The 72,089-nt window shown below is 37.6% G+C and overlaps 5 protein-coding genes and 1 pseudogene across 7 annotated transcripts in view; 2 read left to right on the forward strand and 4 right to left on the reverse strand.

The window, feature by feature from the left end:
• The window catches only part of Or-13 (olfactory receptor 13), a 3,846-nt pseudogene extending 1,988 nt beyond the window's left edge, over positions 1-1,858 (reverse strand). The window contains exons 1-4 of the transcript XR_016323119.1: positions 1,049-1,858; positions 837-936; positions 556-656; positions 184-339 (exon numbers count right to left, since the gene is read on the reverse strand). The product of XR_016323119.1 is annotated as an olfactory receptor 13 (transcript). The remainder of the gene's footprint in view (positions 1-183; positions 340-555; positions 657-836; positions 937-1,048) is intronic.
• Positions 1,859-10,440: 8,582 nt separating this feature from the next.
• On the forward strand, positions 10,441-13,362 carry LOC149502922 (uncharacterized). The gene is made up of 2 exons (XM_089727462.1): positions 10,441-11,129; positions 11,515-13,362. The coding sequence occupies exon 2, from the start codon at positions 11,521-11,523 to the stop codon at positions 12,142-12,144; it is 624 nt and encodes a 207-aa protein (XP_089583588.1). The 5' UTR covers positions 10,441-11,129; positions 11,515-11,520; the 3' UTR covers positions 12,145-13,362.
• Positions 13,363-22,728: 9,366 nt separating this feature from the next.
• LOC114242685 (odorant receptor 2a-like) lies at positions 22,729-26,659 on the reverse strand. The gene is made up of 5 exons (XM_028173944.2): positions 25,903-26,659; positions 25,281-25,383; positions 24,395-24,496; positions 22,945-23,100; positions 22,729-22,859 (listed from the first exon to the last, which is right to left on the reverse strand). Exons 1-5 carry the CDS (start codon positions 26,655-26,657, stop codon positions 22,794-22,796), a joined length of 1,182 nt encoding a protein of 393 aa, XP_028029745.2. The 5' UTR covers positions 26,658-26,659; the 3' UTR covers positions 22,729-22,793.
• A 6,409-nt stretch (positions 26,660-33,068) lies between these two features.
• LOC149502923 (odorant receptor 59a-like) lies at positions 33,069-38,575 on the reverse strand. 2 transcript variants are annotated; one of them, XM_089727600.1, is made up of 5 exons: positions 36,882-37,973; positions 36,149-36,251; positions 35,248-35,349; positions 34,155-34,310; positions 33,069-34,068 (listed from the first exon to the last, which is right to left on the reverse strand). In XM_089727600.1, the coding sequence occupies exons 1-5, from the start codon at positions 37,634-37,636 to the stop codon at positions 34,003-34,005; spliced, it is 1,182 nt and encodes a 393-aa protein (XP_089583726.1). In that variant the 5' UTR covers positions 37,637-37,973; the 3' UTR covers positions 33,069-34,002. The 2 variants fall into 2 exon arrangements, with proteins under 2 accessions (XP_089583726.1, XP_089583727.1); XM_089727601.1 differs by lacking the exon at positions 33,069-34,068 and having other exon boundaries at positions 34,173-34,310; positions 35,248-35,416; positions 36,882-38,575.
• Positions 38,576-45,031: 6,456 nt separating this feature from the next.
• Positions 45,032-49,612, reverse strand: Or-15 (olfactory receptor 15). Its single transcript, XM_089727599.1, has 5 exons — positions 48,841-49,612; positions 48,658-48,760; positions 48,239-48,340; positions 47,725-47,880; positions 45,032-46,683 (listed from the first exon to the last, which is right to left on the reverse strand). The coding sequence occupies exons 1-5, from the start codon at positions 49,602-49,604 to the stop codon at positions 46,618-46,620; spliced, it is 1,191 nt and encodes a 396-aa protein (XP_089583725.1). The 5' UTR covers positions 49,605-49,612; the 3' UTR covers positions 45,032-46,617.
• Positions 49,613-67,524: 17,912 nt separating this feature from the next.
• Positions 67,525-72,089, forward strand: part of LOC114246625 (queuine tRNA-ribosyltransferase accessory subunit 2) — a 7,938-nt gene continuing 3,373 nt past the window's right edge. The window contains exons 1-6 of the mRNA XM_028179247.2: positions 67,525-67,877; positions 69,089-69,357; positions 70,396-70,577; positions 70,761-70,930; positions 71,099-71,301; positions 71,924-72,049. Of these exons, the coding sequence (XP_028035048.2) occupies positions 67,761-67,877; positions 69,089-69,357; positions 70,396-70,577; positions 70,761-70,930; positions 71,099-71,301; positions 71,924-72,049 (1,067 nt within the window). The 5' untranslated portion in view covers positions 67,525-67,760. The remainder of the gene's footprint in view (positions 67,878-69,088; positions 69,358-70,395; positions 70,578-70,760; positions 70,931-71,098; positions 71,302-71,923; positions 72,050-72,089) is intronic.

Below are 72,089 nucleotides of genomic sequence, written 5' to 3' on the forward strand. Positions count from 1 at the left end.
AATGGTAATTAGCCTTATTCCAATGTAATTAAGATTATCTCATATAGTACTTGTACAAGTGGTCTGTACTATTCAATTATATAAACTCTGGCTACAGCTCTAAATCTCAATCTTGCACCAGTTAAAAATTATTCACAATCGAAAAAATATGCCTTTTATAAAATATATTCATAACATACTCACAGATGTAAAAGTGGCTAGTGAAAGTGAGAACATCTTTCCACCTGTAATCGACAATGGCTTATTGGCTCTTTCAACGAAAAGACGCATGTTTATTTTAAAATCTTTAGAATTGGATGTCCAATCACAGTTATAAATTGCCGATGATAGCAAAATACTCTGAAATTATTATTTTTTTAATCATGAATCGTCCTATCGATTTGAGTGTCTATCTTTTTATCTAAATAGTGAAAGTAAATGGTAAACCTTTGAACTTTTTTTGAATTTGTTAATTAATTTTAAATTAAGACGCCAATAAATTTAGCTTAAATATATTAACCTAATCTTCTAGTTTAATTTATGGGACTTTATATCTAAATTGGATTTTTTTTTTACCTTGTCCATTATCCGACTACCAAACCAGCATGGGACCATTATTTGTATTATCATAATAAACATGTAGGTTGCTAAAAAATATAGTACTCAACCGGGACTGACTGTAAAATAAAAATAAAAATTAGAAAATAAGTGAGGTCTAGCTTAATTTTTGTAATGAATGAAGTTCTGGTCTTTGAAAAGATTCAATTAACATTTCTCAACTAGTGTCATCGGATGATCATAATAGTATTTCTATGTATAAAGATTTAACTTTTCTTTTAATCCGTAGTCAAACTTACCAGTGTAAAACTAAATAAACAAACACAGATAATGCACGAAGCCATACTAAACTGTACAAATAGTGTGAAACTGAAAATATTTTGGACAAGACTGCAAAATCTGAAATAAAAATAATGTCGATTGAATAAAAAAGCATGAAGTAAAAATAACTTATTTTTTATTAGAGTAAAATTGTATAGGATTATAACAATAATCGTGTTTTAGTACACACCTTTCAATTTCATTATAGTGATCTAAATTTTTATTAAGACACATAATTGATTCCTTTAGTTGAGTGTGGTCTTTTCCGCTTTTTAGATTACGGAATTTGACGTTAAGAATATCTAGTTGTGCTATGATCAAAATCATTAGACCCAAAAATATGTATCAATATTCAAATTATACAACATATGAAAATGCATCCCGACGATTTGGTAAAAATATAACGGGTACTCGAAAGTTTTTAAAAATGACTCTGACAGAAACGAGTAGCTACATACGGGTAAAGCCAGTTCAACTTTAAAGATCAAGTTCTTAAGCAAAGGTGAGGAAATATGTGTTAGATTCGATGTTATAGAAACCAAAGCCACAATCTTCCAATATCTTTTAATGAAAACTTTTGCCCTGTGCAATATTTTTAATTCTTCCTCTGTGTCCGTCTGAAATGCGTCACTTTCTAATATTTCAAAAATGATTTTAAGTTTGTGCCTCATAATTATAAACGTGAATACTTTAGACAATACAGACAATTCTGTTAAGTAAAATAACATTTCCCCGATAATTAGATCCAGTTGTCTAGGCACAAAATAAAAATTTATCGTATATAGAAAATCGTAAAGAATTACGAAAAATGTTATAAAAATTTTGGAGTAGTATTTGTAATATCGATGCGGCTTATTTTCGGACCAAATACCTAAGAATTTCCAAAACTTCCAATTAATTTCAAAACAATCTATTTGTTTTGAAGCCATCGTACACAGACGCAAAATATTGAAAAATTTATATGGGCGACTAGTTCTTTTGCCGCCAAGATAAGGAATGTATAAAAATGTTTATTTGGTTTTTTATTAAATTCAAATTTTATAAGAAACTGTAAGTGGAATCAAAGCTACCCTTTCATTACATCGTCCTATAATTGTATTAAAATTGGCAACAACTCCTTAAAGACCGCATTCCACATTATTATTTCTTTTTATCAATCTATAATATTATATTGTATGAGTCACATCCATCCTGAAATGTTGAAGATAATTACCGTTTTTAAGTATAAGCACAAATTTTCGAAATTAATGGTAATTTCAAATTCACGTGATTGCAATGTTAAGTGTTACTATTAATTTATGCTAAACTGGGAAATTGGACCCAAATTAGGATTCGCTGTGTTATCAGTATCAGAATGGGACATACATACTTACATATATTTAAATATATTCATATATAGAAATACATATCCAGACATAAGAGCAAACAAATCCGTTCCTCACACGAATGTTTTCCCGATGTGGGAATCGAACCCACGATCCTCGGCGCAATTGTCAGGGGCTCTAATTACTGCACCACTGAGTCAGTCAACTTAGAAAGATATACTTATAAGCAATTGCAGAAATATTAAAGTTTAAAATTTATATTATAACTAGCTGTAACCGTCCGCTTCGCTGGTCATTTAAAATTAACATTATTATTTCTCACCCCCACAAAGATTCTCATCATTAACGCCCCCGCAACTGGTGTACAATACTCATATAAATATTAGCCTATCCATTAAGTACATGTATTTTCTATATGGATGCCAAGTTTCAAGTCAATTGGATGCATGGTTCAGTAGTTATAACGGAACATCCGTAAAAACCACTGTAGATTTATATATTAGTATAGATGTGTTTGGTCTCATCTCACGAAGTTCGTGAGCCCGTCTATAGTATTAAAAAAAATTAAAACTCGGCTCATTTTTGGACGCGAATGAATATATCAACATGAATACTTAAGCTTGGATGTAGGTTAATTGCAGGAACCGCTTTTTTTATTAAATAGGGCGCAATTAGTGGAGGTGACGCTCGCCCAACCACAAAATGACCGAGGAATCTTTTCTAATTAACAGGCTCGGTACAGAAGCCGTTAAAACACTTTTGAATTCGTACATGATTCTACAAAATTTTACTTTTTATTTATTAATAATAAAATTTTCACGATATATTGAATTATTACGATAGTTATAGGCATTAAATGAAGTTAATTTATGGATCTCTGTAATAATTTTTATAATAATTTCTGCCGTGAAGCAGTAGTAATGCTCGGCTTGAAGGGCGGGGCAACCGTTGTAACTATACTGAGACTTTAGAACTTATATCTCAAGGTGGGTGGCGCATTTACGTTGTAGATGTCTATAGGCTCCAGTAACCACTTAACACCAGGTGGGCTGTGAGCTCGTCCACACATCTAAACAATAAAAATATCAGCGAAAATACATGATACGTCATTTCTAAATTATAAGTTTTAATTTTATTATAATCTCATTATCGTTGATGTTTATAAAGTCTATAGACTTAGCTACTTTCGCTTCTCCTTTCTATCTTTATTTTAAACTAGCGACTCACCCTCGCTTCGCTTCGGAAACATTAAATTTTATTATTGATAGTTGAGTCCCGCGATGTTATTGTCGTACCACGGGTGACGCCGCGGGGCGAAGCTAGTCTGAAAAAAGTAGCCTAAGTTACTCATATCATCAGCTACCTGTCAGCGAAAGTCCCGTCAAAATCGGTCCAGTTGTTCCAGAGATTAGCCAGAACAAACAGACAGACAGACAGACAGACAGGCAAAAATTGTAAAATATGTTATTTTGGTGTATGTACCGTATATATTATTATATTCATATGCATGTAGTAAAAAGCGGTTATTTCAATATTACAAACGGACACTCCAGTTTTATTTATATGAATAGATTAGTGAACTTTCAAACTGTCAAATCTGAAACGCAAAGACATCAAAAAGAAAAAAAATACCACTTTTCATAATCAAAATTGTATTCTGTGCGTTAGTTTTTTTTTCTGGTTACGATGCTAGTTTACCTTTTCCAGCCGCAATCAATTGCCCACAGTCGCCGCCTCGTATGTAAATATTCACTCATAAATTGAATACTGAATTTGGTCGATATAGTTTTGCTGTTTTCACAAATTTATCACGCATGTTTTGTGGTAACGTTGTGGACAGTATGTTTCGCCCATGAAACTACAGTGGAAATAGAAACAAATGCTCTTTTTCTCATTTCATTTTGTAAAGAACCTTGCAACACGAACTATTATTATAGAGCAAGAGCCCGCGACAGCCAGACCTTCGTTATTTTATAAAAGCTGAAAGTTTCTCTGTGTATGACTCCAGCACAGGTAAGAACGACCCCCAACTATAGAGTTCCGATTGTGGTTACTTGGGCAGGTAACAGGCAGTAAAGGTATATAAAATAGTACCTTAAATTCGTTAAAGTATAAAGTTATTTTTTTTTATTAATTACTCCAGAATATCTTTAGAAATCACGATATCTATTGCCGGACACTTTTTACAGTTGCTACCCCCTGCCGGACACCCCTAAACTTTAATAAATTTTAATTATACTTTCGTTATACTATAAAAGCTGAATTTTATATATGTTACTTAGGGACTTATAAAAATATGTTACCCCAATAGCCAGACAGTTTTAATGGTTCTTACATCTTGCCGGACACATTGAGAGCCCGCTCTGTGCGAGCGCGAGGTAGCAACTGTTCATGCGGGTGTGAGTGAGATAGAGTGCTTAGTCTATTGTGATCTTTTAAGATATCCAATAAAAAATAATTTTATTACATTCATAGCAATGTTATAGAAAGTAAAAAATGTTATTTTAATATTATAAAGTACAAACAAAATATTATTACATGTCAAAGAAAAATATTTAATCGTTCTTATAATTTTCCTCATTGTCGTCGATATTTTCGTTATCTTCATCGTCGCTACTACAGTTACTCTAGAGTCTAGTCTATTGTCACCAATATTCAATACCTTATCCATTAGTTTCTGAAAAAATTAAGAAAAAGTATACAATTTGAATAATTAAAAAATTATGTGCAATAATTTGTCATAATAATTACATACCTGATTGAGTTTTGAGCGAATCTCCAACATAACTTGGTATTTGTCATATTTCAATACCCTGTCATTATTATCCGGGTTGATATGAGGTTGGATTTTTTTGATGAGCACTATTCCAAATTTTATATATATAATTTGATCGCAAAAATTGCTGCAATAGCTCGCTTTTACAAGTTGGTAGATTGCTAACGTAAAAAATTCGCAATTTCTTTCGGTCAAAAGCTTCGTTTACATCAGAGACTGTATACGAGTCGATGAATATTTGAAGTCGAGCAGCATCAACATCAATTACATTACGGACATTGTAAACATTGCATATAAATCTGAATGATATTATAGATGTTTTGTTGTTGATCTAAATTTTCAATTGATTCGCTGTTACGGAAATTCTTGAAAGCTTCCTGGTACTTTGGATATTTTTAATGTTTGAAGAATGCACGATAAATCCCAGAAATGACAGCTGATGTGCAGTAAAAGATCACAATAGAGTAAGCACTCTGTCTCACTCACACCCGCATGAACAGTTGCTACCTCGCGCTCGCACAGCGGGCTCTCAATGTGTCCGGCAAGATGTAAGAACCATTAAAACTGTCTGGCTATTGGGGTAACATATTTTTATAAGTCCCTAAGTAACATATATAAAATTCAGCTTTTATAGTTTAACGAAAGTATAATTAAAATTTATTAAAGTTTAGGGGTGTCTGGCAGGGGGTAGCAACTGTAAAAAGTGTCCGGCAATGGATATCGTGATTTCTAAAGATATTCTGGAGTAATTAATAAAAAAAATAACTTTATACTTTAACGAATTTAAGGTACTATTTTATATACCTTTACTGCCTGTTACCTGCCCAAGCAACCACAATCGGAACTCTATAGTCGGGGGTCGTTTTTACCTGTGCTGGAGACATACACAGAGAAACTTTCAGCTTTTATAAAATAACGAAGGTCTGGCTGTCGCGGGCTCTTGGGCTATTATTACTTCAATGTTATGATATTCGTCAATGCCGGAGATTATGTCTAACACAAAATCAAACTATTGATACATCTCTATCCAAACTCTATATGCCTTATCTCAAAATAAAATGTCGAAAGCTGACAGATATAATTATGTACAGCATTATTTAGATTCATACATATTTATACAGCACTAGCTGACCCCGCAGACTTTGTAGTGACCCAATCGAAAAATAAAAGACCTAAACTTTTGTACAAAATAAACTTAAAACAAACAAATCGGCCCAGCCGTTCTCGAGTTTTAGCGAGACTAACGAACAGCAATTCATTTTTATATATATAGATTTGAGCCCTTACTCACGATTTCTTAATTATTAACATAAAAATTCCAACATCTGCTACAAGTACAGTGCCGTACATTACGTTACTTACTTACGTCGATAGCTACATTACGTGATTTTGTTTGTTACAAAAATCAACTTGGTTAGGAAATCCCTCACAGTGAAGGTACCGGCTATTCCTTAAACGATTGAAATTACGTTGAAATATCAAAGAGACATAAAGATAGATAATTTTCTTTTGCAAAGAAAACAATTAGACACAGAACTACTTATTAGTGTCAATTTTCATGCTATTAGTTCCTTTTGATGGTTCAACAATTAGGTACTTGTTTTACAAGAAAAACATAAAATAATATCAGTACACCTTTAGTAATTTATGTAGACATGGAGAATATTAGCAAACAATCCACATTAGTATTTTAATGCGAAAGGGAGTACGTTTGTTTGTTACGCTTTCGAGTATTGACTACTCAACCGATTATAAAATTTGCACATAATAATATAATATCCCGAATGATGATGATCAATGAAACTACGGGATAAACTAGTAAATTTATAGATGAAAAAGTCTTAAGTTGTTCGACCTTTCAGCGAGTCACCTATCTCGATGTAACTGGTGGTAGGACCTCCTGTGAGTCCGCATGGGTAGGTATCATCACCCCGCCTTTTTCTACCGTGAAGCAGTAATGCGTTTCGGTTTGAAGGGTGAGGCAGCCGTTGTAACTATTCTGAGACCTTAGAATTAACATCTCAAGGTGGCTGGCGCATGTAGTTGTCTATGGGCTCCAGTGACCACTTAACACCAGGTAGGCTGTGAGCTCGTCCACCTATCTAAGCAATAAAAAAAATGTAGGCAGCGGCTTGACTATGCTCCTGGCATTTCCGACATCCATGCCTGACGGTAACCACATACCATCAGACTGACCGTACGCTCTTCTTTCTATAATAGCAATAAAACAGAGGGAACTGCCATGGCATAGGCATAGCTAAACCTTTGCCTATTCACAAGAATTATTCTAGCACTTTTTTTGAAGAAGCATTCAGAAACTATAAATAAAATATTATACATAAATATACACATTACCAGTGACGTTATAAAAAAGAGGTAAAATGATTTTCGACATATTTTAAGCACATCTATCATTTCAAATTCACAAGCACAAATTTTAATTACGATTCACTGGCTCATATGTGAAATGATATCCGGAAAATATGTACCAGAAGCAAAACGTATTTACAAAAAACAAATAAATACTCTTCTACATTCTCGCATTAGTATAATGTTTTTTTTTTCGAGTCATACATTTCGAGTGTATACAGAAACATAATAAAGTGGTGAAAATAACAGAGCCCTTGCATTCTGAAGCCTTGCAGGTAGCGTCAATAGTGTGTATAGAGAATTTTATTCTGTTGATGATGTATGCCCCCGAGGGTTCGTTACGTAGTTCAGATCAACCCCCGTTCCCTGTGGAGCCTAACACTTTTGTTTTATTTCTTGATATACAATTTACAATACTTGTGATTCTTGATATACAATACTTGTGACTATACTGTGAGACCTTAGAACTTATGTCTCAAGGTGTGTGGCGCATTTACGTTGTAGATGTCTATGGGGCTCCAGTAACCACTTAACACCAGGTGGGCTGTGAGCTCGTCCACACATCTAAGCAATAAAAAAAAAAAAAAACTTGAAAATATTGAAAAGATTTTCTAAAATTTAACGTTAGTGTTGTGCGAACACACCTACCTTAAATACTTACTTAAAAATTAATACTTAATACCTTAAAAATTGCCTATGTACTAGCTTTAATTTGAAATTCATATGTTAATACAAAAAACAAACTCAATATTATTCCAACAATTAAGCCAAATCTGACGAAGCTCAAACTATACATTCTAAAATTTCTCAAACATAAGTGACAGAGTATGCCCCAATTACATTTAAATAATAAAAATACAGACAAAACATTACGTTTTTTTCTAGTAGTCGGGTAAATATGCAACAAGTTCAAATTAACATGTTATAGCAAAAATAATTACAGAAGGAAGTTCTTGGTAAAGATTTGGAAATCAATTCCCGACGATTGTTACATAATTCTGAAGCTGAAACTAACTTTAACACTTTCTATTCGAAGTCGAGCATTGTTAAGTGGGTGCTTAAATTTTAAATATTAATCATTCTTGTTTATCCGAATTGGGAAAGTAGCCACGTTGAACAGACAATTTGAATTTTTAAACAGCCCGTAGATGCTGATTAATCCGGCACGGCCTCCGGGAATTTCGCTAGCCATAATAAACGTTTCAATATGCAATTCAACTTGTAATTCCTGAGCGTTAATTGAGGAAAGTCTTTTCATTCAAAACTCCTTTGTTTCGCATTCAACTGTTTCGAATAGAACGAATAATTCTACGACGACTGTCAAAATCTGTATGTCAGCTGTTGTTTTGAAATTAGTAAATGACGAGTAATTAAACTTACTAAACAAAACATATCATAAATATTGAATCAAAAATTTGTAACGCTACCATCGCTGAAACATTAATTTGATGAATCCGCACAAACGAAGTTTAATTGACAGCACGCGTTAATTACACACGGAATAACGGTACTTTGTGGAAAACAGTATTTTGAAATCATTAGTAGCAAATATAAATAAACGATCTTCTGTTTGTTTTCTGTTTAGAGCTTGTTCGGAGCTTGAATTGTTTTCTGTTAAATTAAGACTTTTATACAGGAGCGAAGTATTTATTTGTGAAGCCGCTGTAGGCTTTAAATGGTTTTTTTTATTGCCCTTGTAGGCAGACGAGCATACGACCCACCTAATGGTGAGTGATTACAATCGCCCATGGACTTCAGCAATGCCAGGGGCAGAGCCAAGCCGCTGCCTACCGTTAAGTACTCTCCACAAGCCTCGTTTGAAGAAGGACATGTCATAGCGCTCAGGAAGCACCGTGGAGGGGAGCTCATTCCCATTGTAGGCAGCGGCTTGGCTCTGCCCCTGACATTGCTGAAGTCCATGGGCGATTGTAATCACTCACCATTAGGTGGGTCGTATGCTCGTCTGCCTACAAGGGCAATAAAAAAAAAGCCGGATGGTACGTGGAAAAAAAGATCGCACCAAGAAACGCACTGTGGATGAACGTAGTGGCTCCTGGTAGTGTGGATATACTCTACTCCGGTGGCGGGCGGTGAGATGGTAAAAACGAGATGAAGGGATCATCTCAACCAATTCCTCAGAGCACTCCCCAGGGAACATACTGTACAAAATACAGAGAGAAGCGAAGTCCCTCCGCAGACCCAATTACGATTTTATTTGTCAATTTCATACCTAAGTCAAACTTTATGAATATCAAACTAATCATTTATCACTATACAATTTCCGAGCATCATAATGCTCAACCAGGACTTAGCTTTGAGAAATGTTATTATAAGTTGAACAAATCAACCCGCAAAAACATACTTCTGATTTTATCTGCGACAAGTAAAGATTTCTAGTTGATTCATCCTTAAACATAGATGTACATCGGTTTTTTATTACTAATATAGGTCAACATCATTTTATTCTTAGCAATCTCGACATTTTCCCACAGATAGTGTTTAGTATTTGAGGTTCTTTGAAGAAAGATATTTCTGGAGCACGCACACTCTGGTAATGACAAAGCTCATTAACAGTACAAGTAACTCAAAGCTCTTGTCTAACTGTTAATAAAATAGGTACAAAGATATTTTGCTTGAAAATTGTTCTCCTTTTTTTTCGAGAAAAGGAATTAGGAGCATTAAATAATACACTTTCTCAGTACATTGTTCAGATTTTGGGAATATTTTCTTTACGATAAATTAATCAATAAGCCCTAGGACTACAAAAAACAACGATAAATCGGTGATTTGAAGTCTTTTGCTACCCAAATTATTAAAATGGATTAAAATTATTAAACGGATAGTTGGGACTCCTTTTTTACCATTGATGATACGTGAACTTATGGTTCACCTGATGTCGGTGACTAATTACCCTCTCTTATGGATATTAGCAATGCCAGAGAAACAGGAAAGTTACTGTTTAATGCTATGTTGCTGCCGAGCATCGTCGCCACGATGTTCAGCAGCGACAGGTCCTCTCTCATGATCGGGACAACGGCTTTACTACTCTTTTCAGAATTCTTTAGGAACAAGATTCTGTACTTTATACCAAGCTTATAATCTCTCATATAGCAATCTATATCTAATATATATAATTCTCGTGTCACAGTTTTCGTTGCCATACTCCTCCGAAACGGCTTGACCGATTTTGATGAAATTTTTTGTGCTTATCCGGTATCTATGAGAATCGGCCAACATCTATTTTTCATCCCCCTAAATGTTAGGGGTAGTCCACTCCTAAATTTTTTTATTTATTTTTTAGACAAAAAAATTTATTTCTATTTTTTTATGATACAACATACAAAAATACATACAATCCTCAATTTTCACCCTTCTACGATTAACCCTTATTTTTTAATAGCCATTTTAGTAATTTAATAATTTTTCCTCTCCGGTCGAAAACTGATCAATCGTCATTTAATTAGTTATCCCCGCCAGATGTCTACAGGTGTCACTTCTGATCCAATAAACAGCACGGAGTAGGGGTGAGAACGAAGCCGGTCTCCTTTCTTTCTCACTCCCTACACAGTTGTCGGCCATCATTATTGTTTATGCATCAAGTGTTGTAGTAACGTTGACAATTATTATTTTGCTATCTCAGTGTAACTCTCATATTAACTTTTAATCATTCCTATTTTATCAATAATAATTAAATTATCAATTTTGAGTGTATTTTGCACGATTAGTTAATCAAGTGATTTTATAACCTCAAAAGTACTCAACACGTGACACGAGCTTCCAATAACAACGGATTTTGTGTTGTAAGTATACTTTTTTTTTATTTATATCGAAAATGTTGTTGATCTTATAAAAATGTAATTTTAATTTAATTTTATTAAAAAAATGTAATTGAACAATTAAGATTTTCATAGTTTACAAAAAATCAATCATTATGAATCTTTATTTTGAAATGTCAATGGAAATATTGGTTGTATGAAAAAATTATAAGAGACAATGTTTTCATAAAATTTAATTTTTTACTTTTGTTTGAAATTTTTTTCCATAAAACTTATATTTTTGTTATAATTTCATAAATTAAAACTAATCATTTCAAAACTGCGGCAAAAATCCTGGCCCTAATTATACTTTTAACATTTTTCATCATTAAATAATTTCATTAATTCTATTTATGTATGTTTTGTACAGTGAGCAATGCCAAGAAAACGCAAAGGGGCTGATTTGAGCCGCAGTACAAGTAAAGCTCGAAACTTGCGAAATAGCAGATCCGAAAGAACAGAAGAACAAATCCAGCAACAAAATACTGATGCACGTGTCAGAATGGCGCAATTGCATCAAGAAGAGCCAGAAGATACACGAGCTGAACGCAATGAAGTCAGAAGATTAGAACAACGACAATCACGCCGTTTCACAGTCAATAGACGAAGAACAAATGACCAACAACGACAACAGGTACATCGAGCATTTATATCTGATTCATTCCTGCGTCTAGCATTCCAGTATGAGCCCGATATTGAATATTATGCTCATTCAAAAGTGGTAATTGGTGCTATGGACAAGGAATGTCCGCATTGTCATGCTCTGAAATTCAAAAATGAGCCAGCTGGGATGTGTTGCGCGTCAGGAAAAGTGCAACTACCTGAAATTGAAACACCACCTGAACCATTGAACGGCTTACTTATCGGCATGGATCCAGATTCTAACGTGTTCCTGAAGTCAATTCGAAGATTCAATTCATGCTTTCAAATGACATCGTTCGGAGCAACAGAAATAGGGCCTTTTTCACTCATATTCCACATCCTTATACACTTCCAATAAGTTAGTATTTCTAGACTAGAAATTCTCTAGAAATTTTATATATGGCAAGACAACGTTTGCCGGGTCAGCTAGTATTATATAAAAATGAATTGCTGTTCGTTAGTCTCGCTAAAACTCGAGAACGGCTGTACCGATTTAGCAAATTTTGGTCTTGAATTATTCGTTGAAGTCCAGAGAAGGTTTAAAAGGTGAGAAAATATAAAAAAGCTCGGAATTATATAAAAACAAACAATTTTGTTTTTCCTTTGATGTGTCTTTTATTTATCGAGTGAGGCACTACGAAGTCTGCCGGGTCAGCTAGTTTAGAATAATAATAAGAAACTGGAAGAAAACAGCAATTACAGTACTTACAAGAAAGAAACGAAAAAGTTTCAATTAAGACTACGATATTTAGAAAGCTATATTAAAATACAAAATAATAAATAAATTCATTAATTCTATTACTATTTAACATTACTCCCTGACCAGCTCTATTCTCCTATTGTTTGTCGTAAAACTCTATTTAGCACTGCTAATGCTAATTGTTTTTTCTTTGGCACTAAGCACCAGTTCCGTGTAATGAGCGAGGTCATTAGCATTACAGTCAACGTATTCCCGGAGTGACGATGCGCCAACATCCCTTTGCTTAACTATGCAAATAGTTAAAGTTTCACCATTGTTTTTACTCTGTACTGTACTGTAGCTTTGCACAGTTATACGATTACATATACCGTTTTCTGGGCTCTAAATACATGCAAATTATTTCCTTTCTACAAAGATCTAAAATATTTAATTAATCCTTGAAGTATTTTCCTGGGATAAATAAATACTAGCTAGTTTATAAACAGCCTTCAGCTTTGTAGAGCCGTTGATATGTAAAATCAGAAACCAGTAAAACACACTGTCGTATTTATTATGACAGATATACCGGACATTGCTCAGATATACCGGACATTGCTCAGATAAACCGGACATTTACTGGTGGTAGGACGTCTTGTGCGTCCACAAGGGTAGGTACCACCACCCCGCCTATTTCATTTCTTTTTTTATTGCCCTTGTAAGCAAACGAGCATATGGCCCACCTGATGGTGAGTGGTTATCGTTGTCAATGGATATGGAATTCAGCAATCAGCCAGGGGCAGAGCCAAGTTGGTGCCTACAAAGTTTCTGCTATGAAGCAGTAATGCGTTTCGGTTTGAAGGGTGGGGCAGCCGTTGTACTGTTAAAACTGAGACCTTACAACTCACGTCTCAAGGTGGGTGGCGGCATTTACGTTGGAGATGTCTATGGGTTCCGGTAACCACTTAACACCAGGTGGGCCGTGAGCCGTCCACCCATCTAAGATATAAAAAAAAACGTCATTTGCCATGATTAAAATTATCATATTTATTAATTCAGGCTATTAATTGTATTTCTATGAAATTTTTGATTTGTAACTCGATGAAGGGAAAAAACATTTAAAAAAGACATATCTGTAGGACTTAGCCTCCAAGAGAATAAGTGATATAGTATTTTTTTTCCTACCTTCTTCTAGTAACCCTAAGAGGTTATACTAGCTTCACCGAATGATGATTTAATGGATGATTTCTTTAAATCACCAGTAAATAGAATTAAGTTTTTTAAAACAAAAATCTACCTAATCACTTAATCTTGCCAGATTGTATTGACAACACGTACCACATGGAATACTAAGAAACATTTTTTTACATGTATGCAGTCAGGCAAAAATTGGTCAGATCTACAAGCACTAAATCTAGTATCGAACTCATGTTAAGACTTCCGGGTACTTAAAATTACTATGTTGAAATCATAATACTTTTATCATATTCACACATAAATACATACAACACCACAAATTACGTTTTTTTTTTTTTTATGGCTTAGATGGGTGGACGAGCTCACAGCCCACCTGGTGTTAAGTGGTTACTGGAGCCCATAGACATTTATTACGTAAATGCGCCATCCACCTTGAGATATAAGTTCTACGGTCTCAGTATAGTTACAACGGCTGCCCCACCCTTCAAACCGAAACACATTACTGCTTTACGACAGAAATATGCAGGGTGGTGGTACCTACCCGTGCGGACTCACAAGAGGTCCTACCATCAGTATGGTAAGTAAATTAAGATATCTTAATTGAAAGAGATTTATAAAATATTTCAATTAACTAGGCAATGATGAATGATAAACAAATAATTTATAATCAGCCTACAAATAATTTAAAACTCATTAACACGTTTTCACACACGAATAATTCATCAACATATAGAGGATATAATTATCGAAGCACAGTATGACTGGCGTCGATATAACCCCATTAGTTATTTTAATTGACGACTATTTGAATTTGACCTGTTAACGACATTTTACAGCAGGTGGCGCCACATTTAACGAGCTCTCTGTAAGATGGTAGTCATAACTACAGGAATAAAATGGCTATGTGTAGAATAATTAAATAGGAATTGAATAAATGAACAGAAATAATAAATACTCAATTAATTTTTTCATCACCTAGTGCTATTTAATTGATTTATTTATAATAAATATAGTAAATTCAAGTGATTAGCGATTAGTACATTCAAGCGGTTTCGCGTAACTGATTTACTTGATTTCATTATAAAAACATGAAATCATTCCCATAACAAAAATATGTATTCAGCATTAAAAACATTTTTTTTACGCTACATTTGTTTAAGTTCTAATGCCTATGTTTCAGATTACAGCGCTAACTTGAAGCTTACAATTTGTCTTAAAAAAAAAAAAAAAAAAAATAGTTGACAAAATACAAAAAAAAAAAAAACCCGCTGAGTTTGATTCGCCGGTTCTTCTCAGGACTGTGGCTTTTTTTGGAACCGGTGGTAGAGTTAGCATTTTCTTTTACATTTTGACATTCAACAAGCGTGTTTTTGATGGCATCCAAGTTGAAATAAATGATTTTGAATTTGAATTTGAATTTGAATTTAATACTAAAGAAACAGAAACAAAGTATATGTTACAAAATAAATTAGTGTTTATTAGCCAAAGTGCAACTACACTAATTCACCTGTGAATACAGAACACACTGCGACAACTGCTTAGTCTTTCCCTTAGGAAAAAAACAAAACACTAATGTCTCAGTAAAAAAAATATATATTACACAAAAAAAACACAGGCAGTTGAGCACACAAATTTGTAGGGCGTGGTTGTACGGCCGATCTGACTCTCCCTCTGTAGGTTACCCTCCTGAATTCCGGCAGCCAACGGACGTGGGTTGACCCGCTGAAGCACCACGTCTGGACTCCTGGAGGTTTCCTGGGCTGGCTAGATCACCAGGGTACGGGTTACTGGGCGGAGATGACCTTTTCAGCACACGCAGTTATCGGGTGAAGCAATAAGCAAGAAGCGTGAAAAAGCAGCTAGGCATGAACCCTGGAAGCGATAAGACCAATTTCACAAACTGGTTTATCTACCTTCCGATCTGGTTGACCAACGAGAACTCGAGCAAGGTACCCACAACTTGTGGCGAGATTATCGTGGTAGTGGTCAACCAGAACGGAGTAAATGCAGAATAAAAAATGAAAGCAAAAAAAACAAGTGAAGAAGCAAACAAGCTGTGCATGATTAGTAAAATATAAAAAAAAATAATGCATTAAAAATATATAATATGCCATTTCCAACTCACCCTAAAAGCGGGGTCGAATCCGTTTATTTTAATCGTGTTAATATTAAACAGCACACGATATTGCTGTACTAAATATATTTTTTTTTAATAAATTATTTGTAGGTAAGTCGTCTAGGTTTGAAAACGAACTTTAACTGAACTCGAATACAAACGTAAGACTAATAAGGAAGTCTAGTGACGACTGCCGGCGGCTGCGCAGTGTCTGCGCCAGCCGAACCTACGTCTCGAGGGGAGGTGGGAACTATTGTTCTCACCTCAGCGGTACAGTCGATAAAATAACTGCTTTGAACATAAATACTTTTGTTTTAAGGTTTTTTTTTTATCTTTTTATTTTGCAGACGATTTAAGTTGTAACATTACGTTACATTACCCCCCGTCGCGCATAAGGATTTTAATCTTAGAATTAAAATCCGCAATTTTCAAGTGTGTATCAATTTCTTACAATCTCCTTTCACACAACCTTTCATACTTCACCAACAGTCAAAATAAATCAAATAATATGCAAAATTATAAGACTCCATAGCATAACGAAAGTCATAAGTCTTATCGGCTTACGACTTTTTGCAAGAAATGTAAAAAAGATTTTAATGGGCATGGGCAACAAAAACGAAACGTAACAACTATGAGTGTTGTCCTAATATTTTCAAGTCTTTAATATGCCAAGTGCCTATGTTTTTACCCGACATGTCTTCTAGGACGTAGACAAGTGGCGAGAGTTTTTCGACAACTTTGCACTTGATATATTTTGGTGCTAACTTCTTACTAAAATACTTATCTTTGTCACTCAGGACGTAAGCGCGTTTATAAACAGTATCTCCTACATTAAATTCAAAGGGCTTTCTGCGTAAATTATAGTTAGCAGTGTTTTTTACGTGTGCGTGATATAGAGATTTCTGAACTTGATCGAAGATGGAGCTCAAACACCCTAGGTTTTCGGCATACACATCTCGAGGTAGAAACAAAACTTGATCACCCAAATCAATATCAGTATAATGAGAGCCACATACTACTAGTTCTCTCCCAAAGACAAGGAATGACGGAGTGAAACCAGTAGCCTCGTTAACCGAATTATTAATGGCAAACTGGACACTAGGAATAAAAGTATCCCATGATCGATGATCGCTATCTACAAACGTAGAAATACAAGTAATAATTGTTTTATTATACCGCTCTACGGTATTCACCTGGGGAGTATATTTTGGCGTGAAAAATACGTTTGGTATGTTATACTTTTTGAATAGTGCATTTGTATGACTACTAATGAACTGAGAGCCATTATCGAGAAAAATTGTTTGAGGCACACCATGAACGAGGAAAATTTGCTCTTCTAAAATTCGGACTATAATGTCTGAAGTTGCCTTTTTAATTGGATAAATGTGACAAAATTTCGAAAAACAGCAAGTTATCACTAGAATATGGCAATTTTGTTTTCGAGTCACAGGCAAAGGACCCATTAAATCAATCGATAACATCTGATACGGTCGAGAGCACTGCTTGGGGCGACCCATTTCTCCAAGAGTAGCATGGTTTTGAACTTTGTACTTGAGACAAGTGGAACATGAACCTACGAAATTTGCTACGTCTCGATACATGCCTGGCCAATAGTATCTAAGGGCGATACGTCTGTAGGTCTTAAAAATACCCAAATGACCAGCAGTTGGCTCACTATGATTCTCAGCAATGACAGTGTTTCTAAGTTCTGAAGGAACTACCTCTTTCCACGAAAATTCATTTGTGAGATAACACTTATTCTTACTACAACGGAAAAGAGCGTCATTTTTGATATGATAATTTGGATAATGTACAGGCTGGGTCAAACAATTATTATAAAGGGTCTTATACCAATCATCACTAGAAGTCGTGAGTGATTTAGCAGTAGTGATAGTATTGACCGGGACAGCTCTAGACAAAGCGTCGGGAATCACATTGTCTACACAGCGGCGGTGTTTGATTTCAAAATCAAACGACGATAATCGAACTCCCCAACGCGCAAGCCTACCCGTAGGATTGTTTAAGGAAAGGAACCACTTAAGAGCGCTGTGGTCTGTATAAACCGTGAATGTCTTTCCGTTCTCCAGGTAGCAACGCCAGTGTTCGAGAGCCACGAGAACAGCTAAGGTCTCACGTTCGGTAATGCTATAATTCTTTTCGGCCCCCGATAAGGACTTGCTCATATACGCTATAGGGTGCTCTTTCCCGTCAATAGTTTGTGTGAGCATACCACCTATCCCATAGTTACTTGCATCTGTATGGACTTCGAAAGGCAGATCATAATTTGGGCAGGAGAGAACAGGTGCCGAGACCAAAGATTCCTTAAGTTTTTTGAACGCAGTGTCGGCCTCATCTGTCCACTGGAAGGGAGGTGTTGATTTTTTGTTCGATGTCAACTTATTAAGCGGCCCTGCGATAGTGCTAAAGTTTGGGACAAATCTCCGGTACCATGTTGCCGTGCCTAGAAACCGTTTCAAGTCCTTACGACATGTAGGAGTTGGGTAATTTAGAATGGCTGTAACTTTATCCGGATCAGTCCGCAAACCATTCGCGTCGACCACATAGCCTAAATATTTAAGTTTACTTCGAAAAAATTCACACTTTTCTAAATTAATTGTTAGATTAGCATGGCGCAGTTTGTCTAACACACGAAGAAGAAGACTAACATGCTCATCAAACGTGCTACTTACTATTATCACATCATCTAAATATGCGAACGCCTTGTGATCCATGTTGCCAAACAATAAATCGACTAACCGCTGTTGCGTAGAAGGCGCATTGGTTAAACCAAACGGTGTAGTCTTGAACCGTAACGTCCCTCGTCCCGGAACGTAAAATGCCGTCTTGTCCCTATCTTCGAGTGCTATTGGTAATTGCCAGAAAGCCTTTGATAAGTCAATACTGCTAAGATAGCGCGCGTCTCGCAAGTTGTCCAATATCTCCGATATGTAAGGTAAGTTATAAGCGTCGCGTTTTGTAACAGAGTTTAGCTTCCTACTATCTAAGCAGAACCGCGGCTGACCATCTTTTTTAGTGACTAGCAATACCGGGGATTGCCAGGCACTCTCACAAGGCTCAACTACATCAAGCTGGAGCATTTCGTCTACTTGCTCGACTAGGATTCTCTGTTTCTCTGGTGAAAGCCTATAGTAGCGCTGTCTCACAGGAGGAGAATTCCCCGTGTCGATGTGGTGAGTAATTAAGTTTGTGCGTCCAAGTCCTTTGCGCTCAAAAGATATTTCTTCAAACTGCTTGGTAATATTGTCAACGACGGCCTTTTGTGATTCGTCCAAATAATCATACGAGCGCAAAAAATTGGTTGGGCTACCAACATCTAAATTAGCCAATGGAGGGCCGGGGAAATGAAGAGAACTCAAGTACTTCGGGCAAATTTTAAATGTGTGCCAAAAGTCAATCCCTAAAATAAGCGATGATTGAACTTCTGGAACTACGTGACTCTGAATAATGTGGAACTGGTTTTCGAAATGCACTGGCATATTAATATAGCCTATACTTCTAAGATTTTGTCCACCAGCCGCAACAATAGTCAATTTATCATCAGTACACAACTCCAGCCCACGACTAACTAATGCACTATGAGCATTGCTGCCTAAAATAGTAACCGCTGAGCCTGAATCCAAAAGGCCGGAAACTGTCAAATCGTGTATCTTAATATTAACATAGGGTCTTTTATCGTTAGTTGGTTTTGTATGCAGAATTGAAGCAACCTTGTAGCCATTAAAAAATAAACTAATTGTTTTTAACCAATTCTTCCATTCATCCCGGCTGGTACGGTGTATCTTTACATGTTCCAGGGACAATGGTTTGCTACAATTCTGCAAATTTAGTTTTTTGGAGCCTGTTTGCCAGTACAATTTGGACACTCAGGTTTCTTAACTCCCTTGCGACCACATTTAAAACACAAAACTTCCGTATTACTGCAGTCCCTAAAACTATGTGTATTGTTGCGGCACCTAGGACAATAGGGTAATTTTTCCCTTGCATCGTGATGACTTTCTTCAATACTGTGTAGATATTTTTGATTAATATTAGTGTTCCTGTTTATTTTTAATGGTTGATACGACTGTTTGTTGTAACTATAGCTAGATTTATAGTCGTAGGTCGATTTCGCCTTGGTCGCATATTTGTACGCAAATTCTGGTGCCAACGTATCGGAAGTCGCTGCAGATGGTTCTCGAAAGTGGACGAGCCTAGACTGAACAATTTCATAATTCCTGCACAAGGATCTCAATTGATCAATGTTGCTTATTTCAGTAGCAGAGGCTAGAGTGCTTGCATAGCAAGGGCGGATATTATGTAATACTATTTCAAGCTTGTCCTCTTCCGAAAGTGCTTTTAAGAGGCGGGCAAACATACCCGAGAGAATAGCTAAGTAGATCGTAATATTTTCCGTTTCCCCTTGAGTCCTAGCACGAATCTCAGCAAGTAAACGGTAATCATAGTCTGCTTTATCAAAATCTTTTTTTAAAAGAATAACAAGATCATCCCAAGATGAAACCTGGTCCTTAACACTCCTGAACCAATGCAGCGCATCATCGGTAAATATTTCTGTAGCATATGAGATAAGTTTTGAGTCGGGGATGCTACGAGCCTCGCTAAATTCGTAAACACGTTGAATAAAAGATCGAACACATGATTTACCATCGAACTTCAGCCTACTCAGTTCTGAAGTAACACCTCTATCACAAGTAACAGCGACATTAATTGGTGCCTGAATGCCAGGTACAGAAGCAGATGCTGAACTAGATACACCAACTAATAGAGGATCAACTGCCTTTTTGCTTAATTTCTGGAATTTTTCGTAAGATTCTTTAAAAAGTTTACTACAAGCAGAGTGCGGCTTCTCTACTTCATCAACCACTATTCTGTTGATCCTATGATAAAGGTGATGAAAAATATTTTCTATGCGCGATAATGTACTTTTATCAGTAGGGCTTGACTCGAGACTTGCATTGACTTTATTCAGCAAGTCCAAAACAGCTTGAAGATCATCTAGGGGTTCGAGATGAGAACATAATACATCTTCTGAAGGAAAAGATTGACTTAATTTGCTAATCTGTTTCCTAAGATCAGCCACCGTAGCACCGGGGGTCTCACCTCTTATCGCGACTTCGTATTCCAGTTCAGTTTTTTGAAGGGATAAAAATTTTATCGTAAAAACCATAGTGATGCCTCAGAGTTAGCCCGAAATGGCATACGAGTAAAATAAAGGAATATAGTTAAGAAAAAAAAACTCCGTTCTGTTACAAAGTTCGTACCAATAAAACGTCTAGGACTAAATAAAAAAAATCCAGAAGATGAAAATAAAGTAAAAATATATATGTACTATTTAAATAATAAAAAAATCGTCTGGATTGTATTAATACAAAAAAACAAGCTTTTTGTTTTATTAAATTTTAAATAAACAAAGAAAAAATTTTTGAATCTGATTGCACTTTTGATTTTGATTGTACCTATTTTTGCTTGAAACAAATCTTAAATAAAAAACGTTAGGTTTGTAAGAGTATCATAAACTAAAAATGTAGGTACACAAAAATAACACAATATAGGACATGTACAGTACGACGATTTTTACAACACTTAGGACAATCACAACACAATAATGTTTAACAAAAGGACACACACACACACGTATAATCTGCAACCACTAGACTCAAGAGGCAAAGTCAGATATAACCACGTAAAGGGCGCCAGTGCGACAACTGCTTAGTCTTTCCCTTAGGAAAAAAACAAAACACTAATGTCTCAGTAAAAAAAAATATATATTACACAAAAAAAACACAGGCAGTTGAGCACACAAATTTGTAGGGCGTGGTTGTACGGCCGATCTGACTCTCCCTCTGTAGGTTACCCTCCTGAATTCCGGCAGCCAACGGACGTGGGTTGACCCGCTGAAGCACCACGTCTGGACTCCTGGAGGTTTCCTGGGCTGGCTAGATCACCAGGGTACGGGTTACTGGGCGGAGATGACCTTTTCAGCACACGCAGTTATCGGGTGAAGCAATAAGCAAGAAGCGTGAAAAAGCAGCTAGGCATGAACCCTGGAAGCGATAAGACCAATTTCACAAACTGGTTTATCTACCTTCCGATCTGGTTGACCAACGAGAACTCGAGCAAGGTACCCACAACTTGTGGCGAGATTATCGTGGTAGTGGTCAACCAGAACGGAGTAAATGCAGAATAAAAAATGAAAGCAAAAAAAACAAGTGAAGAAGCAAACAAGCTGTGCATGATTAGTAAAATATAAAAAAAAATAATGCATTAAAAATATATAATATGCCATTTCCAACTCACCCTAAAAGCGGGGTCGAATCCGTTTATTTTAATCGTGTTAATATTAAACAGCACACGATATTGCTGTACTAAATATATTTTTTTTTAATAAATTATTTGTAGGTAAGTCGTCTAGGTTTGAAAACGAACTTTAACTGAACTCGAATACAAACGTAAGACTAATAAGGAAGTCTAGTGACGACTGCCGGCGGCTGCGCAGTGTCTGCGCCAGCCGAACCTACGTCTCGAGGGGAGGTGGGAACTATTGTTCTCATCTCAGCGGTACAGTCGATAAAATAACTGCTTTGAACATAAATACTTTTGTTTTAAGGTTTTTTTTTTATCTTTTTATTTTGCAGACGATTTAAGTTGTAACATTACGTTACAACACTAAGTTCTTAATTTTCAAAATTTTCATTACCTATATGACGCCATTTAGAAGTAAAATCTGCGACAAACCAACCATAGATCATACAATACAGTATAGATACATAGATTATCCACATCATGCGCTGTGACGTGAGAAGTGCAGGATTATTATTATTACTTTTTTTTTAATATAAATGTTTAAATAATTTACTTGTCACAAAAATAATGATTTAAGTTAATTTGAATAAGATTCGCTATATCTACATAATTTTCAAGTGTCTCTTTGTTGGCTTAAAGGCTTACAATCGAGGCCATTAAAAAAACAGAAAAATATATATTTTGTAGACCGCTTTTTTCAGTTTACTTCGTCAACTTGCAATTGTCTAATGAGAGTAAAGAATGAATAAGTTGTCTTCATAATCTGAAATTAAAAGATTAGAATAATTTTGACCCTGTACCATAATTAATAAAACTAGAATCACTATTTGAAAAAGTGTCGAACTTGCCGAAGTAAAAGTGTCCAAGCTCAATGTGAATATTTTGAGACCTGTTATTCTGACTGGTGTTTTGGCTCTCTCGACGAACAGTATCAAGCTGCGCTTAAACAATTTTGATCTTGGTATCCATTCGCAGCTGTAAGCCGCTGACATTAGTTCACCACACTAAAAAAAATTAATGTGGACTTTGTTGAAAGGCTCATTGATATTGAATACTCCGATTACAAGTATATGTGGTAAAAAAATATACTTCTTTGTGACATTTTTTCATTTTATTCGTTTTAACCCTAAACTTGTAATCTAATATAATTTCTGTAGACTTTTATATAAGTAAATTCAGAACGAAAGGTGATTTCATGTAATAACGTTACTTTACGTATTATACAATTGATACTTTAACCTCATGTCTAAAGGTGGAGGGCAGCATTCACATTATGGTATCTATGGGCCTCGACAAGGAAACAGCTTCTGAGCCGTGGGCTCGTTCAGCATACATATATGCAATAAAAGTACTACAAATATACACTGCGAGCAATACTTGAGTCGTCTATTATCAAAGGTGGCAATCTGTGCATTTGGACAAAAAAAATTTATTGATATGTCAATACAGATTGATTTGAATATAATCGTCTCCTTCAAAGAATACGGTTCAAAACCTGCATTAAATAAAAGTTAATAGTTAACCTGTTATTTATCTAAGATGTCGTTCAGAAGAGTTTTGTGACTGCCAATGTAATACAAAGTCAATAATTCGTTTTTCTGATTTACCAATAATTGTCCAAAAGTCACATTGCCGGCTTTGATAATAGTCGACTCACTTATGCACTTAGGAGCATAATCAAACAATTAACACCAAAAATATTTTACAAGATAGTGACTCTTACCAGGAGTCGAACCTGCGGAGTTTCTCCTGTAATGAGGATCAGCAACCACTCGACTGACGAAGTGACCAAAGTAACGAAATAAAATGTAGGACTCTACTAAATTCTGCTTCGTTCGTTCTGCTTATTCAATTCAGAATAAAAAATCATCTTCTTGGCCATTAAATAAATTGAAGATTTTAGCAACAAAGTTTAAGCCAATATAGATTATTCAAAAGCTTTAAAGTATGAACCATCAATGTCCCAATGATGATTTTATATAAAATGGTTTTAATAAACAAAACAAATTTGTCGTTAGCCGTGACTGTACTCACTATCTTTAAAGAATCGTATACTATTGGAGAAAGTGCTAGACAAATAAGAAACATCGAGATCCTACAGTTTTTTTTTCAATCCACCGACGCGTACTGCTGGACAAAGGCCTTCTCCAAGAATCGCCATAATAACCAGTCTTCCCGCGACTTTTAGCAGGTCCGCCTCTTGGGAGGAATACCCACGTTGCGCTTTCCGGTACGAGGTCGCCACTTGAGAACTTTTGAGGTCCTACAAGTAAAAATTGAAAAAAAAAATGTAGTTACCTCAAAACTGATTTGAGTTCCCATCCAAGACGGTACAAAAATTTGCATAGTCATTGTTGTTAAGTAGCTGAACATGAAAATTGCTGTTTCCGTATTTGAAGGCTATAAAAAAAATGATGTAATTGTGGCCTCGAAAGGCCCACTCTCTTCTCCAGTGTATGCGGTATTTCGCCATTACGTCTCTGTCTATAGTACATACAACTGAGTGTTATACTATAGACAGAGAATTTCAACCTACATGCAATGGTAGTATGGCGTATTAGTAACAAATACGAATGAGTTACGAGTTGATCTATTTCATTGAAAATATTATTGTTACATATTATTGTTGCTCCTGACCCACCTCTTAAGGTGGTAACGGAGCCTATCGGCATCAATGACAATAAAAATGCCGCTACCCATCTTGAGATTTGAGATCAAGTATAGATTCTATTGCAATTTCATTATAGGCCATCCCATCTTTCGAGTAGGATTGCTTGGCGCAAAAATAGTCCGAGTTATGATGTTTACCCGTCGTGACTTATAAATGATAATAATTCATAATAGCTACTACAAGAATCAAAGACACGTTATTATCTGTAAATATTCTATCTATCTATCTATCAGCCCATGGACGTCCACTGCTGGACATAAGACCTCCCCCAAACCTCGCCACAAAGACCGGTCCTGCGCTGCCTGCATCCAGCGGATCCCCGCGAACCTCAATAGGTCGTCGGCCTACCTTGTGGGAGGCCTACCCACGCTACGTCTCCCAGTACGCGGTCGCCACTCAAGAACCTTCTGGCCCCAACGGCCATCTGTTCCGCGAGCAATGTGTCCTGCCCACTGCCACTTCAATAATTCAACAATAATATTCAATAATACCAAATTATTCATAAAATTTTACCATTGCAACAAATCCACATAATCCGACGCAGATTACAATTGACGACATTCCTAATTGTACAAATATCGTTATGTTTAGTATATCCTGGACAATGGCGCAGTACCTGTTAATAATATTTGGTATAAACTTTCCTCCTCCTTCCTAATATTTAGCATAATTTGTTTACATGGTATTGACCATTTGTATCCGTTTCCGAAGTTAAACAAGCATTAACGACCAACACTAAACCTATTTAAGCAGGCAAAGACAAGCTCATTGCCTTTTTTTCCTCTGTTTGTCAAGTTGTCTGTTTGTCTGTTTTTTTTTTAAAGAAAAAGAAAACTACAAAACCAAGGGTAGAGAAAATGTAATACATACAATTAATTGCAAATGTTAAGTTAAAGTGTAATTATCGGTTATTTATAATCGAATTTTTCTAGCCTTTTCTTCCATCTTTTCCTTTTTAAATATGGGATTGAAACACTATATCCAATTAGTAAAATACACATTTTGGCACGTATTTATTTCAGGACTATTTTGTTGAGAATCAGTAACAAAAAACGCAACCTACCTTCCTTTTTTTCCATATAGAGTATTAATTACTTGCGGTTTTCAATTAAAATATCAGATTTTATGTACTCACTTTAGAATGATCTCGTAATGCGTCAGATACTTTCTCAGCCTTTCTATCTGCATATCATCCCTCGACTTTAAGTCCAAGCCATTTTCAAAGTCATTTAGCTTAAGATTAACAAACTTCGTCTTCAAAATCTGTAGTTGACCCACAGCCATCCACAACATTCCGCAGTTGAATGTATCGAGGTTAAGATTGTTCACCATTTGATTGTAAATTCCGAACGACTGATAAATGTACCAGATGACAAAATATTTATTTCTCAATTCATCACTCATAAAGTAAAATTTGCATACAGGCAATCCTAATTCGATTTTCCAGATTAACATTTTTATCAATGGACCAATAACCAGCATGAAACATGATAAATTGGATGTCACTGCAACAATTCTCCAATAAATGTAGTAAAAATCGGTTTTTCGTTTCATTATCTCTTGGCTATCTTCATCATTAGGCTTGAACTCTTCGCAATCTAACAGATCGAATATCACCAAAATTTTCTTTCTCATAATAAACATCATTAGAATTTTGGTCACTGCGACTAAATGGTTGAAATAGAACATTGTCTCTCGAACTAAAGTTTCCAGCTTGCGAGGAGTGTGAATGAGATTGAGTGTCAAGAAAATGTCGTATACAAATAAACTGGCAAAAAGATAAAAAACTGTGTAAGCCATGTTATATTTGGATGGTGCAGATTTACCCCATAATCCAAGAAATTTCCAAAATATGAAATTCAAACTGAAAACGTCCGTTATTCGTGTCATTTCAATTTAACTATTTCATTGAAATGTATTAGCCAGCGGTTTTATACCTTTTAAAGAATAGAAATTAAAATTTAAGGACAATAAAATTTCTTCTTTTCACAAATTACTTGTTTCAACTAATTGTTGTTTTTTACTTATGTATGAAGTAATAACACATCTGAAAAGGGGTTACGCACGTATTAGTAATAGAACCTTTCAAAAATGTTGGAATTTTGAATGGTGGCACTAAATTATTCATTTTATACGCTAGAGGTTTTTTTTAATTATTATTGAATTAGTACTGGTGACCCGGAGGCCTTTCCAGTCTCATTAGGTCAGGTGAACGAGCAAAGGCTCAGCCAGGAGGGGTAGGATTTGCTAGTAGCTGCCCGAGCACCTCCGAAGGAGACCTAACGACTCAAGAGCAGCTGCTTCGCGAATGAGTCTATTACTGGATCGCAATCGCGACCCGCTGAGAAACTCAGCGGACTGAAAGCATTGATTTGTTTGACGAGAACGGTTACCGGGGTCCCTAAGCCCGCTCCTAACGTTAGAGCTGAAGGTCTCTTATGCAAGAGTTTCAATATATTTTTATTTACAATACATTTTCTTGACGGAAAACAAACAAAAACACATAAGTATATTAACAATGTAATATTGTACGATTTCGTTGTAAAATTGAAGAATGGACAACTATACCGCTGTTGTCATCCAGACACGTCCACTATAATGTCACATCGTATAAATAAAACGTTACATAAAACAAAAACTATTTTTTGTGAAAGCGGCAGCATTGTGGCCTCGATTACACAGAAACGTTCAGGAGGCATCCATCCAGCTTGCTAATACTATTATGATGTGCGAAAGATAAGTTTAGAGCTGGACTTGCAGCGTAATTTTATTGATAAGCACTGCCTATCATATATTATAACAACGACCACATTTGACTTAAATAGCTTGCTGAGATATAGCTTGAGATATGTCAAGGTGGGTGGCGCATTTACGTTGTAGATGTCTATGGGCTCCAGTAACCACTTAACACCAGGTGAGTGGGCTGTGAGCTTGTACACCCATCTAAGCAATAAAAAAATATATATACCACCACTATAAGTTCTAAGGTCTCAGTATAGTTACAATGGCTGCCCCACCTGCCTTTTCATCCTGTATATCAATGACTAGCGACCCGCCCTCGCTTCGCTTCGGAAACATTAAAACACACATGAAACCAAAAAAAAAAAAAAAAAAAAAAAAGTAGCCTATGTTCATCAAGGACAATGTCGGCTTCTAATGGAAAAAGAATTTTTCAAATCGGTCCAGTAGTTTCGGAGCCTATTCGAAGCAAACAAACAAACAAATCTTTCCTCTTTATAAAAAAATTAAAAAAGTAGCCTATGTTCATCAGGGACTATGTCGGCTTCTAATGGAAAAAGAATTTTTCAAATCGGTCCAGTAGTTTCGGAGCCTATTCGAAACAAACAAACAAACAAATCTTTCCTCTTTATAATATTAGTATAGACATGCTGTCTATTGATGGCATGCATTGCTATGCAGATGACAGCACGGGGGATGCGCGATATATCGGCCATCAGAGTCTCTCTCGGAGCGTGGTGCAAGAGAGACGATCAAAACTTAGACTTAGATAAAGACACAAGTTTGCGCGTTCACTGCGAAGAAGGACCCCTTTGTCATGGCGCCGCAATTCCAAGGAGTATCCCTGAAACCTTCCGAGAGTATTGGGATACTTGGGGTCAACATTTCGAGCGATGTCCAGTTTCGGAGTCGTTTGGAAAGCAAAGCCAAGCTGGCGTCCAAAATGCTGGGAGTCCTCAACAGAGCGAAGCGGTACTTCACGCCTGGACAAAGGCTTTTACTTTATAAAGCACAAGTCCGGCCTCGCGTGGAGTACTGCTCCCATCTCTGGGCCGGGGCTCCCAAATACCAGCTTCTTCCATTGACTCCATACAGAGGAGGGCCGTTCGGATTGTCGATAATCCCATTCTCTCGGATCGTTTGGAGCCTCTGGGTCTGCGGAGGGACTTCGGTTCCCTCTGTATTTTGTACCGTATGTTCCATGGGGAGTGCTCTGAGGAATTGTTCGAGATGATACCAGCATCTCGTTTTTACCATCGCACCGACCGCCACCGGAGTAGAGTTCATCCATACTACCTGGAACCACTGCGGTCATCCACAGTGCGTTTCCAGAGATCTTTTTTGCCACGTACCATCCGGCTATGGAATGAGCTCCCCTCCACGGTGTTTCCCGAGCGCTATGACATGTCCTTCTTCAAACGAGGCTTGTGGAGAGTATTAAGCGGTAGGCAGCGGCTTGGCTCTGCCCCTGGCATTGCTGAAGTTCATGGGCGACGGTAACCACTCACCATCAGGTGGGCCGTATGCCCGTCTGCCTACAAAGGCAATAAAAAAAAAAACCGTTCAAACCGAAACGCATTACTGCTTCACGGCTGAAATATGCAGGGAGGTGGTACCTACCCGTGCGGACTCACAAGAGGACCTACCACTAATAATTACGCAAATTATAATTTTGCGGGTTTGATTTGCTTTTCTAGGTTTTTTTTTTTATTGCTTAGATGTGTGGACGAGCTCACAGCCCATCTGGTGTTAAGTGGCTACTGGAGCCCATAGACATATACAGCGTAAATGCGCCACACACCTTGAGATATAAGTTCTAAGGTCTCAGTATAGTTACAACGGTTGCCCCACCCTTCCATCCGAAACGCATTACTGCTTCACGGCAGAAATAGGCGGGGCGGTGGTACCTACCCGTGCGGACTCCCAAGAGGTCCTACCACCAGTAATTACGCCAAATTATAATTTTGCGGGTTTGATTTTTATTACACGATGTTATTCCTTCACCGTGGAAATCAATCGTGAACATTTGTTAAGTACGTATTTCATTAGAAAAATTGGTACCCGCCTGCGGGATTCGAACGCCGGTGCATCGGTGTTTCGGCCAGTACCTGCATTGCATCGCCTGGAGGGAACCGACGATGGAGTGTCACCACTGTGACTGCGACGAGGAAACGGTCGAGCATACGCTCTCACATTGCCCCGCATGGCTGGAGCAACGCCGTGTCCTTGTCTCGCAAATAGGACCGAACTTATCGTTGCCAACTGTCGTGGCTACGATGCTCGGCAGCGATGAGTCCTGGAAGGCGATGCTCGACTTCTGCGAGTATACCATCTCGCAGAAGGAGGCGGCGAAACGAGAGAGGGAGAGCTCATCCCTCTCCGCACCTATCCGTCACTGCTGAGCCGGGGGCCGTAGAAGGGCTTTTGCCCGACTCCGGCCCCTGTAAGAGGCGAACTCCCCCCGGTGAAGATCAAGGGGCAACCTAAGGTGGTAGTGGCCGCGCGTCCGCGCTACTAGCTCAGCACTCTAGCGCGCTGCCAAGGAGTATCTATAATCGAGAAACCGGTTGTCGGTGTATCGCGTCCCGACCCGGCAGGCTACAGCGGCACCGTCTGGGTGGCCTGACGGGCTGCCGTACCGAGACGGCCGACGTTTCAGAGCCTTCGATTCGCCTCGAAGGCTCCGTCGGCCGGGCGTCCTTGGGGTGAGCTGCGCTGTCTGGTTGCAGTGTTGTCCGCGGTAACCCCTCTACCTCATCCGGGTTCTAGCCTCGGAGGGGATCGGACGTCGGGTCTAAGAGTGCAGGGGAGTCGTTTAGTGGGTGGGCCCTAAAATTCCTTGGGCCCGCTGTCTGCTTCCCACACCTTGCAGACCGCTGAGTCCCATATACCCCGCGCGCCGCCTAGGCGCCGGGACCTCGCAGGATGTTCGGCCCCCGCCCGAAAAAAAAAAAAAGTTGTAGATCGCTTCTTCTACTTCGTTTGTGAGAATGGGGCGTAACACGTCCGAGGGTGGCAGGGAAACTCGGCGCTCGACCTCCTTATCGAATAACTTGGTGTGTTTCGGGTCCGCGTGTACTGGTGGTGCACTGCTCTTGCAGTGTATCAGCCAGTAACTCTGCCTTGTCATCGTCATCGTATGCCGGCGGTTGGCCTGAAGGGCGTACGAGAGGAGGCATAGTAACAATAGTTTCGGACTTGAGGGTCCTAGCTAGTCGCTAGTATGCTTGGGCGCGAGTTTTTATTAAATAACTATCCCATTTCTCATTTTGGGCGTCGTTTAGCCGGGATTTGACTTCCCACTGTAGACGACGCACCCGAATGCGGTTTGATTCCGTGGGATATCGATCGTAGGCCCGGATTGCCGCGTTTCTCTTAAGAGATTTCTAAGCTCGGGGTAGAGTTTGATGCGGTGGAAGCAGTCCTCCACATCGACTTTTTTGGAAAATCTTATGATCGTAGAAGATATGTGTTCTGTCAGAATATTAATGGATTCTACGGTGTCCTCGGGGGATAGGTTTGAATCCGGGCCGTAGTGGAAGATTGGTGGAGCGGCATCAGCTAAGTCGGTGCTCAGTTTCTTCCAATCCACCATGGTCCTCGTGACTTGGTCTGGGTTGTGGAGGCGACCGTGCTGCATAACGACAGGTCGGTGGTCTAATTCGAGCTCTGAAAATGCATCGATGGAGCCTAAGCGCAGAGTTATGTTCCTAAGCAGTGCCAGGTCTATTGTACTCGGACGGAGTGCGATGTCATACGGATAACATGTTGAGGTTGGAGGGCCGACTATGTCGAATGTGAGGTCGTCTTTAAATGCGTCGAGACATCTACCGCTTAAGTTTGTTCAATAACAGTTTCACCTAGTGTGGTAGCAATTTAAATCACCTGTCAGGATCACAGAGTCTCCCATACCGAGCATTGTCTCGATGTCACTGCTCAGGAGGGGTTTGTTGGAGGGGAGATAAACGGATGCGATGAAGATCGGCGGGTGTCCCGTCAGTGCGATGCGGCACACTGACGCCTCGATATGTGAGAGAGTGGGACTATCGAAAGGGACGCAGTGCAGGGCACGCCTATCGTAAATGGCAGTCCCACCCTTAGGGGCGGTGAGTCTGTCATTCCTAACCATGACGTAACTCGCGTCACTTTGGGTCACGAGGCGAGGGCATAAAACAGGTCTCCTGCACTAGTAGAATGTCTATCAGATTGGCGCGGAGGAATTCGTATATTTGATCGCGTTGCAACGCGAGTCCGTTAGCATTGTAAAATACTAACTTAAGAGAAAAGGTTTTTCACGTCCATTTTGTGCCATTGATTATCGATTTAAATTTACAACTTGCGGGATACGGACTCATAGACGTCCATATGATCGAATACGCTGCTCGGGGGTTGCCGACCTACGAATTGCGTCCGCGAACGATTGCAGCGATTTTTGGCGCGGTCACGCGTTTTGGTCGCGGCGGGCAGAGTCGAATTCCGGCGTTACGACTACTTTCAGTCGTTAGGCGTTCTCGGTTTTTGACTGTTTTATGGTGGAATTCTGGGACTCGACGGCGCGAGTGTGCGAATCAGAGGTTTCGGGTCGTGGGCTCGACGCGGACCCAAAGTCCATCTCCGATTCGGTATCGGAGCCTAACTAGCCGCGATTAAGTTGCGATGGACGAATTCGATGTGAGCGACGCGGGCGCAGGGTAGGAGAGGGCGTTAGATGCCACGGCAGCGGCGTGCGCGCGTAGGCTTGTCGACAACTCGGGAAACACGTCTGCACTCGACGGCGTTGCGAGCGGGAATGAATACAACGAGCTCTCTGTAAAGGCTCTTCTTCACAATCGGCCATGATGGGCGATTATAGAAACTCACGATAGTGTAGAGGGCATAAATGTGTGTGATCGGCCATCATCGCGTATGATCGTGCTCAATCGGCGTTGTGTCGGTAGATCAAAGGAATGATGACCCATGATTGTGTGAGCGTCCACACCATCGCCGATTAGTCAGGATGTAGTTGTCTCAAGTGTGTGTCAATTGTGTCGACTACAAAACTACGGTTGCGTGGACCTTGTTTTCTTCCGATTGATAGCCACCACCCACCACCTTCTCTTCCTCCATCTTGTTTATCGTTATCGGTAGGCAGCGGATTGGCTCTGCTCTTAGCATTGCTGAAGTCCATGGGCGACGGTAACCACTCATCATCAGGTGGGCCGTATGCTCTTCTGTCTACAAGGGGAATAAAAAAAAAGTTTTCACGATTATTTTTTCGCGCACATTAACTAAATGACTATATTTGAGCTAACTAAAAATATTGCCGCAGCCGCGCTCTCCTCGATTTCCATCATCGATACCTAGACGTCTTAACATATCAGTAGACAGTCAGTAAATGAACGTTCACGATTGTGTGGAGAGTTGCGCGATCATGGCTGCGATGATGGACGATCATTTGTTGGCCCATCATGGCCGATTGTGAAGAGGAGCCATAAGATCGTAGTAATAACAGGTATAAGAATAGTTATGTGTATAATAATTAAATAGGAATAAGGAAAATGAACAGAAATAATAAACACTCGATTATTTTTTCCATCACTTAGTGCTATTTAATTGATTTATTTATAATAAATATAGTATATTCAGGTGATTAGCGATTAGTACATTCAAGCGGTTTCGCGTAATTAATTTACTGATTTCATTATAAAAACATTAAATCATTCCCAGAACAAAAATATGTATTCAGCATTAAAAACATTTCTTTTTACGCTACATTTATTTAAGGTCTAATGCCTATGTTTCAGATTACAGTGCTAACTTGAAGCTTACAATTTGTCTTAATACTAAAGAAACAGAAACATAGTGCATGTTACAAAATAAATTAGTATTTATTAGCCACAATGCAATTACACTAATTCACCTCTGAATACAGAACACGCTAAGTTCTTAATTTTCAAAATTTTCATTATATGACGCCATTTAGAAGCAAAATCTGCGATAAACCAACCATAGATCATACAATACATTACTTTTTTTTCTTCCTTCCTATGCTGATAGCCTTGAGAGGCTATATCAGCTTCTCCTTGACGTGTAGGTGAGCTCACGGGGCTCAAACCGGGAGTGTTGCTAAGACTAGCCCTAGCAAGAGCAGTGCTTCGCAGAATCTACCACCGGATCGGAAACGCGACCCACTGAGAAGATCCGGCGAGAAACTCAGTGGACTGTGTCTATGGGTTAATTCGCTCGTCGAGTCCTTCGTCGCAAGTGACGGGTTCGACGAGGACGGTGACCGGCTAGATTACCCACATCATGCGTGTGACGTGAAAAGTGCAGGATTATTATTATTACTTTTTTTATTTAAAATTTTAAATCATTAACTTTTCACAAAAATAATGATTTAGTGTTCATTTGAATAAGGTCCGCTATAACTACTGTTCAAGTGTTTCTTTGTTGGGTTAAAGGCTTACAATCGAGGCCATTAAAAACAGAAATAAAAATATTTTGTAGACCTCTTTTTTCAGTTTACTTCGTCAACTTGCAATTGTCTAATGAGAGTGAAGAATGAATAAGTTGTCTTCATAATCTGAAATTAAAAGATTAGGATAGTTTTGACACTGTATCAAAATTAAATAAAACTAGAATCACTATATGAAAAAGTGTAGAACTTGCCGAAGTAAAAGTGTCCAAGCTCAATGTGAATATTTTGAGACCTGTTATTCTGACTGGTGTTTTGGCTCTCTCGACGAACAGTATCAAGCTGCGCTTAAACAATTTTGATCTTGGTATCCATTCGCAGCTGTAAGCCGCTGACATTAGTTCACCACACTAAAAAAATATAATGTGGACTTTGTTGAAAGGCTCATTGATATTGAATACTCCGATTACATGTGTATGTGGCAAAAAAATATACTTCTTTGTGACCTTTTTTCATTTTATTCGTTTTAACCCTAAACTTGTAATCTAATATAATTTCTGTAGACTTTTACTTAAGTAAATTCAAAACGAAACGTGATTTCATGTAATAACATTACTTTACATATTATACAATTGATACTTTGACCTCATGTCTAAAAGTGGCGGACAGCATTCACATTATGATGTCTATGGGCGTCGGCAACGAAACAGCTTCTGAGCCGTGAGCTTGTTCAGCATACGTATATGCAATAAAAGTACTACAAATATACACTGCAAGCAATACTAATACACTTATACAGGAGCATAATCAAACAATTAACACTAAGCATATTCACAAGATAGTGACTTTTATCAGGAGACGAATCTCGACGAAATTTTGCTTCCTTCGTTCTGCTTATTCAAGTGGTACTATATAATTGAGAATGACAAATCATCTGCTCGGCCATTAAATAAGTTGAACGCTTTTTCCACTACTTTTAAGCCAAATTTGATTATTCTAAATATTTAAATTGTGGTTCATACTACGAACCACAATGTCCCAATGATGATTTTATATATTAATAATTTTAATAAACAAAACAAAGTTACCGCTAACTGTGATTGTATTCACTATATTTAAGGAATCCTATACTTATGGAAAAAGTGCTTTACAAATACTGCTGGACAAAGGCCTCCTCCAAGGCTTCCTATAATAACCAGCCTTGCGCAGCCTGTACTCAACGGATTCCGGGGAATTTTAACAGGTCCGCCTCTTGGGAGGAATACCCACGTTGCGCTTTCCGGTACGCGGTCGCCACTCGATAACTTTTGAGATCCTACAAGTAGAAATTGAAAAAAATGTACCTACCTCAAAACTGATTTGAGTTCCCATCCAAGACGGTACAAAAATTTGCATTGTCATTGTTATTAAGTAGCTGGACATGAAAATCGCTGTTTCGGTATTCGAAGGCTATAAAAAAAAATTGGCGTAATTGTGGCGTAATATCCAGTGTATGCGCTATTTCGCCATTGCGTCTCTGTCGATAGTAAATAAACTGAGTGTTATACTATAGACAGAGAATTTCAACTGAGAATTTACTGGTGGTAGGACCTCTTGTGAGTCCACACGGGTAGGTACCACCACCCTACCTGTTTCTGCCGTGAAGCAGTAATGCGGTTCGGTTTGGGGGGGATCGAAAGCCGTCGTAACTATACTGAGACCTTAGAACCCAAATCTCAAGGTGGGTGGCGGAATTTACGTTGTAGATGTCTATGGGCTCCAGGAACCACTTAACACCAGGTGGGCTTGGAGTTCGTCCACCCATCTAAGCAACAAAAGAAAACCTACATGCAATGGTAGTATGGCGTATTAGTAACAAAAACGAGTAGCGAGTTGATCTATTTCATCGAAAATATTATTGTTAGACATGAATGTTGCTCATGATCCACCTGGTAACGGAGCATTTTGATTCTATTGTCATTGATTCCTATAGGCATCAATGACAATAGGAATGCCGCTACTCATCTTGAGATATGATGTCGAATTATCGATTGTATTGCAATGTCATTATAGGCCATCCCACCTTTCGAGTAGGATCGCATTACTGCTTGGCGCAAAAAGAGTCCGAGTTATGATATTCACCCATCGGGACTTATAAATGTTAATCATATTATGATTCATAAAACTACTACCAGAATCAAAGACACGTTAATTTAATTTAATTTATATATAAAAATTTAATAATAGTAAAATATTCATAAAATTTTACCATTGCAACAAATCCACATAATCCGACGCAGATTACAATTGACGACATTCCTAATTGTACAAATATCGTTATGTTTAGTATATCCTGGACAGTGGCGCAGTACCTGTTAATAATATTTGGCATAAATTTTCCTCCTCCTTCGCTATATTTAGCATAATTTGTTTACAGGGTGTATTGACCCTTTGTATCCGGTTCTGAAGTTAAACAAGCATTAACGACCAACACTAAACCAAACCAAACTTAAGCAGGCAAAGACTGGAGTTCACTGGAGTTTTTTTTCCTCTGAATGTCAAGCAATGTAGTTTTTTAAAGAAAACAACAACTACAAAAACAAGGGAAGAGAAAATGTAATACGAATATATACAATTAAATGTAAGTGTTCACTTAAGGTGTAAACATCGGTGATTTATAGATATAACCGAATTTTTAAAACGGAGCGAACATTAGTAAACGGAATACAATTTTCATTTACTATTTAAAGCCATATTCTTAAGGTCACATCTAGCCTTCTCCTTCCATCTGTTCCTCTTTAAATATGGGATTGAAACAGTATATCCAATTAGTATGCGTGTAAAACCAATAACAGAGCAAAATACACACTTTGGCACGTATTTATTTCAGGACTATTTTGTTGAGAATCAGTAACAAAAAATGCAACCTATCTTTTTTTTCCATATAGAGTGTATTAATTACTTGCGATTTTCAATTAAAATACCAGTTTTTAGGTACTCACTTTAGAATAATCTCGTAATGCGTCAGATATTTTCTCAGCCTTTCTGTCTGCATATCATCCCTCGTCTTTAAGTCCAAGCTGTTTTCAATGTCATTTAGCTTAAAATTAACAAATTTCGTCTTCAAAATCTGTAGTTGACCCACAGCCATCCACAACATTCCGCAGTTGAATGTATCGAGGTTAAGATTGTTCACCATTTGATTGTAAATTCCGAACGACTGATAAATGTACCAGATGACAAAATATTTATTTCTGAATTCATCACTCATAAAGTAATATTTGCATACAGGCAACCCTAATTCGCTTTTCCAGATTAACATTTTTATCAACGGACCAACAACCTGCATAAAACATGATAAATTAGATGTCACTGCAACAATTCTCCAATAAATGTAGTAAAATTCGTTCTTTCGTTTCATTATCTCTTGGCTATCTTCATCACTAGGCTTGAACTCTTCGCAATCTAACAGATCGAATATCACCAAAATTTTCTTTCTCCTAATAAACATCATTAGAATTTTGGTCATTGCGACTAAATGGTTAAAATAGAACATTGTCTCTCGAAGTAAGGTTTCCAGCTTGCGAGGAGTGTGAATGAGATTGAGTGTCAAGAAAATGTCGTATACAAATAAACTGGCAGAAAGATAAAGAGCTGTGTAAGCCATATTGTATTTCGATGGTGCAGATTTACCCCATATTCCAAGAAATTTCCAAAATATGAAGTTCAATCTGAAAACGTCCGTTATTCGTGTCATTTCAATTTAACTATTTTATTGAAATGTCGTAGCGGTTTTATATCTTTTAAAGAATAGAAATTAAAATTTAAAGACAATAAAATTTCTTTTTTTCACAAATTACTTGTTTCATCTAATTGACGTTTTTTACTTATGTATGAAGTAATAATACATGTGGAAAGGGGTTACGTACGTATTAGCAATAAAGCCTTTAAAAAATGCTTGTATTTTTAATGGTGGCACTAAATTATTCATTTTATACGCTAGTGGATTATAAGTACGCGATCGACAATCCAAACCCAAGGGTCTTGAGTAAGTTTTTTTTTCGGTCACTCGTACTGGTGTTTATAAGAACGACCTCAAAGCATAATTGGGGGTTGGTGCTTCCCACTTCCGTAGGTTTAACCCGCGATTCCCTACAAGTGACCCCTGGGTGGTGCTAAACGGGAGCCGAAAACATAACCGGTGGTAGGACTTAGTCCGACTGGCTGGCGACCACCCTCCAACTAGAGTCCGCCGCCAAATAGCCTAGCTGTGTTCCGGCGTGTGGGTTGGAGAGCCAGTTCTATCCCTTCCCTTTCCCCTTCCTTGTTGTGGGTGAGTCTTGGTGACGCCTGGAACTTGCGGAGCAGACGTGCGTGCGAACTCACGGGGCGTGATTGTTTGACGGGGGTATAGGGAGACCCAGTGAAACGGTACCCGCTGCCGCCCGCCGGTCAGTAGGGGACCTGAACCCGGGTGTCTCTACTAAACTCCGCCCCGGGAAGCTGTCCCGCCAACCGGTGTAAAATTCTGTCGTGCGGTCGTCGTGCCGGAGTCGGAGACCGGAGTGGATCCCGGCGATCGCACGCAGAGTGGACTGGGGGCCCTTCCATGCCCTGCGTCAGTCTCTCACGCAACCCGTGGTCGAGCATGTACTATGTTCCGCGCTTCATTCAGGTGTTGCCTCGATCTCACCTCTAACATCCTACCTCTCCTTATCCTACTCTCCGGAAATATAACAACTTAATTAATGAAGTCGAAAAAAAAGAAAAGGGTTTTACAGGCGGCTCCCCATTCCACATTTAATGTGGATTTCAGCAATGTCAGGGGCCTACATAGCAACCTTGACGCCGTACACCACCACCTTGAGACGGCGCAGCCTGCCCTGCTTTTTTTAACGGAGACGCAGATATCTGCTCCGGATGATACCTCATACCTTGAATACCCCGGCTACGTATTGGAGCACAACTTCCTGCGTAAAGCCGGGGTGTGCGTATTCGTCCGGGCTGATGTCTGTTGTCGCCGTCTTCGGGGCCTCGAACAACGGGACCTGTCCCTCTTGTGGCTGCGCGTAGATCACGGGGGCCGTAGCCGAATCTACGCGTGCCTGTACAGGTCCCACAGCAGTGATGCAGGTTCAGCTCTGTTTGAGCATGTGCAAGAGGGGACTAACCGCGTGCTTGAGCAGTACCCATCTGCGGAGGTGGTGGTTCTTGGAGACTTTAACGCTCACCACCAAGAGTGGTTGGGGTCCAGAACCACTGACCTCCCGGGTCGGACTGCCTACGATTTCGCCTTGGCCTACGGCTTCTCCCAGCTGGTGACACAGCCCACCCGTGTCCCAGATATCGAGGGGCACGAGCCTTCTTTGTTGGACCTTCTGCTGACCACAGATCCGGCCGGATACAGTGTGGTGGTCGACGCTCCGCTTGGATCGTCTGATCACTGCCTTATTCGTGCTGCCGTACCACTCTCTCGTCCTGATCGTCGAACGACGACCGGGTATCGAAGAGTTTGGCGGTATATGTCAGCAGATTGGGATGGATTGCGTGAATTTTACGCATCCTACCCATGGGGGCGGTTCTGCTTTTCCTCTGCTGATCCTGACGTCTGTGCGGACCGTCTTAAAGACGTGGTGCTCCAGGGGATGGAATTGTTTATTCCCTCCTCTGAAGTGCCCGTTGGGGGTCGCAGCAGACCCTGGTATAATAATGCCAGCAGGGATGCTGCACACCTCAAGCGGTCCGCATACGTGGCATGGGATAATGCCAGGAGACGTCGGAATCCTAACATCTCAGGGGAAAGGCGGAAATATAACGCCGCTTCCAGGTCCTACAAGAAGGTTATTGCCAGGGCGAAATCGGAGCACGTTGCTAGAATTGGCGAGCGACTGAAGAGCTATCCCTCTGGGAGCCGTGCTTTTTGGTCGCTCGCCAAAGCTGCAGAAGGTAACTTTTGCAGGTCTAGTCTCCCACCACTACGCAAGTCCGATGACAGTCTGGCCCATAGTGCGAAAGAGAAGGCTGACCTTCTGGTCAAACTCTTCGCCTCGAACTCGACTGTGGACGACGGGGGTGCCACACCACCGAACATCCTCCGGTGTGATAGTTCCCTGCCGGAGATCTGCTTTACACAGTGTGCAGTCAGGCGGGAACTCCGACTCCTGGACGTCCATAAGTCGAGCGGGCCAGACGGCATCCCTGCAGTGGTTCTGAAAACGTGCGCCCCTGAGCTGACGCCTGCGCTAACGCGTTTGTATCGCCTCTCTTATTGCACTAACAGGGTTCCGTCTTCATGGAAGACTGCCCACGTCCACCCTATCCCCAAGAAGGGTGACCGGTCGGACCCATCGAGCTATAGGCCTATCGCGATAACTTCCTTGCTTTCCAAGGTGATGGAGCGAATAATTAATATACAACTCCTGAAGTATCTGGAGGATCGCCAGCTGATCAGTGACCGACAGTACGGTTTCCGTCACGGTCGCTCAGCTGGCGATCTTCTTGTATACCTTACTCACAGGTGGGCTGAAGCCTTGGAGAGCAAGGGCGAGGCTCTTGCTGTGAGCCTTGATATCGCGAAGGCCTTCGACAGGGTCTGACATAGGGCACTTCTATCGAAGTTACCATCTTACGGAATCCCCGAGGGTCTCTGCAAGTGGATCGCTAGCTTTTTGGATGGGCGGAGCATCACGGTCGTTGTAGACGGTGACTGTTCTGATACCATGACCATTAACGCTGGCGTTCCACAAGGCTCGGTGCTCTCCCCCACGCTTTTCATCCTGTATATCAATGACATGCTGTCTATTGATGGCATGCATTGCTATGCGGATGACAGCACGGGGGATGCGCGATATATCGGCCATCAGAGTCTCTCTCGGAGCGTGGTGCAAGAGAGACGATCAAAACTTGTGTCTGAAGTGGAGAACTCTCTGGGGCGAGTCTCCGAATGGGGTGAATTGAACTTGGTTCAATTCAACCCGATAAAGACACAAGTTTGCGCGTTCACTGCGAAGAAGGACCCCTTTGTCATGGCGCCGCAATTCCAAGGAGTATCCCTGCAACCTTCCGAGAGTATCGGGATACTTGGGGTCGACATTTCGAGCGATGTCCAGTTTCGGAGTCATTTGGAAGGCAAAGCCAAGTTGGCGTCCAAAATGCTGGGAGTCCTCAACAGAGCGAAGCGGTACTTCACGCCTGGACAAAGACTTTTGCTTTATAAAGCACAAGTCCGGCCTCGCATGGAGTACTGCTCCCATCTCTGGGCTGGGGCTCCCAAATACCAGCTTCTTCCATTTGACTCCATACAGAGGAGGGCCGCTCGGATTGTCGATAATCCCATTCTCTCGGATCGTTTGGAGCCTCTGGGTCTGCGGAGGGACTTCGGTTCCCTCTGTATTTTGTACCGTATGTTCCATGGGGAGTGCTCTGAGGAATTGTTCGAGATGATACCAGCATCTCGTTTTTACCATCGCACCGCCCGCCACCGGAGTAGAGTTCATCCATACTACCTGGAGCCACTGCGATCATCCACAGTGCGTTTCCAGAGATCTTTTTTGCCACGTACCATCCGGCTATGGAATGAGCTCCCCTCCACGGTGTTTCCCGAGCGCTATGACATGTCCTTCTTCAAACGAGGCTTGTGGAGAGTATTAAGCGGTAGGCAGCGGCTTGGCTCTGCCCCTGGCATTGCTGAAGTCCATGGGCGACGGTAACCACTCACCATCAGGTGGGCCGTATGCCCGTCTGCCTACAAAGGCAATAAAAAAAAAAAAAAAAAAAAAAAAAAAAAAAAAAAAAAAAAAAAAAAAAAAAAAAAAAAAAAAAAAAATTTTAAATTTATAATAATTGATTAAATGCAAACAGTGATAGCGATGGCTTCACCAGGTAGCTTGATTGTGCTTCTCGTATCGCTTATATCCATGAGGCACGGTGATCACTCACCATTAGAAAGGCTTTTCGCTCGTCAACTTCTAAAAGCAATAAAAAGTTAATATTTTTTAATTTAAACTTGCTCCAAAGACTTATACGATTTTGCTTTAATTTCTCAGAAATAATTAAATGAAATTAATTAATTAAATTAATAATAATATAACCATGGAAACCGTCTACAACAACAGACGTGTCAAAAATTGCAAAATTCAAATTTATTTAATTTTACCTAAATTTTTACAAATGTTTATAGAAAAAATACAAATAATTAAATTTTAAAAATGATAAAAACAAAAAGAGAAAGTGTAAAGTTGGATGCAAAAACGAAAATAAAGAATTTAAAGAAAACTGCAATGTGACACGTCCATGTCGACGACAACTGCATTAAGGAAAAATCCAAGTCGACAGTGTAGACAGGTGACCTGTGGCGCACGAAGAACATCACCATGTATTCCGTCGTGTTCGTCGGATGGCTCTCCAAGTCCGACGAGAATTGAAAATTTATCCAGCGACGAAACACAGCCGTCCTCTGCGCCGCCAAGACCTGTGCGCCGGGGCCGCCCACCATTGGCACGCTTGGGATCAACGAGGCGAAATGCCCCGTCTACGGTCCCCGCTACCAGTGGTGTAGTGCGCTCTCGCATGCGTTGGAACCAAAATATAAATATGAATGTCATGCGAGCGTACTATGAAGCTACGGAGGGAGAAACCAACCTTTCTGCGTATCGCTCAAAAATGTTCTCTGTGTTTCAGACATTGTGCCCGACCGTGAATGTTTCGACACAACGACTGTCAGATCAGGTGAGGGCTATCCAGCGGCTTAGGCTGTTGGACCAGTCTCTTCTTGATCGACTACGCTACGAAGCGCTACCTGTTCCCATCGAACCACAAGAAAACCATGTGGTAACTGACACCGTCGCCCCAATAATACAACACGATGAGGAAATTCAAGAACAGGTTTGTGCAAGTAACCAGGACTATGAGCGTTTGAGTAGTGCTTTGGAGGATTCTATTCAAGAATATAGGTTAGTTTCCTCCTGCTCTAGACCACGATTACCACGTTTGCCTATGCATAGACGTAATGTTTCGCTTGTAGGGGCCCTGGACTCTATTCTAAAACCCTATTTAGAATCAAGTACGGATCTAATTGATACGCACTTGATAGCTTATGCCTATGTATAGGTATAGATATATAACACAAATAATGTTAGTAAATTAAGTAATAATATATTGATAGTTTATGCCTATGTATAGGTATAGAAATATAACGCAAATAATGTTAGTAAATTAAGTAATAATATATTTATAAATAATTGCAGTAAATACAATTTTAAATTAAAGCCAACGTTCGAGCGATGACAAACAAGTATGACGCATAGTTGTTTGTCACCGCCTACAAAAGCCCCTGCGCCGACAAATCTCGATTCATTCTCGGTTAAGACGTCGGGCGGTGCGGAGCTCTCTCTCTGGCTTGATACTGTGTATAAGTGTGGACATTGTGAATTAAAAGATAAGTATAATTATTACGTTATTAAATAAATATTATTATGTATATAAAATGTTTCTATTTGCCATTTATCATAAATAAATGAATATACAATGATTATTACATAATGGTATTATTATTACTCAATAGATAGATGTTCCTGATGAAGTAACTGTTTTGAACTATGCTTCAATATGCAATTCAACAAATATATAGTGTAGAATTGATAAATTGCTGATTTATAGGTTGTTGTCCGCTTAGGTTGCTATTACACTCACTTCTGTACTGCGGTGCGGTAGCGGTTTGTCGTGTAGCTGAGGTTAAGTCTCCAAATTTAACCCAGACAGCCTATCGACCCCCTACTAAACCACAATGGCAGTGCAGAATTGAGAAGCGAATTGATAGGTCCAGGATTCTTATAGCAAAGCTTATGTGCTTCCAGAAAGGAAATACTCGTCCACGGGTTATGTGTTTCGTCGATCAGGCTTTTGCCGGAACTGGAATAAGCTCAAACGAATACATGACCTGTATTATTGAGCGCATAGACTTCTGGAAGCAAAAAGTTTATGCTTGGGCAAGCCGTATTCGTCGGTATCGTCTAAGATCTGAGCGATACCATTTGAATAGAGTTTTCCAAAGAGATCAAAGAAGTGTATACAGAAACTGGGAGTCGTCTCAATCCCAAGTGACCGATGAGCCATACAATGTCAATGAAGAGGACATGTCAACATTTTGGAAAAATATTTGGTCGATACCCATTGGTCACTCTGAAGGGGAATGGATACAAACTGTCAGGCGGGAATGTGAATCGTATAAAGAGATGGATCCAATAACAATATCCGCCATTGATGTTTCTCGTGCAGTACGTTCAATGCCAAATTGGAAAAGTCCGGGACCGGACGGACTGCACAGTTACTGGATCAAGTGGATCCGAAGTTCACATGAACGCCTGGCAGCTCAATTCCAACAGGCCCTTGAGATGGGATCACTCCCAGATTTCATGACATCTGGTATCACTTATTTGATTTATAAATCTGGCAATACCTCGGATCCCAAGAATTACAGACCAATTACATGCTTACCTACCAACTATAAGCTACTTACATCCATTTTGAGAATCAAAATTCAAAACCACATTTTTAATAATAACATTTTATCACCTAATCAGAATGGATGTAAGGCTGGGTCTCGAGGTACAAAAGATTTGCTACTCATTGACATGACCATTACTCAACAAGTTCGGCGGGGTAAGAGGAACGTTCATATGGCTTGGATTGATTATAAGAAAGCGTATGACTCTGTGCCTCATACATGGCTAATGAGAGTTTTAGAGCTATATAAAATAAATCCCATACTATGCTCCTTTCTTAGCTCATGCATGGGTCAATGGTCTACGTTTCTTAGTCAACCAGGTCAGATGACTTCTTCTGCTGCCCCGAATTTAATAAGGATTAAGCGGGGTATCTTTCAGGGCGACAGTCTGAGTCCTTTGTGGTTTTGTTTGGCGCTTAATCCTTTAAGTACATTACTTAAAGATTCAACGCTAGGCTACCGACTTCGCAGAGGAGCTGAGGCTATATCACATCTCTTGTTCATGGATGATCTCAAATTATTTGCTTCCAAAAAACCAGACTTAGTGAGTTTACTAAAAATAACCGACAGTTTTAGTAAAGCCATTGGGATGGAATTTGGTGTTGATAGATGTACAGAGAGGTAAAGTTGTAAGCTCAGATTGCTTACTACTTAACCATAGTGTGGTCCTCAAGTCTCTTTGTGAATCGGAAACTTACAAGTACCTTGGTATGTTTGAAGTGCTGAATATTGTTGACGCAGATATGAAACAATCGTTTAGAGATCGGTTTTTTGGTCGTCTTATAAAGGTCTTAAAAAGCCATTTATCAGGCGGAAACAAAATCCGAGCGTTTAATGGTTGGGTCATGCCTATGTTAACATATTCCTTTGGCATACTAAGGTGGACGCAATCAGAGCTGGACGTACTGGACAGAAAAGTCAGGCGATTGTTAACGGCATACAGAATGCATCATCCACGTTCGTCTGTAATGAGGTTGTATATTCCTCGGAAATGTGGGGGTCGTGGTATTTTGAATGCCAAGGATCTACATAACCGAGAGATATACAACCTTAGGGAATATTTCCTTAAGATGAACGTGAATATGTATCGGGATGTCGTTGCAGTCGATAAGGGGCTAACTCCGCTATCCTTAGCTAACGGGAATTGGAAGAGGCTGAAGGTAGAGGGTATTTCAGATCGCATAACCGTATGGAGGAGCAAGGAGTTACACGGTAGGTTCTACCGGGCTCTCACAGGGCCTGATGTAGACCAATTAGCTTCTGTGGCCTGGTTACGATTCAGTAACCTCTTTGGGGAAACTGAAGGTTTTATCTTTGCAATTATGGACGAAGTTATCATGACGAACAACTACCGGAAATATATACTAAAGGATGGGACGGTCGACATTTGTCGGGCATGCCACCGTCCGGGAGAGTCTATTAGACATATTGTTTCTGGCTGTTCTCGGTTTGCTAACGGCGAGTACTTGCATAGACATAACCAAGTGGCTAGGATTATCCATCAACAACTTGCTCTGAAATATGGTTTTCTTGATTCTGCTGTACCTTATTACCAATACCAACCTCAACCAGTTCTTGATAATGGTCATGTTACGCTCTACTGGGACCGATCTATTATCACGGATAGGTATATTGTTGCCAATAAACCTGATATTGTAATAATAGATCGATCTGCGCGTCGAGCAGTGTTGGTTGATGTCACCATTCCTCATGACGAGAACCTCGTGAAGGCAGAAAAGGACAAATTAATAAAATATTTAGACCTGGCCCACGAGACTACCGCCATGTGGCATGTTAATTCAACCATCATTGTTCCAATAGTTGTATCGGTACACGGCTTGATAGCGAAAAGTTTCGATCAACATCTTAAGAAACTTTCGTTATCCAGCTGGGTTAAGGGCCTAATACAGAAAGCAGTTATCCTCGATACTGCACGCATTGTGAGGAGGTTTCTCACTCTGGAGTCCTAACCACTGGTGGCTTGTGTCGTAGACACCGCCATCAGCGGCAATCTATTTTTATATAGTGTTTTTTAAAAATTGTATTTTTAATATTTTTTTTAAAAAATATTATGTAATTAATAAGATTTTAAATAAATATAAATAAATAATAAATTAAATTAATAAATTAAATTAATAATAATAATAAATTAAATTAATTAATTAAATTAATAATAATAATAAATTAAATTAATTAATTAATTTCTCTCTTAATTTCTCAGCTTCATTTTACTATTATTCTTCTTGGAGAGTCTGCATATTCCGGATAAGTGTGAAGAACGAATACGCAGTCTTCATTATCTAAAAGGAATTAAATATAATCAATGAATACTTTTTTTATGATTTTTTATGATTGGTGACTTGGAATCCTTTCCAGTTTCACTAAGACAGGTGGGCGAACAAAAATTCAGCCAAGAGGGGTGGGATTAGCTGACAGCTACCCGAGCGCCTCCAAAGAAGACCTAATAACTCAAGAGCAGCTGCTTCGCGATTGAATCTACTACCGGATCGGAATCGGGACCCGCTGGGAAAATCCGGCGAGAAACTCAGCGGGCTGATGCATGGGGTAGGTTGCACGTCGAACTCTTTGCCGAGTTTAACGAGTACGGTTACCGGGGTCGCTAAGCCTGCTCCTAGCGTTAGAGCTGAAAGCCTCTAATAAAAATTTCAATAAATGTATTGACAAATTAGATAGTATAACAATACAGGGTGTATTGTTATCAATATGTATACAATACAGGGTGTATTGTTATCGAAGCTCTCTTCGAAGCTCTCTTTTGAATTTTTGGAACCTTTTGAAATTCATAAATTCAAATGAAGTAAGATAAAATTGTATTCCATTTTATGAATATTACTTTTAGTTTTTATGCATTCGTATAGGGAAAATAATAAGAAAAAAAACCTTTAACTGGTATTGCGTTATGCTAATATGCTATAATTTAAAATTTGGAAAAGGTATTTAATTTTTGCCATCTACTCAACGTCCCTAATTATCACGATGAACCTTCATAAAATTAAACCAAGTCCAAACAACATACAAACTTGCGCCATTACTGCTTGTAGTGCTAACTATACACATATTTATTTATTTATTTTCATCTTACAGTTCGAAAACGGCATGGCATTTCTACAGTTCTAAAATAAAATTGAGATTTCATGATTAGCAGTGGTATTCCCATTATGATTTATATAGGATTCGATAACGATAAAAAATATAGTCCTAAACTTACTACTATTTAAGTTCTGAATTTGCTTATAATTAGTCTGAAAATCCTTATTCAATATCCGGCAAAAATCTTTTAACCTAGATACGAGTATTACAAATTTACCCCGATTCCTTACCGAAGTAAATGTTGCTAAAGAAAGCGGAAACATTTTCAATCCCGTTATAGTAATAGGAATTTTCGCACGCTCCACGAAAATAATGATGCTTCGTTTAAAAGACTGACACCGTGGTATCCATTCGCTATTGTAAGCAGCAAACACTAGTTCTTGACTCTGAAAATCATTACGTCACGTTCATTAGAAGTCGTCGTGGCCTAATGGATAAGATGTCCGGTGCATTCGTGTTGAGCGATGCACCGGTGTTCGAATCTCAGGCGGTTACCAATTTTTCTAATGAAATACGTACTCAACGAATGTTCACGATTGACTTCCACGGTGAAGGAATAACATCGTGTAATAAAAATCAAACCCGCAAAATTATAATTTGCCTAATCACCGGTGGTACCACCCATCTAAGCAATAAAAAAAAAACATTATTATGTCTTCGTCTGTTCTCAATAATTTATCAGTATTTCGTGATTACTACAAATTTAACATAGTTTCAATATGCGTTATCATATAATTTACTTACTTGGAAATGTAATTGAGTTCCCATCCACGCCGGTACGAATATTTGTAAGGTCATGGCAAATAGATAAGTTACCATGAACAATAAGGTTTCAGTAGAAGAACGCTGCAAATTAAATGATAAATAAATAAAAATGGGAAACAGACATACCGAATTGCCTTCTCGAGCTATATTATTGTTATGTAATTAACGACAGCCACGAAAAAAGGGATATTGTGTCACGCTTTTTCAAACTAACACCAATAAAGTATTTGCAACATCAGAAACAGTAAGATGATTCAATAATGATTTACCGAATTTTAACCTTAAAAGTAGTTTTGATTATGTCTTCGTCTCGCGAAAATCACTAAAACTAAGTGTTAGTGAAACTTTAATTTATATCAAGTGGAATATTATACAGTCAATAACATATCTCATCTTACCACCATTATCAAACCACACATAGCAACGCATATAATCGCTGAAGCCACCCCGAACTGAACGAACATCGCAACGTCCAATATGCTTTGCACCGTTGAACAATATCTGAAACATTAAAATTAATATTTCAATGACGTTCTCCGTTAGAACTAAAATGAAAATACAAAGTCTAAATTAACATTTACTTCAATACGAGCTCATAGTGCTTTAAGATCTCGTTTAACTTTAATACTTCCGTTATGTTCATAAGACCCCTGTCCATTTTTCGTTCCCTTGGATTTAGCTTCAGGCTTAAAAGCTTAGTTTGTATTATCTTTAGCTGCGTCACCGCCATCATAAGAAGTCCCGAAATGAAAGTATCAATGTTGACGTTGTACATCATGTGCCCGTACATACCAAAAGATTGATAAATATACCAGCCAGAAAAAAAATCGTGACGAAGCTCTTCGTTCAAAAAATAATAGTTACATATTGGTAGTTCTAGTTTTGTTTTCCATATCAGTTTCACTATTAGAGGTCCAAGAACTTGGGACGAATAAGCGAAATTAGATAATATGGCGTACAGTTTCCAGTATGTTTTGTAAGCGGAATTGTTTTTTTGGATAATAGCAGAGCTTTCTTCGCTGTTTCCTCGGAATTCCTTTTTATTCAACAAATCGAAGGCGTCCAAAATTTTATTTCGCTTGAATAAAATCATTAAAACTTTAGTTGTGACTGTTATTTCTGTAAAACAAAATATAACTTCCCGGATTAATAACTCAATTTTAAGAGGGGTGTACAACAGATTAATAGCTAGGAGCGAGTTATACATAATTAAAGTTATAAATAAAAAAACAAACGAATAATATTTGTAAGTTTTGGAAGATTTCCTGTCGGCCCATATCCCAAATATTTTCCAGAAAAATACATTTGGTTTGAAAATGTCTGTTTGATAAACGAGCGTCATCATTCTTACAGCAGTTCCCTGAACATTAAACTCGAAATACACCTTCACTCGGATTAAAGGTGTTAATTAGCTGTAAATTATTCTGATGCAAAAAGAATTTAATTAAACACTATAGCAATACTGCCGCCTTTTTTAATGATCTCATAATTGGCAATACAATAAGGTCACTCTTTGTAGAATTGTTTTGTAGTATTCATTGTTTATTTTCTAGATTCACACTTTTCTACAAATGTTTGTCTTCCATGATTGTCTTCCACGGTGATGGAATCCTGTAGTAAAAATCAAGCCCACAAAATTATAATTTGCGTAATTACTGGCGGTAGGATCTCTTGTGATTCCGCACGGGTAGTTAGTATACCCTGCCTATTTCTGCCGTGAAGCAGTAATGCGTTTCGGTTTGAAGGGTGGTAGGACCTCTTGTGAATCCGTGCGGATAGGTACCACCACCCTGCCTATTTCTGCCGTAAAGAAGTAATGCGTTTCGGTTTGAAGGGTGGAACAGCCGTTGTAACTATACTGAGACCCTTAGAACTTATATCTCAAGATTTGTGGCGCATTTACGTTGTAGATGTCTATGGGCTCCAGTAACCGCTTAACACCAGGTGGGCTGTAAGCTCGCCCACCCATCCAAGCAATAAAAAAAGGGTGGAGCAGCCGTTGTAACTATACCAAAGCCTTAGAACTTTTATCTCAAGCTCGTCCAATCACCTAAGCAATAAAAAAAACACACACACACAATTTATGGCGATAAGTGCGAGCTTACTTAATTTAAATGAAAATAAGAATAGTAAATTATACAGAGCATGCGCTCGCAAATTTGGATTCGACGAGTGAGCTAGTGTAAAAATATCCTCGATTAAGTTTCACAAAAATTTTAAGACGGATAGTAAATTCGGAAAGGCTAAGTAAAACAGGAAAATATCAATATTTAATATTAGACCCTATACTTAAAGCGCCAAGTAGATTAATACAATGGACGTGTTTGCAATTTGGAAAACGGTGCAGCCCTTCGGGTGCGTTTTAATTGAAGGGGTCGGAAACTTGGGGATTAATGATTCTACTAAAATCTTCAACGTTTCATTTCTCGGGGCATTGTGATGTCGTTACTCATATTAGTATGACAAATTTTAATGAGTTTCGATGATGCGTTATACTTAACAATGATATTAAGAACTTAGAACTGAGTTTAACATAAACAATGCTGTTTGTACCAGATCCTCAAAAATTCGATGACATACTTCACAATCTAGTATTGATGCCGCATAAAATAAATAGGTACATTTAAAAAAAGAACATCATAACAATGTCATTTAAAAACATGAACAATCAAGTAATATTTTCATCGACATTAATATTAGTAGTATAGTAACATTCCATGATAATTTTGAGTGGATAAACATTAAAATATGAAGTACACTCTTCATTTGCCAACAATTCTCGTTCAGCACTTAGAATTCATTTACCCGTGTACTAATAACAATAAAAGGAAATAGCCCGCTTTATATAGAAATTCATTCCTCCAAGGCGAATCCTAAGGCGCCGAGTTTTGTTAATTACTGGCTGTAAATTTACCCTTTCAAAAAAATAATTTAGGCTCTTTTCAAATACATACATTATACCCTAGTGTACCGATTTTTGACTTACGTGAATCGCGCGTTAAATTAAATGCTTAAAATTTTGTAAATGGTAATATTCTGAATTTTATTGATAATAGCTGACCCGGCAGACTTTGACTACTTTGACTTTGAGGCACTAGCCTCAATCGATAAATGAAAGACCTAAACTTTTGTATAAAATAAACTTAAAATAAACGAAAGGAATCCGTCCGACGGGGGACACATCACAAGAAAAACAAAATTGTTATTTTTATTTAATTCTGTAAATTTTCATATTTATCTACCTTCCAAACCTTCTCTGGACTTCCACGAGTAATTCAAGACCAAAATTAGCCAAATCAAGTTCTCAAGTTTTAGCTAGACTAACGAACAGCAATTCATTTATATATATATAGATAGATAGATACGCTTGAATTAGGATCGCATCCTCTAGATACAGATATAAGCTTAACAGTTACATTTTTTATTATTATTAAGGAAGCAGAAAATAAAACTTAACTCATACCCACAAGCCATAGTACGATTAGATTATAATGTAGGAGTAAAGAAAAAAGAAAAATGAAGTAAACAGCATCCATTCGAACGAGAAGTAACAAGTCCATGAATAACATCTACAGCTATCATCCTCATAGGAGTCATAGACAAATCCCTACGTAAAGACAGCACAATAACTCCAATATAAACTTAACCTTATCCAAAATAAGACGCAGTACATACATCAACAAATAATAAGTACTGAGTACATTCATTTTTAATGATGGTAGAATCGAGCCATCTTTTCCCTGGGGCGAATTTACGAATCATCTACAACATTCCCCATAATCGATATCAGAAAAGTTTCTTCAAAGTCTATAAAAAAATCAATGATATAGACGAAAACAGCCATAACGAATACCGTTGATGACCGAATTACATGACCGGATGACCTTCGACAGTTATACGTGTATTTCATTTAATCTATATATTAATACGTGAAGCAAAAACTTTGTATCCCTTTTTACGAAAATTGCGCGGACGGAGGAGTATGAAATTGTCACACTTATAGAGAATATAGAGAAGAAGTGCACCATGCTAATATTTTTTTTTAAATAATGCATAAAAGATACTTTAAATCAATAAAGAAAACATTACACACCTACATACCATGACAATGTATTTGACGCACACACGCATGCATACTATTTATTGTCAAACTTTTGTTCTTGACGTCTGTTGTCAAATTGAGAACAGATTAAATATTGTTTGTGTTTATTAATATTTTTTTATAGTGTAGTCTTGGTGAAATTTGTGATTATAGAAGTATAAAATACAATCATAATAGTGTACAAACTTGCAATTCCAATTAGTCGAATTTCGACTACTGCGGGACCTCTAGTAATATTTATTACGTATGAATATCATTTTATCCTTTTAATCTTCAACGTATCATTAGACTTGGCACAGATTATAATAACCCAATAATGACTGCTTAAATCAAATTTGAATGTACTGAACTCCATTCACACATGCAAAGTTTGCGAGGGATTTGAAAGAAGGCGAGACCTACCTTAATTATGGCTCCAGGCGACCTATTGTGAAAAGCAACTCTCATGAACTCCGGAAAATTATAAAACTAAATGTATACGAGAGTCTCTAGTTCGGTTGGGACTAAAAAAGTTTTCATCTGCGTAGACTTCTATTGATAAAATCTACTTTATAATAATTTTGTAACGAAGTCAACGAAGACATGCTTAAATTACGAAACAAATTGGACTTTGTTAAAAATTATGTGAGTAATAGTATGTGTAAATCTGTATTCCTTTATCAATATCAGTCAATGTAATCGTTGATGTCATCTTTCGAAATTGAAAGATTTCAAAACAAATTTTTGCTTTAGTGCCTTATCCATATTTCAATGCTAACAATTTTAGAACAAAATTATATGGGTGCAGTCTTTAAAAATGTTGAAGTTAAACACAAAAACTAGATTAAAAATTTAACGTTTAGTCTATTAATACAAGAATAGATGCAAGTTCATGAGCAGGTTTTTTTACTGGTGATAGAACCTCTTGTGGGTCCGCACGGGTAGGTACCACCCTGCTTATTTCTGCCGTGAAGCTGTAATGCATTTCGGTTTGAAGGGTGGGGCAGCCATTACAACTATACTGACACCTTAGAATTATGATTATCTCAAGGTGGGTGGCGGCATTTATGTTGTAGATGTCTATGTGCTCCAATAATGTATGTATACATTTATTGGCCCAATAATAAACCCTAGTCAGCTAAAATCCATATCATTGTTTTACGCGAATACGTAAGTGAAATATTAAGTTCAAGTAAAGACCTTAGGTAAGAATTATTCTTATAGAAAGGAATGTCCTTATGATTTTGATATTTTTAACATAGTACCCGGGCTATGTTGCTCTACAGCAATTTCTCTCTGCGGCACGTCGGCTTCCTGTTTTTTAATTAAGTGAAACTAAGAGGCCCTTTTGTTTCCACAGACAGGCCGCGCTCGCTAATTGCCCGCCAGTCAGTCACCTGTCACCGGCAACGCTTTATTTGCCCACTTGTGCTTAAAAGGGCAAATCTTAAACATTCATAATAGATGAATGGTTTCTAGCTAGTTAGGCAGATGAATGTGCATTTCTTGAAATTTTGCAAAATTGTAATTTTGTCTTGGATCATCGACGTTGAAAATGGGATTCCGAGTGCTATAAAATTTTGTAAAACTTTTGCTGCCTCAAGATCTTGAAATCAGCATGGTTGAAACTTTCAAATACAAATTCAAAAATTATTTATTGTTTCGGTACTCTTATTTTATTAATTAATTTAAGGTTAGTGACGTTCCGAGTATCACAGAGTTTTCATAGTAGCTAACAAAAAGTTGGTGAAAATTTATCTATCTTCTATTATAATAAAAATTAATAAAACATTTAGCTAACTAGAAGTTTGTTTGACTTGCTGCTTAAATTTCTCAAATCCAATCAGATTTTGAGGGTCGGACCTCAGTGATTAAGTGAATTGCGACTGAGTCGAGTTCTTGTGAGTCGACGACACGAAGACGATTACTTTGGGAAGTACTTGTACCTGAGATGAACGGTGGAATTCCACGACTGGGTTTGCTAATTGACACGGCCGATCAATTTTGTGGTATGCTCCGCGTGGGTGAGACTGTGTCCTCAACGCATAAATCGGTACACTCTTGTCGCTGCCTCCTATGAGTGCACCATATTGTAGAAGCAGGCGACGGGGCGTGAGAAAGAGCCTCTCCCTCTCTCCATATCAACCCGTCACCGTCGAGCCGGATGCGCAGAAAGGGCTCTCGCCCGAATCTTACTCCCCTAATTATTTCGGGTCTCCTCCGCACGCCAATTTGGAGATCGTTGAATTAAACCAAGAACGTGTCTATAAGCTGATGTACATGAATCTTGCAAAATAGCAAACGAGACATCTTGCCTCCAGCCTGCTTCAGATGAGTTCTATATCTCATTCAAAACGAGGATGCTGGTCCTGATAATCTGGACTAGATAATGTGTTAAGCTACAAGTATAATCAAACAATGTACTTAAAATCAAACAAAGTACGAATCCTCAAATATTTTGCACAAGTTAGCCAATGAAAATGCATTATAAACAACCACGACCGCTCTGTCAAGTGTGACAAATTAAGGAAGAATAATCATACAAACATCTAGTAGTGTCAGCTACTCTTTTTTTTATTGCTTAGATGGGCGGACGATCTCACAGCCCACCTGGTGTTAAGTGGTTACTGGAGCCCATAGACATCTACAACGTAAATGCGCCACCCACCTTGAGATATAAGTTCTAAGATCTCAGTATACAACGGCTGGCCTACCCTTCAAACCGAAACGCATTACTGCTTCACGGCAGAAATAGGCACGGTGGTGGTATTTACCCGCGCGGACTCACAAACGTTCCTACCACCAGTAATTACAATTGACTGATAACAAGCGTTGAAACTTAAACATATATGAAACCACAAAAAATACACTAGAACGATAGAGAATTTACAGCAGAATCAGTGAAATTGATTTCTAAATTTGAATTTCAAAACCGATTTAATCAGAAATCCTTGTACGAGAAACTTTAACGCACGAGACGACTTCAGACGAAGCTACGGACACTGTACTAGAAAGTAAATTATCCGGAAAGTGACTATGTGTGCCCTGTTTAGTATGCATTAATCACGATCCGGCGACCACCGCTGTGATTGAAACTAAATCCCTTAGGACGACGCTTTACTGTCGACTGATTACTGTCCGCAGCACCACTACACCGTGGATTAGGTTATTTAAATTAGAACACGTGGAATACAGAAGGATTTCAACCTTTTTAAAGTGGTCGGTATATGTAATCGGACGGGTTCTCGATTTCAATTTAATATTTAGATTGCTTTATGCTAGCTTGAGTAAATAACAGTTCTCTGAATTATAAATTGAGTATTTCAAACCACATTCACGCAAAACCCTAATGATTTTTTTACTTTTAAATAATATCATTAGAGTGTAATAAAATAGTATATTATTTAGGACTCCGTTTCTACATTCAGGTAATCGTAATTATATAAAAACAGTTTGATAAAACTGGTTCTAATTGAACAGACTAAAAAACCACAGCCTGATTTTTAAGTAGTTTTCCTGATTAGAGGACACAGCCCAATCGTAGTTCACCAAAAGTTTTAAGGCTAAATATCTATGGCATACTAGCTGATAAATTAAAAAAACACATAACCTTTTAAATCAAATCAGAAATAAAGTACATTTCAAACAGCAATTTCCGAACTGCAAAACAATAAACAATTCGCTCTACGGTACCGTACAATAACACTGATTACGAGTATCCACGTGAAACGTTGGAGGGTAATGAATCAATTTAGCGCTGAAGGGAGTGGTGATTTTCACTGCAAAAACCAAAGCGGCAGTAAGTCCGAACACCAATTTAAAGTTTCACCTTATATGCAGCTGTCTGTAATCTAATTAGAACTGAATTAGTTTGTTTACAAAACTGGGAATTAACTGGTAGCGAAAATAGACGGTTTCATTAAAATTTAAGACAATATTTAATGTAGAAAATTAACATTATTTTCTTTTCTCGACCATTTCTATTTCTTTGTCAATAATTATAGGAATTGGATATAAGCATGCGAATCACTAGGCCTAAGAATGTCTACTGAGGTCGATATGAAAGTTTTTCCACACAAGAACCGAAGAGCAGTGAAAGAGAAAACGAAGAAAACTTTTTTTGTCCCTGAAAAAGAGGCGTAATTTATTTTCCCTTGGTGCAATATTTAGTGCTGTCCATTACTACAGTTCGCGACCGAGCATTATTCACGAACATCCATCTTTTTTTTCTTGGGCTCACGCGCGCGCGTGGTCTTCCATATTAACTTTTTCATTCATATTCTGCTTTTGCGTATTAGAAACCGTTTCGGTCAGTAGCTTTTTTCAGGCCGTATATAATATGTTACCGAATTACAAGAACAATGTTGTATTCTTAATTCGTAAGAATGATTCACTTTTTCTATGTGTTGCGTTCGTGACGTTGTTGCTTACTATGTGCTGCGATAAATATTATTGTATTCCGTATTTCATGTTTACACTAATCCATAGTTTATAATAATCAGTAAAATCTTTAATACCCAATTTATTATAACTATTCAAATTAATTTAAAATAAATCTATTGACAGCAGAAAAGATTTTTTGCTTAAGTTCAAATAGATTCTTTATACAAAATTAGAAAAGAAAAGAAAATGTCTACAATCTAAAATGAGAATGTCATCAAAGTACGACTGTAGTCATAGTAATTTAAATTAAGTTGGCCAACTTTAAAAAAAAAAACACCAAATTCCGTTTACCTTTTTTTATTGCTTAGATGGATGGACGAGCTCACAGCCCACCTGGTGTTAAGTGGTTACTGGAGCCCATGGGCATCTACAACGTAAATGCACCACCCACCTTGAGTTATAAGTTCTAAGATCTCAGTATAGTTACAACGGCTGCCCCACCCTTCAAACCGAAACGCATTACTGCTTCACGGCAGAAATAGGCAGGGCGGTGGTACCTACCCGCGCGGACTCACAAGAGGTCCTACCACCAGCAAAAAGTTCTGATCTAACACGTATTCGAATTGAGAACGTCCTCCTCTCTGGAATCCGCGTACAAATGGTCCCGTCTGCTGGATTTTAGCACCGCCACAGTATGATCGCTTGAAAAGAGTAAACCGGGCATTTTAATCTTCAGAGCACAACGGTTTTCAAAAATAAATTAAATTTTAAAGTAGGTTTTCGAAGTGTCTTCCTACGGGCTTGCGGCAGTCTAACATTAAGCCTGTTATGTTTACATAACTGAAAGCGTGAAGTGGTGTCGCGGCAGCCGCAAGGCGGACGTCCGCCGGCGTCGCATCGCTAATGCGTTATGCACTTAGCGGGACTTAGATTTGGAAACATGGCCGCAAGTAACAGTTCACGCCATATCATTCTTTTCATTAATAATGTTATTTCAAATCGTACACATACTTGTTTTAAAAAAGTAAAATGTAGCAAACGAATTCTGAATAATACTATTTGTAATGTACATCAATAGTTTAAAAAAATTCAGATGTGGCAAACCAAGCCTGTAAAATAAATATCTTTAACAATTAATTCATTCGAACAAACGTGAATGTTGATTGTGTTGTAGTTTTTGTGTGTTTCTTCCTTAATCTGCCTTCTGCCTTAATATGCCTTATTCGTCTGTTTAAAATGCTATAAAAACGTTGCCTCGTAGCAACATCAGCTAAAATAATGATCATATGTTTTTTATGACAGATAGGTACCGTACGAGTATAACTCATGAGCAACGTGTTGTGATTTTGTATTTTTTATTGATGGATGTGACAGAATACTCCCTCTTGCCTGGATTAACATTTACCCATCAATCAAAAAGTTATTTTTTTATTGACTAAACGTGATTTGTTAATCATACAGTTCAAAATTTTGACAAGTTTAATTCTGCTATTTATCACTTTCTAACTTTCGCATAAATCACAATAAAATTTATAGCCTTTTTAGGATGGGCTATTTTTAAGAATTACAAGAGAAAATTGAGGAGGTTTTTTTTGTACCGGACGTATGGGAGACGTATTCGATTTTTTTATTTTTTTTATTTGTTGCTTAGATGGTCGAACGAGCTCACGGCTAAGCTAGTGTTTAGTGGTTGCCCACGATGTAAACACCGTCAGCCGTCCCTAGACAGGCGTTCTCAGTGTCAGTTTTAGACTACAACGGTAGCCTACAACGCAATGCATTTTTACGCAAGGCTCCGCAATGTATTATGGGAGGAATGAGAGGTTTCGTTTGAGGTAGTTTCCGACATATACATTTAATCTTGATAGCGGATTCACAGAATTCAAAACTTACCAAAACCAGCATTATTTCTGCTGGACTTCGCATATGACGTTTGTTTATCGTTTAATTTAAAAATTCAATTATTCTTAACACCCTGTATAAGGAATGTTTTACTTGTATTGTACTTGCACACAGTTAGTATATGTGTATTTACATGTTAATAAAGGAATAGAAATATTTTAGGTTTAGGTTGGTCACTTAGCTCTCTACTTATTCGAATAGTAAACTTACTAAACCAAAAAAACTGCCACGCGCTAACCGGCCATGACTCCAAATCTCAATACGCCCAATCGTCGCTGGGGTTAGCCATTATCAGATTTATTTTCGTCGACCGAACAGTAATGTTATCTATCGGTGTGGCAACTGGTCTTTGGGTCCCGGAAGGTGGTCCCCCAGGACCGTAATGTCGGCACACATTACGCTCAATCTAGATTTATTCATTGATCCTGACCCACTTCATACCTACGTGTTACCGTTATGGTGGCTTTCACACTTAATTTTTATAGTCTATATAATATATTGTATAGGTAAATAGTATATTCGTTTTCATCGTGCGAATTTCAGGGGTAAGCAGTTTTGTTAAAGTTGACTTGAAGATAAACTGAATATTATTTGAACCTTTTAAGAAATGGATACCAAATCTAAGAATTATATTTTACTAATTGTTGTTGCTCTAATACAATCATTCATTATCATCATCATTCATCATTATTCAAATTCATCATTATTATTCAGAGACTCGTCACAACATACGAATATATTCTAATGTTCAGCTAATGATCAATCTTCAGCCGTATTCTTTGATGAACCATAGATTTAGATTCATTCCATGTATCACATTTGCACTTTTGTTTTGTCCTTGACATTTTGAAAACTGAAATTGACTTTTCATAACTTTTATATTTATTACCAACAAACAAAATACAAATAGAGCTGAAAATGGATTTTTATGTTTTCTTTTGACATTTAAATATTTCATATCCCGCCTCAGTCTAAATTACCTGAACGACCCTTCTTGGTGATTCTTAAAATAACCAATCAAAAACTGAGTCTAGTGGCACTATTGAGTACGTTGACTACGCTGCCTATTTAATCAAGAAATAAAGAGTGTATACCACTCATCTCATAATCTCAGCCTGTCCACTGTCCACTGCTGAACATTGGCCTCTCCAAGTGATCTTCAGTGCGGCCGATCCGTTGCCACCTGCATCCAACGTGACCCAGCGATGCACACTAGGTCGTCGGTCCATCTGGTTGGTAGCCGTCCCACACTGCGTTTGCCAGTACGTGGTCTCATCATGGTCCCATGGAGGTATATAGCCTACTGTGCCACGCTGGCTCGACAGGTTGGTATAGGGCTTAATTTGACATTCTTCACTTGCACTGATGTCTTGTGCATATTCCCATAGTCGGTTCTTACGATTCCCTGGGATAGTATAGGGGTGGTGACAGATTGTATTCTTACTCCGTCACCACACTATACCACTACTACCTATGTACTAGGTATGTATTCGTAACGTGAGATGTCGCATATTATCTTTGAAACATTTTTTTTTTTGTTAACCCAATAACGTCAATTGCTGAACATACGTCTACCTCAAAGTTCGCCACAATAACCGGTCTTGTGCAGCTTACATCCCACGGACTCCCGCGACTTTTAGCAAGTTGTCGATACACCTCGTAGGAGGCCTACCCACGCTGCACTTTCCAAGAACTTTTCGGCCCCAGCGGCCATCTAATATAAATAACTAGCAGACCCGGCCCCCGGCCACGTGTTGCTGTGGCTAAGGTTTTTTTTTTCTAAATAACACGCAGCCGGCTATGGTAATACCAAAAATTGACAAAGTAAGAACAATCGAATTTCACTGTATTGCGTTTACTACGAAATAAATTTCGCTTATACTTTAGCCTCAGCAACGCATGGTGTTTATGCCATTAAATTGTAGCTTATGTGAAACGTTGCTATTTTTAACACAGCGTCATCTATGAGATATTAATGTCAGACAGCATTACAATTGTCTGTAAAAACTAATTTAAGGCGCCATCTGTTTTAGACTTACGAAACTTACAATTAATAACAAAAATCAACGTAAGAAATCATTTTATTGTTAATTAATAAATATCGCGACCATTAATCGAAATAAAAACCATCCTATCGTTCAAGTTGGATCAAACTGCACACGGTGTGCAAATTTAATTTTAAATCCATTAAGTAGTTTAGGAGTCCATCGCGGACAAACATCGTGACACGTGATTTATATATATTAAATATATATATATTATATAAAAATAAGAAATAATATAAATAATAATAATAATAATAATAATAAAGTAATAATATCGAAACATAATATTCCATAGAAACTCTTACCCGATTGTTAAAATAATGCGGCCCGGATTTTTTATAAATCTAATAATATATTTATTTTGCTCTTGTTCGTAATTTCATGTTTTAGTTACTTTTTTTGCTTATTGTAATTATATGGGTCGAAAGGCTTACGCAGTAGAATGTGAAAAAAATAGGCTTACACCCATGCATACATATTATTAAGCAAAAGATAATTTTGTTAACAAAACTTTCTTACTTCGGTAGTTGGATAATAATTTTGTTGTCTTTACCAAACCAAAAAAAGTAAGCGTTGGACGCAAAACGCTACTAAGAAGAAAATTATTATCCTGAAAAACCTTTAATTTAATCTCCAGAACAGCTACTTTGACTATCTCGGCATGTCTTTTCATGCGAATTCTCAGTATTACAGTCTAGAAAATCTTTATACTCATATCAAAAGCGACTCGAGTATTTCGTTTACATTTGCCAGAGCATGAATCGAAATACAATTTACATAATGCTCCCAATATTTATTACCTTTTTATAGAACTGAATACAAAGGAAATTTGGCAACTTCCTATGGAAACACAATGAATATATAAGAATTGGAGCGCACAATAGACTATACACATTTACATTTCATCTCATAGCTTCTCTTATTCCGCAAGGCATACTATTTTAGAGCTTTTTGAAATATTTGTCAAATTTTTGCTACCACTTAATTAAGAGAATTTGTATTTTGCTTTAAAAATATTGTGTTTTAATAAAGTGCTCGTGGCCTAATCTAAGGGCTATTGCTCATGCCGCCGTTTTTCCTCGACAGGTTTTAATATTGTTACGCGCTGGGGCTCAGCAAAAATATACAAAATACGAATTTAATTATTACGACACTTGAAATAGACTTTCAAATCAGTTCACTTCTTCGCTTCGCTTCAGGTGATCGCTTCTTTGTTTCGCTTCGAATGGAATTGCTTTCATATTGTCTAAACAACGTTTTTATAATCGACACGACTGTAAAAGTATGAATACAAAAATTTTAAAACTTAATGTTCCAGATTATTTCCTACAGTAGGTACTAGTCGTTTCAATATTCGTGTTCGCTATTTGACAACAGATGGCGTTAGACGTGCCGGCATAACGACTCAACTAATTATGCCTATCATAAAATATTAGCTGAACGACTTTCATGATGAAGACACAATAACATTAGATAAGATCAATAGTATTTACCTACCAGTAGTAGACCGTTGGAGTTGGTCATAATGTCATCAGCGTAGATCAAGACCACAGTGTGATGTAGTATGTACATATGTATATGTGCTTCGTTAACCTCTAAGCCCCAGATAAGTCATAAGCTAATAATAATAACCCATCTAGACCAATAAAAAAAGTAACGAATAAAAAGTTACATTATTTTTTGTTTTTTTTTTTCCTACGTAAGCTGGTAGCCTAGAGAGGCTATTCCAGCGGAACCTTAACTAGTAGGTGAGCTCACGGGGCTCAAACCTGACGACGATGCTAACACGAACCCTAGCAAGAGTCGTGCTTCGCAGAATCTACCACCGGATCGGAAACGCGACCCACTGAGAAGATCCGGCGAGAAACTCAGTGGGCTGTGTCTGAGAGTTAATTTACTCGTCGAGCCCTTTGTCGCAAGCGACGTGTTCGACGAGAACGGTGACCGGTGCTTGAAGTACCTAGAAGCACCGTTAGTGGATCGGGAGGATCCGAGATGACGTGTTTTGGGCGACGTCGACTGCTTTCCATTCTGTCCGCAGGATCGGGAATGAATACTTACATTATTACAAACCAAATGTATTGAGTCATAAAATCTGTATTAGCGAAATAATCTGCTGACTAGTTATTTTGAGGGAATCATGAAATTAAAAAAATTAATGAACGGTAAAAGATCCTTCGAAGTAAAAATATCTGCAAAAAGGTGTCTTCGTTACACAAATGCGACATCTAAATTGAAATAACGAGATATTTATGCAGTAAAATGCCGAGTGTCGGTTGAGTTAAAGAAATTACGGGATGTGGAGTGAACATTAAGTGAAATTTCCCTTTTAACCCCGCTAAACATAATCTCGCTTTGAGAGAAGTAATTTAAATATGGCGTATGAAGCCGCTGTGGAAAGATGTTGAATATTAAATTTGTAAATAAGACGACACGTTATTGAATAGGTAAACGAAAGCTATACGCATATATGTATATATATATTTTTTCTTCAAATTAAGTAAGACGTAAAAATCTGTAATTAATATTGTTGTACAATGTTGTAGATGTGTAAACAAAGTTTTATATGGGGGTACTAGAACTAGAAGTGGCTCTGGATTTCAGCGCCAACACAAAGGCTTCCAGACTTTTAGCAACAGAAGCTTGAAGAGTTACAACAGATGAAAATATTAATATTGTAGATGAGACACGCTGTGATAGTTCACATCGCCTTTCTATTAAAATTTGTTTTTTTTAGAATCATAGATACATTAAGATATTTATGTAATAATTTAGCCAACAAAGGTAATGTTTGAATTCAAAAATATATTTCTGTTTTTGTCGTCCATTACTAACCCATGGTTAACTTAGTATTAAGCTATTTTCTGAACCCATAGACGTCTATCGCCCACTGCCCCTCTTTGAATTTAGATCCAAGTCTTATCCTTAAAATCGGAATTCACAAATACTACATACTGCAAATACGGACAGAATAACATATCCAGTTAATTATATAGATACATTCAGTAGGTACTTAATTATGGCTAATTTGTTTTACACGATATTACATCCAAATTGTTCATAATTTCCGGTAGAAAATTACATACAAAATTGGTAGGTACCTGATTCAAAATCGACGCGAAGCATGGTAGCGAGAGAACCATTTATTACATTATTATATTATTATCTATTATCTATTATATGAGGCCGTCAGCACAATTTTTCATATTCGTGCCTATGTATTACATTATTTAAAACATAATAAATTATGATGCAAAATCGGCCTATCCCTAGTTTCACCCATAGATAACAGGTGGCTTTGTAAACATTATGTTTGCGCGTATTGTTTTTGCGTGCGAAGCAGTGTAAAAATAAATCCACGCCTTGTTATTTCCATACTACTAACTATAGTAAGCTTAAGCCACTTTTGCGCTGACGGCCTCATATATACCTAGCACATATTATGACCTTTACACTTCTTATTAAAAGCCTTACTTAATTACTTTTAGTTACATATAACATTTTTAAATAAACGGTTAATATTCTGAATAAAAAAACGTTAGTTGAAAAAGTGACTGAGACTGAAAAGTCTAATTAACAATCTTAAAGAGATTTGACTGCTCTACTTTTCCATAGGCATGCTCTGTGACGAAACTCGTTATAAGCGAGTGGTCCACATGCAAGCTCGCATTTAAGTTGTAAGGCATTAATGCACAGACGCGCCACGGCGCATGACTACGCCTGCCCACGGGTAACTTATTTCAAAATTTTTTAAACTTTTCATCAAATTTCTTGCACACATCCCTTCCTTCTATATTGTATCTTATACGTAGTCATTCCATCCATACCAGCGTTACAAAATGTGAATCTCATTCAAACTGATCTCAATTTACAATAATATTAAAATCCTTTAAACGTTCTAGCCAAGCCAGTTTTTGTAAGACGTACATTTTTAAGAGAAAATTCGCCACTAGCATTTTTGTGAACTATATTAGAGACGTTCTAAACGCATGCCGTCTACATTAAAAGAGTATCATAGTCAATTTAATTTTATAGAGATTCCGATCGATGGTCAATTCTGGGAAGCACCGCTCTTGCTCTTACTCAAGACCAGTGTTATCAATTCTCTCAAGTTGGGTCCGTGACCTCACCTGCCTAGCTGAAATACTCCCTTAGACTATCAGGGATTAGGTAGGGGAAAATAAAAACAACAGGTCCATTGCAGCCGGCTCACTGTGCTCTGGTATTGTTGAACATTACTTTTGTACAGCTTAATTTTTCAAAGGGTTTTATTATCATTTCATTAAAGATGATTTAAAAGCTTAAGAATTTAAAGTCAATTCATTCTGATCGTATATAGCAGAGTTCCTAGCCGCGGGTTATTCAAAGTGGCAACGTTAGTAAATACACCCCGTCTATTAAGCCAAGCAAAGTTAATTAATTTCATCATTAGCCTGAGCAGGAAAGTGTTCTCTGAAACAATAAAATGTATAGGGAGAAAATACAACCCTTGCTTACTGTAAGGGGGAACATAAAATATTAACTATTATTTTGGCAACAGGCATAAGTTGACATGGCTTTTAAAATTCTATTATTATTTTGCTATCTGATATAGATCTAAAAAATATGAAAATTGTAATACTTTGATGTATGTAGTTACCTGCCTAATCTTGTACCCAGACATTTCTAATAACAAAGCATACCTAATATTATTTTTAAAAGATGTTAGGACGAATCGGGTCGCTGGTTTCAAATCACCAAGATGAAAATTCACAGTATTGAATTTAGGAGGCAAACCTTTTTGTGTGTCACAGGGCTTAATACTAGAACAGCTGTAGTCTGCTATGTATGCACATAAAACACATACCTAGTACATAAACTAACAACAAAATTAATCCGACAGTTTTGTTTTATGTTTTTGCATGGCAAACTTACTGTAGAGGTATTTTTTTTATTTGACTCGTCCATTGGACAGACACGAGGTTACGCATACATTTATTTGTTAATTTTATTTATCTTCCGGTTTAAACGTACATATAATACTGGTAGCTCTCTCACGGTGTCAAGTCGATTATCAGTACATCGAAGTACTGAAGTGTTTGTATGAAAACGTCACTATGTCAGTCCGATCACAGAACTGGGCTTCGGGACCTATTTTGTGCAGGGTGGCATGATGCAGAGAGAGGTAATTTCTCCAAAACTGTGATGTTTGCCAAATTTTAGACTGGAAAAGGCTAGACTTCAACATCAACGGTGAGTACATAACATAGCTTTGGTCTTTTTTTTCCTACCTATGCTGATAGCCTTGAGAGGCTATTTCAGCTTCACCCTAACATTTGTAGGTGAGCTCACGGGGCTCAAAGCTGACGACGTTGCTAACACGAATCCTAGTAAGAGCCGTGCTTCGCAGAATCTACCACCGGATCGGAAACGCGACCCACTGAGAAGATCCGGCGAGAAACTCAGTGGGCTGTGTCTGAGGGTTAATTTACTGATCGAACCCTTCGTCGCAAGCGACGGGTTCGACGAGAACGGTGACTGGTGCTTGAGATACGTAAAAGCACCGTTAGTGGATCGGAAGGATCCGAAATGACGTGTTTGGGGCGACGTCGACTGCTTTCCATTATTTCCGCAGGATCGGGAATGTAGTTACCCGCGGCCACGATGAGAGGGTTCTTGTCTCGTGCCGCTTTATCGAAGTGGGCTTCGGTCTGCCGAGGATATTCTGGTTACAACTGAGACATCGGAGGACATCCTTACCGTTGGAGCCAAAAAGCTCTCGAGGAGCGACCGCGTACCGGAAGACATAGCGTGGGTAGGCCTCCCACAAGTTGGACCGACGCCGCGACGGTCCGTTGAATGTCGCGGGAATCCGCTAGATGCAAGCAGCGCTGGACCAGTCGTTACGGCAAGGCTTAAGGGAGGCTATGTCCAACTGTGGAGGTCATTGGGCTAAAAGAATAAGAAGAAAACTGGTAGCTTATTACCCATTTACAATGTGTGCCAGTACACAAGTATGGGTAAAAAAAGATGTGTGGTGTCGTAGTACACCGGATAGAAACGAAGTTCCTTAATATAAAATGTTCATTTTAAGTTCAATTTGGGGTATAAAGAAAATAATTATTCGGGTATACATTTTTTTATTATGATTTTTTTATTGATAAAAAAAAATGCTTTACAAAGCTATCAACTTTATTTTATTCACAATGATTTATAAAAAATATATAATAAAAATATGTTATTCTTTGTACGTGGTTACAAAGTTAAGTCGTACACTGTGTGCAGTACTAATAAAAATCTTACGTTACGGACGTTTTTTCCCGGTTAGGGTACCCCTCCACATCGTACCATAAGGAAGGTCGTTCCAATATTATAAAAATAAAATCGTTAAGCACGTCTTCTCGAGTTCTTCCCAAATGCTTCAATACGTTCCCACAATCTTATTGAAACATTATATTTAGTGTAGCCCACACAATTACGTTTATTGTAATGTAAGACTGAAACCATGATTTTATTAATTAATGAAACGGAGCGATGAGATTTTTTTGGTTTTCGTTTTCTGTACTTCATAATTCCTACTTACAAGCTCCGCTTATTAAGTTATCATTATCGGAAAATAAAACAGTTCATATTTTCTTTACGTTCCCGCCAAGTTTCAATGTTGGCATGTTTATCTCCTTGTCGATTAACCGGTAGTTTTACGCAAAAGTGTATCTTCAAAAAAATTGAGGGATATAATTCTATGCAGATGTCTCAAAGCTAAGCAGGATAAGCATACTTTTTGATCCAAAGTGGTGGTATATTTGCATCGCAAGTCTGGGTATTCTATAATGTTTTGTTTAATAAATTTTGATACCTGGCTTTCGAAATATGACAACACTAATGACAGGTAATTCGCAAGGACACAAATTATTAGAACTGGTATTAATTTTATTAAGCTAGGCTGTATATTCTGAAAGCCGTCGACAGTGAGTTATTATAATAAATAAACAAAAATTCACATCCACATCCACATTCCACATGTGATCGAGTTTAAAATTGATTAAAAACAATACAAAAAACTAATATTGTATATTATATATGTGGAGTTCTTTAAGAAACATTAATCAAGATGCGCTTTAATATTAAACAAGTAAACTGTGGTAGTGAACGCATTGGCTCTTTAACAGGATTTATTAAATCATCTAAAACTATTATTGAAACTCCAACTGCCGCCTTATTGACTCAGGTTTGTTTTCAAATAGTTAAAACATAAAAAAAACGCGTGGCTGAGGTTATTACTTTTCTGAACTACTATTATGACCACTTTTATTTAGATATAAAATAACTTATATAATGCTTTACTCAAAATAAATTCCTACATTACGAATTTTATTCTAACCTTTGAAGGTAACGTCTCTAACACAATCAAAGAATTAAATTTTTCAATAGGAAATCTTTTCGGCAGGTTTAATTTATGTTAAATTTCCATGTCTAAATTTTTTTGTAGTAGTGGCATTTATTTGTGATATATTAAAATCCTCAAAACAGATCACAAATACAAAATACATACCATATTCAATAGATAACCAGCAATAATTAAATATTTAAAAATAAAAACATGTTAAAACTCTTCGTGTGATATGTTATAATAATGTTTACAGTTTTAAATTCTATAAATAATTAAAAAATTTTTTCATGTCAAACAAAACTTGCAACAAAATGATGTCATAAAATATATCTAACTAATCATTTATGCCCTTTGTTGCTTAGTTGTTTTTTACAAATGTTACCACACTTAATGCAGTTGCATTCAGTTGTGATTTGTATTGATTGCTAAAACAATTTTTAAATACCGTAACTGTCACATGTATACAAAAATAGGATAAGATACATCCATAACATTGTTCATGCCTATGATGACTAAGTTTTGTCTGTTAAGCCGATAGATCTTAATCTATACTAATGTATAAATATCTACAGTGGTTTTTACGGATGTTCCATTATAACTACTGAATCATGCATCCGATTGACTTGAAACATGGATCCATGTAGAAAATACATATACTTAATGGATAGGCTAATATTTATATGAGAGTTGGACTCCCTAATAATAATGTTAATTTTAAATGCCCAGTGAAGCGGGTGAGTACGGCTAGTAAAAATATGGACGCTTGAAAGGCAAACATGACTAAGCGACAATAACTGTTTTGTACATAAATGATAGGAAATAACCATATTTGATGCGCAAAAAATATATATTTCTAGGTCTATTAAAATAATTTCAATCCTACAGCTACTAGCTAGATTCTACTACAGCTAAATTCGTTAAAATAAATTTTGTTTTCAGGTATTTCAACTTTAAATTAATCTACTATAAAGTTCACACATTGTCGCTTAGTCACGTTTGCCTTTCAAGCATCGATATATAATGGTATTATTTAAAATTTATTGTTTCAGGGGGGCAGTGTAGTTCATCTGACAGCTGAAGTGTTAGCTAAAGTATTCCCTGATACACAATTACTGTGGCTCCCATTATCCAATTCAGTACAATTAGAAAATGGAGTAAAAGCCCAAGGAGAAGGTGTTGCAAAGTTTGCTGGATTACCAAAACATGTGATATGTGCAACTTTATATAACATAAATGAAATAGTTCCACCTGGGCATTTTGAACTAGGCAAATTGCCACTTTGGACTAAGAATGGAAAGAAAATGATAACTGCAGATAAGTATGTATTTGCTTTTATTTAGTAATTAGCTTTATATTATTAAAAATAGCTTTTATTTGTTACACATGTGGGTGAACCGCTCACCACCCACTCAGCTTATAGTGGCTACTATTAACTCATAGGCATCAAACAATAATACTTGCTGTCACCTACTTTAGAAAATGAGGTCATAATCTTGACTGTAGAGTATAAAATATATTGTCACATCTGTTTCACATAAAAGCCTTAACTGCTTTGCAACAGAAATAGGCAATATGGTGTTACATTCCTGAGTAGACTTAAGACTATATATTAATTAACTATTTAAATTTTTTAAATGCATAACACATAAAAGACCTAGAACCTGAAACTGAAATCCTTAATAAAATATTGAATCCAAATCTTTAATCTGAAAATCTAACTCTGATATATAGTGAAATACTTGTTCAATAATCAGGTTTATTAACCACTGCAAACAAAGTGGAATGTTGATTTATTAACAAACTTTTAATCACATCAAAAAACTCATATAAATAACTTCATATTGCAGTCACCTGACCATACCTCACTCTTCCAGCTAGGAAGTGTCATTTTTAGATAGTAATATCTGTTAAATTGTCATCCAAATTCTGGGATTCAGGCTTTTCCAGTTTTCTCCTGTTTAATAATAAAAAAAGATATCCTGCACTCAGTACATAGTGAAAAGTGGTATTTGGAACAAATTATTTTTTTAATTCATGTACACAAGTCCAATTTATTGTCTGCTCATCATATAGAGATTTACTTTTCATGTAAAAAGTAGATCTTTGCTGTTTAGATCATTATCAACCAACACTGTATATTTATAGGTCCAACAATAGAGTGGGGTAGCTGCTGATACTTCTCTGCAAATCGATCTCCCCAAATGCGCCTTCTTGTGGGTAGAAGGCATTTTAAGAGCACCATCAATCTCTGTCATCAATTATTTTGATAGCCATAGATAGTTGAAAAATTACTTCCTCTACTATGAAAAGTGATGAACTAAAAAAAATATAAGAATTACAAAATTTAAATTTTCAGATATATGGATTTAATGGAGACATTTAAACCTGATATAATTTTGGCTGCTTCAGATGGACGTATCTCTCTAAATGAAAAACCAAAAAGAATTGTCAAGTCTGTAGAGAGGACAATAGCTTTGCTTGATTCATGCATAAATAAATATAAAGCTTCTGAAGAACTTCAACAAAGCTCCCTTGTAGGTTTGTAATTTTATCATACAACTATTGTTTTTGCTTAATTTTTGTCAGACAGAATTCAATACTGAGGATTAAAGATAATTTAAAGAAGTAAAGTCCATACATGTAAAATGTATATATATAAGATATACAGTACATTATGAAATAATGTAACATCTGGAGAAACCTAATTAAATATATTGATAGGTGTGATAGTTGCTGCGAACATACCACATAAATGTGAGGAATGCATCCGACATATCCTGAAATACAAAGAAACATTAGTTGGAGTTGCATTAGCTGGTCTTACTGATGGAAGCAAGGAGTCATATGAAGTTTCTCTTGATAAGCTGAAAGAAATATTCAGTAGAGTTGGTGTAAGTAAAATATTAATAATTGAATAAGAACTGTTTACACTTACATATGTTTCTTAAGACAAAAGACACATTTAAAATTATAGACAACATCAATAAATTATAGATTATAATATTGTAATCCTTCTTATTACTTTGTGATGTGTTTAGAAATTGTTTTTTGGGTTTCAGGGCTCACTACCAAATGATCTACTTCGTATTGTTGAAGGTTCTTGGAATCCTGCAGTCATAGTAACAGCAATAGAGCATGGTTGGGATGTGTTTGATGGTTCATATCCAATAAAACTCACAAATAAGGGACATGCATTGTCTTTAAATTTTGATGTGTATCGATATAGTGGAGATCCATGTATCATGGACCTTAATGACATTAGGTATGATAGATATTTAAGATTTAGACAAGTAGCTCGCATAATATTAAGAGGTAACTGAAGCCTTTAGACCTTAAATACTTGGTGGTGATACCGGTGATTGTAATACATAATAAAGTAGCTTCAAGTCTTCATTATATTTGAATATGCACCTAGCATTGAGGTTAGTACAAATTAATAAATATAAAAATTATTTGTTGCATTATTAACTGTACTTCCAAATCCAATAACAGATGCCAATTTTTAAAGTAAATATTTAACACATGCTCATGAATAACTTCCATGATAAAGAAGATCACATGATTAAAGAAAATGTGAAAAATTAACAAAAATATCGAATAAAACACGTCATGATGTCTACCATCGCTCAGGTAAACCGTCAGCTCCGCCCATCTAGAGCATAAAAATACTTCCAATTACTGTCCCTTTGAAAAAACATTTAGTATTTTCGATATTATTATGAATTGAAACTAATATAAAATTCTTTCTACAATTTGTGTACAATGCCATTGTTCACTAGTTGCTATGGTTAGTAACGAGTTACAATGCTGCTTTCTATTTTGACTTGTTTTATTAACTCTACTAATAAAAAATGCACAAAATGAATGTTTTACAATAATTTCAGGTATAATGAAGATTTCAAACCTATACTGGAAGGATGCGAATGTTTGACATGTAAAAAACACACACGTGCATATATTAGGCATCTTTTAAATACAAGAGAGATGCTGGCATCTGTTTTGTTGAGCATGTAAGTTATGAATGTATTGTTACATGGTTATTAATATTCT

This window comes from Bombyx mandarina, chromosome 05, assembly GCF_030267445.1.
Source record: "Bombyx mandarina strain Sakado chromosome 05, ASM3026744v2".
In the NCBI taxonomy this organism is placed as follows: Eukaryota; Metazoa; Arthropoda; class Insecta; order Lepidoptera; family Bombycidae; genus Bombyx; species Bombyx mandarina.

Excerpts from the sequence above, each read along its gene's own strand:
- LOC149502922 (XM_089727462.1), top strand. The coding sequence starts at position 11,521 with ATGCCAAGAAAACGCAAAGGGGCTGATTTGAGCCGCAGTACAAGTAAA.
- LOC114242685 (XM_028173944.2), bottom strand. The coding sequence starts at position 26,657 with ATGACACGAATAACGGACGTTTTCAGTTTGAATTTCATATTTTGGAAA. Across the intron at positions 25,384-25,902 it reads CATTACGAGATCATTCTAAA|GTACTGCGCCATTGTCCAGG; the intron begins GTGAGTACATAA and ends TATTATTAACAG. Across the intron at positions 22,860-22,944 it reads GCTTGGACACTTTTACTTCG|ATTATGAAGACAACTTATTC; the intron begins GCAAGTTCGACA and ends TTTTAATTTCAG.
- LOC149502923 (XM_089727600.1), bottom strand. The coding sequence starts at position 37,636 with ATGACACGAATAACGGACGTTTTCAGATTGAACTTCATATTTTGGAAA. Across the intron at positions 36,252-36,881 it reads CATTACGAGATTATTCTAAA|GTACTGCGCCACTGTCCAGG; the intron begins GTGAGTACCTAA and ends TATTATTAACAG. Across the intron at positions 34,311-35,247 it reads GAACTCAAATCAGTTTTGAG|TGTGGTGAACTAATGTCAGC; the intron begins GTAGGTACATTT and ends ATATTTTTTTAG.
- Or-15 (XM_089727599.1), bottom strand. The coding sequence starts at position 49,604 with ATGATGACGCTCGTTTATCAAACAGACATTTTCAAACCAAATGTATTT. Across the intron at positions 48,761-48,840 it reads CACTATGAGCTCGTATTGAA|ATATTGTTCAACGGTGCAAA; the intron begins GTAAATGTTAAT and ends TTAATGTTTCAG. Across the intron at positions 48,341-48,657 it reads TGTGTGGTTTGATAATGGTG|CGTTCTTCTACTGAAACCTT; the intron begins GTAAGATGAGAT and ends TTTAATTTGCAG.